The sequence below is a fragment of the Dromiciops gliroides genome, chromosome 3, assembly GCF_019393635.1.
Source record: "Dromiciops gliroides isolate mDroGli1 chromosome 3, mDroGli1.pri, whole genome shotgun sequence".
NCBI lineage: Eukaryota > Metazoa > Chordata > Mammalia > Microbiotheria > Microbiotheriidae > Dromiciops > Dromiciops gliroides.
Window position 1 is genome coordinate 617,580,576 of NC_057863.1, and position 60,948 is coordinate 617,641,523.

At 45.5% G+C, this 60,948-nt stretch overlaps 2 protein-coding genes across 2 annotated transcripts; both read right to left on the minus strand.

The window, feature by feature from the left end:
• Positions 1-6,202: 6,202 nt before the first annotated feature.
• LOC122749498 (40S ribosomal protein S3-like) lies at positions 6,203-6,993 on the minus strand. The gene is given in 2 exon segments (XM_043995901.1): positions 6,203-6,461; positions 6,463-6,993. Coding segments are annotated over 2 exon segments (705 nt in total). The 3' UTR covers positions 6,203-6,287.
• Positions 6,994-14,658: 7,665 nt separating this feature from the next.
• On the minus strand, positions 14,659-59,114 carry PADI3 (peptidyl arginine deiminase 3). Its single transcript, XM_043994928.1, has 16 exons — positions 58,995-59,114; positions 40,426-40,606; positions 39,396-39,468; positions 37,533-37,594; positions 37,075-37,192; positions 35,973-36,098; positions 33,999-34,177; positions 32,910-33,013; positions 32,670-32,781; positions 30,998-31,105; positions 30,124-30,275; positions 27,377-27,521; positions 26,431-26,537; positions 23,371-23,446; positions 20,808-20,933; positions 14,659-15,242 (listed from the first exon to the last, which is right to left on the minus strand). Exons 1-16 carry the CDS (start codon positions 59,084-59,086, stop codon positions 15,009-15,011), a joined length of 1,995 nt encoding a protein of 664 aa, XP_043850863.1. The 5' UTR covers positions 59,087-59,114; the 3' UTR covers positions 14,659-15,008.
• Positions 59,115-60,948: the final 1,834 nt, after the last annotated feature.

The following is a 60,948-nucleotide window of genomic DNA, read 5'->3' on the forward strand; positions in this document are numbered from 1 at the left end:
AAAAAGATTAAACTGTTTACAGTCATACATGAGAAAATAATATTTCCAACTCATAAGAACTTTTTCAGCAAGGAATACACAGAGGACACAGGTCTGAAATGAATATGAAGGGATGGTATTTGTAAAGCATTTATTTTTTGTATATCCTTGATCTTTGTGGAGCAAACAAGGTAGGTTGTCTGGTGTCTGGGGCCGGATTTGGACTCTGGGCCTCCTGGACCCAGGGCTCGTACTTTGTCCACTGTGCCATCTAGCTGACCCATGATGACATCTTTAAAAGAAGGGTGAGGGGTGGGAGGAATGGATTGGGGGAGGGAGGAGAGGAGAGGTAGAATGGGGAGAAGTAGTTCATAGGAAGGAACCAAGAAAAAATGCCTATGTTGGGGAGGAGAAGAGGGGGAGTGAGTGAACTTCACTATCATCAGAATTGGCTCAAAGAGGGAATAACATACATACTCAAGTGGATATAGTAATATATTTTTGCCCTGAGGAAAAGTAGGAGGAGAAGGAGATGGGGGGGGGGCGGTGGGGAGAAGAGGAGAAGAAGGGAAGGGAAGTTTGGGGGAGGGAGCTGTAAAAAGCAAAACAATTTAGAGGAAGGTGAAGATGTTCGGCATAACACCACATGTATGACATTTATTGAATTGCTTGATTTCATAGGGAGAGTTGAGGAGGGAGGGAGGAAGAAAAATTTAGAAAACAGAATTAGCTCAAAGGCCATAACCTCATCAGAGCAGGCTCACGGAGGGAATAGCACACACATCCAATAGGGAAGAGTAAACTATTTAACCCTTCAGGAAAGTAGGAAGGGAAGAAGATAAGAAGGAAAGGGTAAATGAAGGGAGGGTAGAGCAGGGGAGGGGGCAGTCAGTAGCAAAACACTTATGAGGAGGATTAGGGCAAAATAAGGTAGACAGTGGAATAAATATTATTGGAAGGGAATGGGAAAGAGGGAAATAGTTACATTGATTGACTACAATATCAAAATATATGGTACCTACTCTGTTGGGCTATTGTGAAGAAAATTCTCTGTCAAGTTCAAGGTACTGTATAGAAATTGTGATGAACAGGATGCTATCAGAAAAACCTGGAAAGACACACATGAACTGAAGCAGAGAGAAATGTACTATATACAAAATAACAGCATTCGTGTAAGATGATCTGCTGGGAAGCACGTGGTTATTTTCAGCTAGACAATGATCCAATATAACTCTGAAGAACCTAGGAAAATTGCAGTACATCTGCAGAGAAAGAACTGATGGTATCTGAAAAGACTGAAACACATTTTTTAAAAACAATTCCTTAATCTGAAGTTTTGTTTTTATCTGTTTCCACTCACAACCTAGATAAAGTAGAATTGTTTGCCATGATTGCTCATGTATAATTTATGTGGAATTGTTTGAGTTCTTGGGGTGGGTGGGAGGGGAGGGAGGAAGAGAAGTTGGAACACAAAGTTTTAAAAAAAAAATTGATGTCAAAATTTGCTTTTACATGTAATTGGGAAAATAAAAGTCTAAAATTTTTTTAAAAAATCAAATCCTACAAAGAATATGGAGAGTGACCCCAAAGTCTTAGGATTTAGGGTCACCCTGCATATATTTGAATATGCAATAAGGATTCACCATAGGGTCCTTTAAATCAAAGAGTACTTTTCTCATGAAAGGAATCAACCCTAATTTACTGGCAGAATAAAATTAAGGTTTAATACCTTTGGGGCAGCTAGGTGGCACAGTGGATAGAGCACCAGCCCTGGATTCAAGAGGACCTGAGTTCAAATCCAGCCTCAGACACTTAACACTTACTACCTATGTGACCCTGGGCAAGTCACTTAACCCCAATTGCCTCACCAAAAAAAAAAAAAAAAAGATTGAATACCTTTATGAAAGTGAGAATTTGGTAAGTAATTAAAAGTGCCTTGTGTTTATCAAAACTTCTATGTACAAGGACCAAAATGAAAGTCCCTGACCTCAAGAAACTTACATTCTACTAGGAAGATACAATAGAGGCAGAGATAATTAAATACAAAATACAGGCTCAGAAAATATAATTTATGGGGAAGAGAGGTGATGAGGGGGATTCTAGAAAGCCCTTGTGGAAAAGATGGCATCTTAGTTGAGCCCAGAAGAAGATAGAGATTCCAAAAGGCAGACGTGAAGGAGAGCATTCCAGTCCAGAGGGGAACCCTGTGCAAAGATATGGCAGATGGGGAATGACAAGTAGACCAGTTTGCATGAAATATAGAAAGCATGAAGGAGAGTAATGTGAAATACATCTGGAAAGGGAAATATCAATGATAATAGTAGTAGCCAATATTTACATAAAACTTTAAGCTTTGCGAGGCACTTTCCATAGATTGCTTTATTTGATCCTCACAATCTATTGTCCGAGTTATAGAGATCTTTGTTATTCTCATTTTACAGATGGGGAAACTGAGGCTTAAATCAGGTAAGTGACTGATATTTTTTTGAACCAAGTTCAGCACGTTCTCCTCTACACCATGCCATGACAAAGCAGCTTGGATTTTCTCTGAAAAGCAACAGGGAGGGGGCAGCTAGGTGGCACAGTGGATAGAGCACCCATCCTGGATTCAGGAGGACCTGAGGTCAAATCCAGCCTCAGACACTTGACACTTACTAGCTGTGTGACCCTGGCAAGTCACTTAACCTTCATTGTCCTGCCCCCCACCCCCCAAAAAAGAAAAGCAATAGGGAGCTAAGATAACTTCTTGATTAGTGAGGAAGCATAGTTAGATTTGTGCTATAGGAAGAATATTTTAGGAGCTCTATAAAAGACAAGGGCAGCTCATAGTGCATAGAATACTGGGCTTGGAATCAGGAAGACTCGTCTTCCTCAGTTAAAATCTGGCCTCAGACACTAACTAGCTGTGTGACCCTGGGCAAGTCACTTAACCCTATTTGTCTCAGTCTCCTCATCTGTAAAATGAGCTGAAGAAGGAAATGGCAAACCACTCTAGTATCTTTGTCAAGGAAAGCCCAAATGGGGTCATGAAGAGTGAAATATGGCTGAAAAATGACAGAACAAAATGAATACTGCATTGAAGAGAGGAGAGATGGGAAGTGCAGAGACTAATTAGGAGACTACTGCAATAACCCAAGCAAGAGGACCCAACCTAGAATTTGAGTGTGCTAAAGCCAGCTTGATTGACTCGAGAGCCAATTTTTTTTTTTTTTGTGGTGAGGCAATTGGGGTTAAGTGACTTGCCTAGGGTCACACAGCTAGTAAGTGTTAAGTGTCTGAGGCCGGATTTGAACTCAGGTCCTCCTGAATCCAAGGCCGGTGCTCTATCCACTGCCCCACTTAGCTGCCCCTGAGAGCCAATTGTTAATGAGAGCCTTTATACCTTGGAAATCAGCAAATGATACAAATCAGCAAATGCTACAAATGCTAAAAATGTTGATGGCCTTGAATTAAGAAAGAGATGGGAAAAATGTTAATAATGAAGATGTCATTTAAAAGTGTATTGTAGGGGCAGCTAGGTGGCGCAGTGGATGGAGCACCAGCCCTGGAGTCAGGAGTACCTGAGTTCAAATCCGGCCTCAGACACTTAACACTTACTAGCTGTGTGACCCTGGGCAAGTCACTTAACCCCAATTGCCTCACTAAAAAAATAAAAATAAATAAAAATAAAAAGTGTATTGTAGGGGCAGCTAGGTGGCACAGTGGATAAAGTACTGGCCCTGGATTCAGGAGGACCTAAGTTCAAATCCAGCCTCATACACTTGACACTAGCTGTGTGACCTTGGGCAAGTCACTTAACCCTCATTGCCCTGCAAATATATATATATATATATATATATATATATATATATACATTTTTTTTGGTAGAGAGCCAGTTGTTAAACCTTTACCAGCACACCCCAGTATAGACTGGCCCATGATCCAGTAATTAGAGTCCAAGGGTTGAATGCAAGAGCTATGGTAGAGGTTGAACAGAGAAGAGCATCAAAGGCTATCTGGTTTGACCCTTTTATTTTACATGTAATCCCTCCCTCTCCTCAAAGATGAAGATTGATTATTCAAAGGAGTTATACATAGATGAAGAAGCTAAGTCTTAGAGAGGTTAAAAGACTTGACCAACATCATTCAGGAAGTTTCTGAATCCAGTTCCTCAGATTCTATAGCCAGTGAGCTTTCCATTAGGCAACACTGTCTCAACGGGCAATGACAGCAGAGAACACACAAATAGCCAACAGGAAGTTGATACCCAGGATAAATAAAGCAATACCAGAAGCAACAGATATAATTGTAAACCACCACCAGGCTCCACAATCATGGGGAAAAAGCAAGAGATCATGGGAAAAGATCATGAGAAATAAGCAAGGTATTATAAAATTGTTGCCTACATTTTCTATGAGAGGAAAGAGAATGGAATCTGCAAACTATAGGCCAGTGATCTGGGCTTGGGTTCCAGCAAAATGTTAACAAGGACCATGAAAAGAATAGTTAATAACCATCTAGGAAAGAAAATCAAGATTCAGCATGGCTTTATCAGGAACAGGTCATGTGAGACTGAAGTTATTTTCTTTTTTACCAGGTGTTACTATACTGGTAGAACAGGGAATGTTGTAAACACAGTTTAATTAGATTAATAATAATAGCTAGCATTTATTTACATAGGGCTTTAAGATTTGCAAAGTATTCTTACATATGTTATCTCATTTGATTCCCTCAATAGCCTTGGGAGGTAAGTTATTATTATCCACATTGTATAGAGGAAGGTCGCTAGGTGGCATCATAGTGCATTGCAGGGCCAGGCCTGGAGTCAGGAAGATTCATCTTCCTTAGTTAAAATCTAGCCTCAGATACCTACTAGCTGTGTGACCCTGGGCAAGTCGCTTCACCCTTTTTGCCTCAGTTTCCTCATCTGTAAAATGAGCTGGGGAAGAAAATGGCAAACTGCTCCAGGATCTTTGTCAAGGAAATCCCAGATGGGATCATGAAGGGTCAGACATGGCCGAGAATGACTAAACAGCAACAACAGATGAAGAAACTGAGGCAGACAGACATTAAAAGACTTGCTCAAGGTCAGACAGCCTGAAAGTGTCTGAGCCAGGATTCAAACTCAGGACTTCCTGGCTCTACATTCAGCGCTCTATCCACTTTACCACTTATCTGCCCCAGAGTCTTTAGCAAAAGAGCATAATGGAGTATCTCATAGTGGGGTTATGAGAAAGATGGAGAGACATGGGCTAGACAATTGAAGACTTCTATGGATGAGATATTAGCTGAAATTGGACTCAAAGAATAATCATTGGCAGTTCAATGTCTACCTCAATGTCAACCTCTGGTTGAATGTGCCCAGATCCGGAGTCTGCTATTAGACCTCTTTACCCATAAGTCTGATAAAAGCATAGACCAGCTCGAATCTGCAGATGAAACAAAGTTAGCACCATAGTTTACACAATGGCTGAGGAAGCCAGGATCCAAAAAGATCTTGAAAGGATAGAAAATTGGGCCAAGTTAAATAAGTGGGAATTTAATAGAAATAGATTTAAAGTCTTACAGTTGTGTGTGTTTTTTTAAAATAGCTTCAAAAAGTACAAAAAGAGGAAGGCAAGATTAGGTAGCAGTTTGTCTGAAAAGATCTGGTTGAGGGGGGGATAATGAGAAGTGTGACAACCCATACTTAACATCCAGCGTTCCAAAAAAAATATGGTCAAAACACTTTTAAGTTTAATCTGAATTATATACATTTTTTCCATCATTTTCTTAAGTTTAGGCAATCAACAAAATGATAAACGAAGCCCTGGCTTGGAGAATTTGCCCCAAATCTAAGTGGGTGCAAGCTGGCTCCTCCACAGCTCTCAATGAGTCACCAGGGTCATATGGCAGCCATGAAATCTATTGACAACTTGGGCTGCATTAAGGGGGTTACAGCTTCCCAGAACGAGAAGGCAAGAGTTCCTTTGTTCCCTGCCCTGGTCAGATCACACCTGCAAGGTCGTGTTCACTTCTGGGCCACACAACTTAAGAAGGAAATTACTGTCAGACAGAATATTCAGGGGAGGGGTTGATAGAATGTCTCAAACCTATGCTAAAGGGGGATTGGTTGGAAGGATTAGGAATGTTTACCCTGCAGAAGAGAGGGATTACACTTGTCTTGTTTGATCCCTGATGACTGAACCAGGAGATATGGGTAGAAATGACAAAAAATTCCACTGAAGTGTATTGCTAGGGGCAATTTTTTTTGTTTGTTTTGAAAAAGATTTTATTAAAGATCTTTACAGAAGAGCTTTGGGCACACCATTCCAGATGTAAGAGTCCTGTTATGCAGTGGGCACTGGCTGGGGCATAGCAGGTTGCTCTGCCTTCCCACTCTTCTGCTCTGAGATGGGGGTGGTAGGAAGAATCTCATCCTTGGGCTCTACGATGCTCACATGGTCAGGCAGGAGCTTCTTGGGGCCAATCTTGCCACTTGGGTCCCAGGGCAACATGATTTTTGACTTTAATTCCCAATACACCTTGTCTGAGGAGGACGTTGACGGGGTCTCCACTGTGGATCATCAGACCGTCCACAAACTTCATAGAATTGGCCCTCTGGCCTCTGAGTTTACCAGACACCACCACTTCACATCCCTTTGCTCCACTCTCCATAATGAAGCGGAGGACACCATAGCAGGCTCTACGCACAGCAAGGCCTCCCAGGAGCTTGTAACGCAGGGACTCAGCCTGAGCAATGGCACAGAGACCTCTGGTGGCCACCTTCTCAGCATACAGCTCTACACTGCCTTCAGGGAAGCCAAACCTATTCTGCACTACAGCTGTCAGTTCAGGAATCCAACGACCCTTCTCCCCAAGGACATTCTGAGTCCTGGTAGCCAAGACGATGATTTCTGTCCTGGTTGGGGTAACTCGAACCTCCACCCCAGAACAGCCATCCTCAGCCAGCTCCCTGGTGAGAAACTCATTCAGTTCAGCTTTAAAGATGCCATCAGCAACAAACTTCCTCTTCTTGGAGATCTGTACCGCCATCTTGCACCGACAGGAAAAAAAGAGCTAGGGGAAATTTTATGACAACAAGAACTACCCAAAAGGGTTACAGGCTTCTCGGAGTAAGGGTGGGGTTTCCCTTTGAAGAAGGCTTTGAGCAAAGGATGACCCCTTGTGTTGGGGGGAAGTCGGTGGGTGATAGCTTTTTTGGGGGCGGGTTGGACAAGACGGACACGAAAATTTCTCTTCCCACACTGAAATTCTATGTGATTCTGTCACAAGACACAAGGGTAGAGATGCAAGTTAGTGTAAAGTTGAGGATGACTGTGAGGATACAAACCTGGGTGACTGGAAGGATTGAAAGCGTTCTCTTCTCTGCCTCCACACCCCCCCCCCCAAATAAGGAGAATAGGAGAAGGCATTGATTTAGGGGGAAATCTTTGTTTTGCACATATTGAGCTTGAGAGGTCTATGCAACATTCAAATAGAGATGTCCAATGGGCAGTTGGACATGCTACTCAGTCTAATCCTGAGAAATGAGGAAACTGAGGCCAAACTGTCCAGTTCCCTTATTTTACGGATAAGAAAACTGAGACCCAGAGATATAAAGTGATTTTCTCAAAGTAATACTAGGGTAGAGCCAGGATTTGAACCCAGGTTCTTCTAGTTCTAGCATTCTTCAATTTAGTGGGCATCTGCATGGAAATGGTCATTAAAATGATGGGAGCTGATAAGATTACCAAGGAAAAAGAGAGGGTTAAGGCAAGCTCTTGGGTAGACCAAGAAGGAACTTTCCAATAGGTAGGAGAACAAGGAAAGAGACGTGTCAGGAAAGCTGAAGGAGGAGAACATGTACCAGGTAGGGTAGAGGGTCAAAAGTGACAGAAAAGTCAAGAAATTGAGGCCTAAGAAAGAGATCACTGGCCACCTATTGAATAGTGGAGTCACAAGCCAGATGAAAGTTATTGTATTTTGTTTGGACTCATAGATTATCCGAGCTGGGAGGGCCCTTAGAACACAGAAGGTCAGAGTTGGGAGGGCCCTTAGAACACAGAAGGTCAGAGCTGGGAGGGCCCTTAGAACACAGAAGGTCAGAGCTGGGAGGGCCCTTAGAACACAGAATGTCAGAGCTGGGAGGGCCCTTAGAACACGGAAGGTCAGAGCTGGGAGGGCCCTTAAAACACGGAAGGTCAGAGCTGGGAGGGCCCTTAGAACACGGAAGGTCAGAGCTGGGAGGGCCCTTAGAACACGGAAGGTCAGAGCTGGGAGGGCCCTTAGAACACGGAAGGTCAGAGCTGGGAGGGCCCTTAGAACACAGAAGGTCAGAGCTGGGAGGGCCCTTAGAACACGGAAGGTCAGAGTTGGGAGGGCCCTTAGAACACGGAAGGTCAGAGCTGGGAGGGCCCTTAGAACACGGAAGGTCAGAGCTGGGAGGGCCCTTAGAACACAGAAGGTCAGAGCTGGGAGGGCCCTTAGAACACGGAAGGTCAGAGCTGGGAGGGCCCTTAGAACACAGGATGTCAGAGCTGGGAGGGCCCTTAGAACACAGAAGGTCAGAGCTGGGAGGGCCCTTAGAACACGGAAGGTCAGAGTTGGGAGGGCCCTTAGAACACGAAAGGTCAGAGCTGGGAGGGCCCTTAAAACACGGAAGGTCAGAGCTGGGAGGGCCCTTAGAACACAGAAGGTCAGAGCTGGGAGGGTCCTTAGAACACAGAAGGTCAGAGCTGGGAGGGCCCTTAGAATTTTGAACATAAAATACTGTAGATGAAAGGAACCTTAGTCCAACTATATTATGCTAATGAGAAAGCTGGGGGTCTGAGAGGCTACAACCCAATCTTTCCTTTTTCTTTTCTTTTCTTTCTTTCTTTCTTCCTTCCTTCCTTCCTTTCTTTCTTTCTTTGCAGGGCAATGAGGGTTAAATGACTTGCCCAGGGTCACACAGCTAGTAAGTGTCAAGTGCATGAGGTCAGATTTGAACTCAGGTCCTCCTGAATCCAGGGCCAGTGCTTTATCCACTGCACCACCTAGCTGCCCCCAACCCAATCTTTCAAGGCAAGGAAACTCTAACTTCATTTCAATAAATCAGGGCCAAAATGTCAGGGATCTGAGTTGGGCAGACAGACTTGAATTTCCTGACCACCTCCCTCTCTCCTGGTGAGCTCCCGCTCAGGATGAATCAAGCAGTAAATCATGCCAAATACAACAGGAGCTGCCCCAGGATCTCTCTTTATCCTGCTGATCATCCTCACAAACAGGGAAACAGGAAGGAATAAAAGAGAACCGTTGGAGCCACCCATGTTGACATTTAATGGGGCCTCTTGGTACGGGACATCGCACCTCACTTACCAAGATGTTATGCCTCTGACTCATGAACCCCTTCCCAGGCACCCTTTGGGTTTCAACTCCCTGGCAGCTAGATGCACTGGAGGTCACAGAATAATTAGGAGCAAGCAATGAAAAGGGAGAAAGCTCATGTTCACAGAAGCACAGAGGTCACTAGGGATGCGACTGGCTGACCCTCCACCCTGGCCAGACCCCTTCCAGGAGACTGTGCTCCATTCAGGGAGCCACCTTTTAATTTAAGACAATCAATAAGCTGGGAAGTACAGGAAGTTACTTCTGGTATGACAGATGGAGTGGCTCTTCTTAGGGTCAGCAAGACATGAGTTTGAATCCTGCCTGGGATACTTTCTAGGTGTGATCCTGGGCAAGTCCCTTGACCTCTCTCAGCCTCAGTATCTCCTACAGACAAGAAACCCTCAAGGACCTCATAGACCACTCTGGTTAACTTGTAGACTAGATTCCCCCCCACCTTTTTTTTTTTTGCTTAGAGCTCAGATATAGGGGGCTTCTGAGGTCCCCTCTAACTTGGAGATTCTATGAAAGGTGTAAGAGGTACAAACTAGGCCTGTGATTTATTTGCTATAGGGAACTCCAGGTATGGGAACTCCCTCTGCCAATGCAGGTCTGCATCTTTTCCACACCTTAGAGTCTTAGAAAGTTACCTAGAACACTCAGAAGGTAAAGTGATTGCTCTGGGTCACCATACAGCCAGCAGGTGTCAGAGGTGGTATTCCTGGCTCAGGTCAGCTCTCCATCCCCTACACCACCACTTTTTTTTTTACCACCACTTTTTATGAACCTGGAAACCAATATACAAACCCGAAGAGGCAGGTTTCCAAGACCTTTCTGGCCAGTCCTCCATTTGGGGGGATCTGGCCGGTAGCATATAGTATTTCCTCATAGCCTGAAGACCCCTAAGGTCTGCAAGATCTGCAGGAGATTTTTCTCTAGTCTGGGTTACCTCAGTGATGGTTGAGCAACTTGCTGGAAAAATCCTGAAGTTAATGATTTTAACCCCTATAAAATGAGTCAGTCTGGGTCTGGCAAGACACAGAGCTCCTTTCGTGAACAGAAGCAGCATCGTTTCCTTCTGGCTGGAGGAGATGGGGAGTCTCATCCTCATCCACAGGTCTGGCTAACTCAAGTGGAATAGACTCACTGGGAGGTCAAAGACTTGGCTTCCATTGCCAGTTCCCTTTGTAACACTCTGGGCCCCAGGCTCTTCATTTGTAAAAATGAAAGTATTGGTCTACGCAACTCCCAACATCCCATGTTACTCTGGTGACATTCTGGATGAGTTTGTGCTTTCAGGAAGGCACCCACCTTCCCCCCTCAAATATACTGCCCCAATTGCTAAGAGCAAAATTCTTCCATGAAAGACCCACTCTCTTGGGTACTGGGGATTTTTCAGTCTCCTAGACATAAGGCAGACTCCCCCCTAGGAAGGATAATATTATCCGTGTTGGATGAAACAAAGGGTGGTCCCCTTTTGCAAAGGATGTAGGTGGCAGAAGACTCCAGAAGTTGAGAGAGGAGCTGAGAGAAGAGGCAGGAAGGTATCAAAGACCAATTTCCGCTGCTTTGTAATTGAATGTCTGGGATTTGGCATAGTGAGGAAGACCCCGGAGCCTGGATATGATTCACAGTTCTGCCACAGGCTAGCTTTATGAACTGGGGAAAGCCACTCTGGGCCTTAGTTTCCCCATTTGTAAAATGAAGTTACTGGGCTAGATGTGATATGAGGCCTCTTCCAGCTCTAGCTTTTTGGATTGCAAGGCCTAGCCTCACCAGCCCTGATTGTTTCTTTTCTAAGGCCCCTCCCACTTCTAACAACCTCTTTTCTAAGCTCCCCCTCAACTCTAATGTTTTGTTTTCTGTGGTGTCTCCCTGCTCTGACGTTTTATGATCTAAAGTTCCTTCTGACTCTGACATTCCATGTTCTAGGGTCCCTCCCAGTTCTGACATTTTCTGTCGTAAGGCCACTTCTAGCTCTGACATTCTGTGTGCTAGGGTCCTCAGTCCTTACATCCTATGTTCTAAGTTCTCAGGTCCCTCCCATCTCTGACATTCTGTGTTCTAAGTTCCTTCCCAGTCCTGACATTCTGTGTTCTAGGTCCTTTCCAGTCCTGACATTCTGTGTTTCAAGGTCCTTCCCAGCCCTGACATTCTATGTTCTAAGGTCCTCAGTCCTTAAATCCTATGTCCTAAGTTCTAAGGTCCCTCCCATCTCTGACATTCTGTGTTCTAAGGTCCTTCCCATCCCTGACATTTTATGTCCTAAGGTCCTTCCCAGTACTGATAGTCTGTGTTCTAAGGTCCTCAGTCCTTATACTCTATGTTTTTTGCTGGCATTCTGTGATTTCTATGATGGCCATAAAGTGTTTTCATGTAATCACCAACCATTTGTTTTGTTTTGTTTTGTTTTGTGGGGCAATGAGGGTTAAGTGACTTGCCCAGGGTCACACAGCTAGTAAGTGTCAAGTGTCTGAGGCTGAATTTGAACTCAGGTCCTCCTGACTCCAGGGCTGGTACTTTACCACTGAGCCATCTAGCTGCCCCCCATCACCAACCATTTGTGAAGCACATATGTGGAATGAAAGTAACCTCCTCTGCCCTTCCAGCCTCATTCCAAGCTTGAAAGTGGGTGAGAAGATCAAGCACCGATTTTTTGTATTTTCTCTTGATTTATTGCTCAGTGTCAGCATCTAAGCCCAAACCACAGGTAACACACCCATGTGTGGAGAAGAGCCAAGCCATCCCTGGGGCTCCGCTGTCTGAGCTGGCACTCCCAGCCAGCAATCACTCCTCACGGCTCCAGCTCCAGACGCCATCTTTGTTTGGCTGCATTGTCCCCCAGAAGTTCCCCATCCTCTAGTACAAAAGTCTTAGAAACAAGACCTGCCCAAAAAATCACAGCAGGGCTCAGGTAGGATTCCCCAGTGCCCCATCCTAGACCCAACAGACTGTCTCCAGTCAGCTGGATGAGGCCACCAGCCTTTTCCCCTTTGGCATCATGACCCTGCTGTGTGGAAAGAGAATAGGACTTGTTATGGGGGAAGCAGAATTTGAATCCCAGCTGGGACCCTTACTAGCCTTGTGGCCTTGGACATATCATTTATCTTCTCTCTCTCTCTTTTTTTTTTTTTGTAGGGCAATGGGGGTTAAGTGACTTGCCCAGGGTCACACAGCTAGTAAGTGTCAAGTGTATGAGGCCAGATTTGAACTCGGGTCCTCCTGAATCCAGGGCTGGTGCTTTATCCACTGCGCCCCCTAGCTGCCCCCCATTTATCTTCTCTTGAGCCCAAGTTTCCTCATCTGGAAGAACAGGGAAACATTCCAATCTATACTCCACAGCACCACAGAAATGAGGTCTACCCTTTTGGGGTGGGGCAAGGGGATATGGTTTAGAGCTTTGATTCAGTGGTGTGGGGAACTCCCACAAGGAACACTCCACCCCCATCAATACAGATAGGCATCTTTTCTCTACCAGAATTTTTTTTTGGGGGGGGGCAGGGCAATGAGAGTTAAGTGAATTGCCCAGGGTCACACAGCTAGTAAGTGTCAAGTGTCTGAGGCCAGATTTGAACTAAGGTCCTCCTGAATCCAGGGCCGGTGCTTTATCCACTGTGCCACCTAGCCGACCCCTCTCTACCAGAGTCTTAAAGAGTTGCCTAGTATACTGAGAGATTAAGTGATTTGTTCATGGGCACACAGCTAATATGCCAGAAGGAGGATTTGAACCCAGGTCTTCCTGAGTCTGAGGCCATCTATCTATCTGTCTATCTATCTATCTATCAATCTATCTGTCCATCCATCCTTCCTTCCATCTTTCCTTCCTTCCTTCCTTTCTTCATCTATCCATCAATCCATTCATCTATCCATCCATCCATCATCTATCTACTTTATTAATATAGTAATATATTTATGATAACTATATTAATATATCATTATGATCATATATTATATTATCACACTAATAATTTAACAGCCATAAAACCAAATATTTGAAGGCCAAATATTTGAAGGATAGAAGAGGGGTGAGGCCTGTTCTCTTTGGCCTCAGGGGACTGAACTAGGATCAGTGGCAAATCAAAGATTCATATCAAGAGAATCTTCCTAACAGTTGGAGCTGCCCCAGAGTGGAATGGGGAGCCTGGGAAGGAGTGAGCTCCCTGTCACTGCGGGGGAGGGGGTCTTCATGGAAAAGCTGGATGACCACTTATTGGGCTCATCGCAGAGATGACGCTTGTTTGGGAATGACTGAAACTGCATGGCCTCCAAGGCCCCTTCCAATTGGGGGATTCTGTAACTTTTCTTGCCCTGGAATATGTCTCTGCCTCCAAGGCCCCTTTCTCTGATTGATCTGTTCCTCCTATTTTGATTTTACTTTTTTTTTTTTTTAAGTGAGGCAATTGAGGTTAAGTGACTTGCCCAGGGTCACACAGCTAGTAAGTGTTAAGTGTCTGAGGCCGGATTTGAACTCAGGTACTCCTGACTCCAGGGCTGGTACTCTATCCACTGTGCTACCTAGCTGCCCCCGATTTTACTTTTTAATTTTAATTTTGAGGAATTGCCTAGGCTAGCCATGTTCATGCCTTTATCCCCTCTGGTCTCTAAATGTCTTGCCTTCTCCAACCCTTCCCCCAGCTTTTCCCTTTCATATGTTGTCTTTGCTCATATCATGTAAACTCCTCAAAGGCAGATACTATCTTTTTTTCTTTTTTTTGCTTATATCTGTATCTCCCAGTACTTAGCACTAGACCAAGCACATAGTAAGCATTTACTAAATACTTGTTGATTTTTTGCCTATTCTCAACCTCACAGAATTCCTGGTATCTCTAAATTTCTAAGAGAGCTCAGGTTTTCAGACCAAGAGTCAAATTCCTGAATGCTGGATGATAAAGGGAATCTTATCTGTCTGTCAGAAACCTACCTTCATATTCACACTTCAAAATAAACCCAATTATTTAGCACCAACTATATACAAGACGTTGAACTCAGTAGAAGGGGAGAGATAGTGTGACGTAACCTGTGCCCTCTGAGAATTTAGAGCCTAGTAGAGAGTCTGGATTGGATTTTCTCAAAAGAAAAAAAACAATCTTGGTAGATGCCTCTCCTTTGAATACCTCCCATTCTAATTTGTAGGTCCTGCTCTGAAGACTGAACTGCTGGGTGATGTATTTATGGCTTACAACTTTCTTGATTAATAGTGATCTTGTTCTGCTGGGTTAGAAGTTACTGGACCAAACTAAACTTGGCTTGTGAGTTTTTCCTTTTGCCTGGTGGTATGAGTTTGGTGGGGATTTGCGTCCAACTGAAGGAAGGAGATGACATCACTATGATACGATTCTATAAGCTGGAATTTTTCTGAAGAAGAGTTTACAAGAGGAAGAAATGGTGAGTGAACAGTTTAAGGGACTCATTGTGAATCTCAAATTTGAGGAACATGGGAGGCAGCACAAGATGAAGTCATGTTGTTTCATGGGGAGGGAGAACCCGCTCTCTGAGCTTTTCAGCTGCCAGGTAGAGAAGCTAATGTAGGGGAGGGTCTATAGGGAAAGAGCTTGGTGTTCCCAGTGGGACTCAGTTTCAGTTTCTCTCAAAGTTTCCTAGGTAGGTTGGCTTTGTTCAGTTTCCATCATTCAGGTGAAGCCTCCATCTGTCCCATATTGAAGTTCCCAGGCAGAGGGGAAGATGGCGGGAGGATGCCTGGCTCAGGGGATCATGTTCCACCATTTGAAGGGGAAGGGCTTCCGGCGGACATTGGTGCCACAGTGCACCTCCCCATGCAGCATGTGGTAAGGGGTGAAGTCATCAATGAAGTTACACTCAAGGCCTAGTGGCTCCAGCAAGGATCGGACCTTCTCCTCCAGGCAGCAGCGCCCATTGATGATGGGCCCAAAGGGTTTAGGGATCCCCAGGTACTTCCCCAACACAAGCATGTTCACCTATGACCAGAGTAGAAAATCAAGGATTTTAGAAGGGTTGTCATAATACCCACATGGGCACTCATGGCTACACAGAACTTCTCATATCCCACCGGCAATCAAGACACTCCTCTACTCCAGAACCTTTAGTGACTCCTCATGGTTCAATGAATAAAGGATGAGCTTGTGATCCTGGCATTCAAGGCCCTTCACCATCTGCTTTCAAACTACCCATACAGCCTTATCTCATACACCTCATACATCTTATACAACTTGTATTCTATATTTTGGTCAAACTGATTCCAATTTCTTATCCTGTCCTCTCCCATCTTTGTACTTTTACTCATCCCATCACGACTCCCAATTCTTTTTTATTTTCTTTTTGGTGAGGCAATTGGGGTTAAGTGACTTGCCCAAGGTCACACAGCTAGTAAGTGTTGTGTCTAAGGCTGGATTTGAACTCAGGTCCTCCTGAATCTAGGGCCAGTGCTCTATCCACTGTGCCACCTAGCTGCCCTGACTCCCAATTCTTTTTTTTCCCTTTTTTCTTTTTTGTGGGGCAATGAGGGTTGTGACTTGCCCAAGGTCACACAGCTAGTAAATGTTAAGTGTCTGAGGCCAGATTTGAACTCTGGTCCTCCTGAATCCAGGGCCGGTGCTTTATCCACCTAGCTGCCCCGCCTCCCAATTCTTTTAAGTCTCCTTCCTCCCCTTATCTGTTTTGACTCTATTGAAGCTGCTCCTGTTCTTCCATCAACAGTTCCCTTGGCCTCACCTGATTAAAGTGACCTCTCATCCTCAGATTCCACCCAGCACTTGAATCTATTTAACCTATCCATTATTAGGGGGTTTTTTTTGGCAGGCCAATGAGGGTTAAGTGACTTGCCCAGGGTCACACAACTAGTGTCAAGTGTCTGAGGCTGGATTTGAACTCAGGTCCTCCTGAATCCAAGACCAGTGCTTTATCCACTGTGCCACCTAGCTTCCCCTAACCTATCCATTATTAAAGCCTGATTCTAGCAAGCCTCCTCTGATTCCTCCTCTCCCTCCTCTCCCCCCAGTCAGTAAAGATTTCATCCTCAGCCAGTGGAGGCCTTTGTCCTCGCCTCTCTAATCCACCAATCATGGAGTCTTCTCCCTAGCTTTCCTAGGAGCTGCCTCAGGTTTAGGATGAAGTCTAAGCTACAATTTTCAGCTTCCTCATCAATGCACAGATTTAGAAATAGAAGGGACTTGAGAGGCCAACTGGTCCAACTCCTTCATTTTACAGATGGGGAAACCAAGGCCCAGAGAGATTAAGAGACTTGTTCAAAGGACCATAGACCTAAACCTGGGAAGGTCCTCAGTTTAGACCAACACTCTCATTTTACAGCTGAAGAAACTGAGGCTGAGAAGGGGATCTGACTTGCCCGAGGTTATAGAGGTAGTACAAGGTAGAGTGGAGATTCTAATCCAGGCCCAGAACCTTGTTGCTTTCATACTGAAGACCATTCCTCTTCCTGTCTCTAACTCCCAGGGCCATAAAGAAGGGTGGGTCTTGGGGCAGCTAGGTGGCGCAGTGGATAGAGCCCCAGCCCTGGAGTCAGGAGGACCTGAGTTCAAATCTGGCCTCAGACCCTTGAAACTTACTAGCTGTGTGACCCTGGGCAAGTCACTTAACCCCAATTGCCTCACTAAAAAAAAAAAAAAAAGGTGGGTCTGCTCCTTCATCCCCGCTCCCACCTATAGGCTTCACCTCTATCACACCTCCTCCAAATGCCCTCTTTGCTCCTTCAGGGTCCAGGCTATTCACTTGTACCACTCTCTCCTCCATTTTTGTTGCTGATATCTACTCATGGAGGGGCAAAATGATGCATGGGAAAGACTACTGGATCAAAGGCCCTGGAATTGAATCTTATCTCTTCCACACTCTCTACTTGTGTGACCTTGGGCAAGTGACCCCATCATTCAGGGCCTCTGAAGGAACTGGGCTTTATGACCTCCAGTGTCCCTTCTATCGCTCATTCTATTCTTTCCAGGTCATTCCCTTAACTCTTTCCAATGAGTTCAGTGCCTGATTCACCATCATCCTCTACCATTCTACACATAGTAGGAGTTCAGTAAATGTTAGTCCTTCTGATTGTTGTATGGTACACAGTTATTGCATATATCCTGTATTTCCTCTATCCTCCGTTAGTCTGTAGCTGTTCATAGCTTTTAGTATGTTATGAATGTGAGCTTCTTGAGTGGATTGTCTTCTGCCTTTCTTTTATGCTCAGTGCCTGCCACGAAGCAGGTACTTAACGAATACTGACTAACTGACTCTATGAACCATGTCAGTATTCCTTTTGGTATCCCCATTGCACATAGTAGACATTTGTGTTAGGCATTGTTGTTGAAGTGAATACCTCCCTTCACAGAAGCTTGGCAGACAGCTCCCCTTAATCTAGTGTTATGCGCAATCTGTGATTGTGTAGGGTGGGAGCTGGAATGGGGAAAAGAAATGTGGGCTGGTAACTGTTTGGGATGTTTTGCACTTATTTACAAGTTTATCTTCAAAGTCAGCCAAGCTTTTGCATGAAGAAAGGAAAGGGAAATGATGTTGGGGATTTCAGAGCAAGACTGAAATGTGGAGGCAAGGGAGATTTAGCTGAAAAGAGGAAGGAAAGAACTACAGAAGTGGGGACAGGAGAGGAAGGAAGCCTGGGTCTTTCATGCCCAGGAAGCATAGTCTTGTATGTCAGGAGGCATGGCTCCTAGGCCTGCCTACCCCTGGGTCAGCGAGTGACCCACTTCAGTAATTTGCCCTCCCTTTGTCCTCTGTCCATTCCCCCCACCCCTTGAAGGGAGGCCTCCTGACCTTCTGGAAAGGAGACAGTGAAATATAGTGTTGGAATCGGCCAGCTGAGAAAGACCCCTGCCCACCCATTGTCGTCACCACCACCACCATCACCATCATCCTACCCCTCGCACTTCCCTCCTGAATCATCCCTTGCCTCCAGGACTAGAAACTTTACCCTAGAGAAATTAACCCTTTCAGTGCTGATGGTCCCCTCACCCCTCCATTGACTCCATCACCCACCATCTTTCCTCTCTCCACCTCCCCCCTCCCCCCTCTATTTCCAGTTCTGGAACCATAATCAAATCAACTCTATCATGAAATGGGTGTGTCAGTCTTTGTATCCTGGTAACTTTCTTTCTTTCTTTTTTTTTTTTTTTCCAATTTTCCCTTGTAACTTTCTTTTTTTTTTCTTTCTTTTTTTTTTTTAGTGAGGCAATTGGGGTTAAGTGACTTGCCAAGGTCACACAGCTAGTAAGTGTTAAATGTCTGAGGTCAGATTTGAACTCAGGTACTCCTGACTCCAGGGCCGGTGCTCTATCCACTGTGCCACCTAGCTGCCCCTCTCTCGTAACTTTCTAAACACAAATGCCTCTTCCTGACCCTTCCCCCCCATATATATCCATACACACATATATACATATATACAGATAGATAAATAGACAGACAGGTAGATAGTAGAGAAGGATGATAGATAGATAGACAATAGATAGATAGACAGATATACGATAGACAGACAGACATATAGACAGATAGATAGATGGATGATAAATAGATACATTGTTCCCCTCTATTAAAATAGATGCTTCTTGAGGCCAGGGACTGTCTTTGTTTATGTGTTAACATAACATTATTTCGCTATATGTGTAACCCCAGCTTCTACACAGTACCTGTCATACAGTAAGCAATTAATAAATGATTCATTCATCCGCTGACTTTCTAACTGGGTGACCTTGGGCCACAATCTCCCCGAGCTTCAGTTTCCTCATTTGTAAAATAGAGATACGCCTCCCAGTCAGTAAAGATTTCATCCTCAGCCAGTGGAGGCCTTTGTCCTCACCTCTCTAATCCACCAATCATGGAGTCTTCTCCCTAGCCTTCCTAGGAGCTGCCTCAGGTTTAGGATGAACCCTCAACTACAATTTTCAGCTTCTATGTAGGGCACACCTCACAGAGTAGAGGTGAGGCCCATGTCAGAGAACGAGCACAATGTACTTTGTAAATGTTAGAATGCTAGAGAAATGTCAGTTATTATTAGGAAAGGTCATTCAGGGTCAGGTTCTGGGCTGCTTTATAGACTGCCTGCCTGCTGGTAGACAAACTGTCCAAAAGATCAAGTTCTCTCGGTTTACAGAGCTTTTATTCTAGCCCTCAGGCCCCTGGGAGGGAGTTTGGTGCAGAAGAAATGTCCCTGGGTTGGGAGTCAGATGACCTAGGTTAGAATCCTGCCTCTGCCTCTTACTACCTGCATAACTTTGGCTGAGGTACTTCCCTTTCCTAGGTCTCAGTTTCTTTGTGGGTTTTTTTGTTGTTTGTTTGTTTTTAGTGAGGCGATTGGGGTTAAGTGACTTGCCCAGGGTCACGCAGCTAGTGAGTGTCAAGTGTCTGAGGCCGGATTTGAACTCAGGTCCTCCTGACTCCAGGGCCGGTGCTCTATCCACTGCGCCACCTAGCTGCCCAGGTCTCAGTTTCTTTATGACATGAGGGGGCTGGAGCAGATGGTCTCTGAGGGCCCTTCCAGGATTAAATCTGTGATCCTTTGCTTTAGGAGTCTTCTTTAGGTCCATTCTAGCCATGCATTATGACCATGTTGGGGTCCTTATTCCCTCTCCAAGAAAACATAGAAATGATCAGACCTCTTGCAAGCCACAGGAAACCCTTTGGAACATGAGAGAGAGCCCTATCCCGTCCAACAGGGACAACATTGGAACCAACTCCATCTAGTGGAAAGATTTAAGTTTGAACCTCAGCTTAGTCATTTATTAACTATGTCCTTGTGGGGTCTTTTTGTGGGGTTTTTTTTGTGTGTGTGTTTTTTTTTTTTTTTTGCGCGGCAATGGGGGTTAAGTGACTTGCCCAGGGTCACACAGCTAGTAAGTGTCAAGTGTCTGAGGCCGGATTTGAACTCAGGTACTCCTGAATCCAGGGCCAGCACTTTAACCGCTGTGCCCATCTAGCTGCCCCCAAATATTTCCTTGTGGACAAGCCATTTCACCGATCCATGCCTCAGTTTATACTTTATAATGCAGAGGCAGTGTGATTAAAAAGGGGTGGAGGGAAGAACACCAGTTTTGGAATCAGGAGACCTGAGTTTGAATCTTTGCTTCACACCTGTGTGAATTTGAGCAAGGTGCTTGATTCTTGAAACTGTAGAATGGGAATAATAAGACTTGAACTCCTTTCCCTTCCCTTGAACTCCCAGGCTGTCCTGAGGTTCAAAAGATATAAGAACAAGTGTTTTGTGAATTTGAAAGCACAACAGAAACATCGGATTTAGTCAGAGGCAAAAACTGAAATTAGGTCTCCCTGCCTTCCAAGTCAGCTCTCTTGGAGTTTCCCATCAATTCTAGCCCCTTCTTGGCTACTTGTCACATCTGTGTCAGGTAAATGTAAAACACCTTCCTCTCAATCAAACCGGGAGAATAAGTTCTGCCTTGCTCTCTCCCAGAACTGTTGTAAACCTTAAGAGGATATTATTTATAATGACAATATTAATCCCAGCGACACTGGAGACCACCACTAATCCTCCTGTTCCTCTTCCTCCTCACCAAGTCAGGGAAAAACGCCACCGCTTTCCTCCTCTCCGTTTTGAAGAGCTGAGGGATATCGATGATGTCTCGGTCCGTCAGGCCCAGCTCTCGCTTCAGGACCTCTCGGTTCCAGTCGATGCAGCTCTGGGAGGGACGAAGGTGAGCACCGAGGGGAAGACAAGGAGAGGCAAAGTTAGTGGAGAGAGAAGGACAACGATCAGCTCCAGGAGAGAACGAACAGACCCCTTGAGCAAGGAGCCTATGTATGATACTGATGTTTCACCTTCCACCATCCTACCAACTTCCCCTGGGAGCCAGAGGCTGGCATGTCAAGTAAGAACCAGCTCTTGGCAGGCACCCCCTTCCTTCTCTAGGACCTACATCACTCCATCCACAAGAATAGCATGAGTGGTGATTGTCCACATATAACCTATATCAGATTGCTTTCTGTCTTCAGGAGGGGGAGGGAAGGGAGGGAGGAAGAAAAAATTGGAACTCAAAATCTTATGAAAACAAATGTTGAAAACTATCTTTACATGTAACTGGAAAATAATAAAAATACTTTTATGATAAAAAAAAAAGAGGGGCAGCTAGGTGGCGCAATGGATAAAGCACCGACCCTGGATTCAAGAGGACCTGAGTTCAAATCCAGCCTCAGATACTTGACACTTATTAGCTGCATGACCCTGCGTAAGTCACTTAACCCTCATTGCCCTGCAAAAAACAAGCAAAAACCAACAAACCAAACCAAAACAACAACAACAACAAAAACCACCACCACCACCACAACAAAAAGGATAGCACGAGTGACTTTATCAAATGCTCAGCTAAAATCTAGGTAGACTCAATCTATGGTATTCCCCCTTCCAGTAACCCAGGACTTGGGCACATCTTTCCCAAATGTAAGGTTTCTCCTTTTAGAAATTAATGCCCTTGAAGGCTTAGACTGTTTCGATTTTGCATTTTGTCATTGTTGAGTTATTTTTCAGTCATGTCCAACTCTTTATGACCCCATTTGGGGTTTTCTTGGCAAAGATACTGGAGTGGTTTGTCATTTCCTTCTCCAGCCCATTTTACAGATGAAGAAACTGAGGCAAACAGGGTGAAATGACTTGCCCAAGGTCACACAGCTAGTAAGTATCTGAGAACAGATTTGAACTCAGGAAGATGAATCTTCCTGACTCCAGGGCCTGGTGCTCTATCTATCCACTGTGCCACCTAGCTACCCAGCTATTATGCTTGGGGCACAATAAGCATTTAATAAATGTTCTTTCATTCATACAAATGCATTCTCTTTTGTTCTCTCATTCATCTGACATATCCTTTTTTGTGTGTGTGATGAAGCCAAGATGGTCCTTCCTGATCATTGCTTCCTTTTCTAGACTTTCACCAACCATCTCTTTAATGAACTACCCTATATTTTCCCATGAATCAATATCAAGCTCACTGGCCTATACTTTACAGACATCAATCTCTTCTCTTCTATGAAAATGGGGATGCTGACCTTCCTGCATCCTGCTTTACCTCCCCCATTCTCTGCAACCTTTTAAGGATCAATGTCTCAGAAATCACATCTTCCAGTTCTTTCCTTATCTCTTTGGATGTAATTAGCAACTGTGCTGGTGTTTGCGACCAGGTCTCTGGATCATTGTCAGACCATAGATTTAGAGGTAGAGGGCACCTTAGAGATCAGTTAGTCGGGGCAGCTAGGTGGCGCAGTGGATAGAGCACTGGCCCTGGAGTCAGGAGGACCTGAGTTCAAATCCCCCCTCAGACACTTAACACACACTTACTAGCTGTGTGACCCTGGGCAAGTCACTTAATCCCAATTGCCTCACCAAAAAAAAAAAAAAAAAGAGAGAGAGAAAGAGAGAGAGAGAGAGAGAGAGAGAGATCAGTTAGTCCAACCCCGTTCTCCCCTCCCCTCCCAATTTTACAAGTGAAGAGTTGAGGGGCAGACAATTAAAGGCCAAGATCACAAAGACGATTTGAATCCAGACCCTCTGCTCCAAATCAAGGATTCTTTCCATGATACTTAGTATCTCTCTCTCTCTCTCTCTCTCTCTCTCTCTCTCTCTCTCTCTCTCTCAACACCATTTTGATAGTCTAATCTATTAGTAGATAAGAGCTTCATATATTCTCCTCAGGTAATGTATCTATATTAATCAAAGCCTTTTGGAGACCCCTGGTCAAAGGAGTAACTTTGATAGTGGGAGCTACCGGACCGGTGGGCCGCTCAGTGCCCCATCTCTGCCTCAGCCTAGGGCCACACGTGCCCATCCCTGGACAAGTCTTCTGCAGCCAAAAAGGAAAGATAGCCCCAGTAACTAGCCTCTTAGACTGGGCCTTGTAACTGTTTTGACTCAGAGACGTTCCCAAGCTACAGGAGTGACTAAGGAGCCAGGATCAGCAAGGGAGTCTGGGTGTGACTGGACCACAGGAGGGCGGCTTCCTTCTGGGTATAGTGAGATCCTCTAGCTACTTTTCCCCCTACGATTCCTTCTGACCCTCTTTTATAAAGGAGACTTGAGGGAGTTTTCCTATTGGGTGTTTCCAACTTTCCCTATCCCCTTTCCAGTACCTGGACGAACTTGTTGTAACTGATAAGGTTTTCATTGGAGAGGATCTGATTGATGGACATGGTCTTCACCCGCTCACTTCCTGTAGAGGAAAGAGGGAAGAGGAGAGGAGAGGAGCCAAATAGAGACAGAGATAGAGAGAGAGACAGAGACAGAGAGGAAAAGAAATGGGGAGGGAATGACAAATATCAAGGGGAAAAGATGTGGATATTGAGAAAGAGAGAGGAGGGAGAGGGGTAGAGAAACAAGGAAGGAGAAAGATGGAGAGAAAGAGAGAGAGAGAAAGGTAGAGAAATAGAGACAGCAATGGAGAGGAGAGATGGGTAGATGGAGAGAGCCACAGAGAAACAGACATAAGGAAAGAAAGAGAAAGACAGAGGGGAAGCAGTAGGAAAAAGACAGATAAGAGGGGAGAAAGAGAGGAAAGAGAGAGAGAAAGGGAAGAAAAAGAGAGAAGAAATAGAGATGGAGAAAAAGGAGAGAGAGATAGGGAGGGAAGGAGAGAGAGTAGAGAGAAGGTGGCGGAAAGAGAGAGAAAGAATGAAGAAAGGGAAAGAGACAAAGGAGGAGACAAAGACAGAGAGGAGAGAAATGAAACAGAAATGTGGGTGGAGGGAGAGAGACAGAAGGAGAAAAATCAAGTTAGAAATTACTGTCAGCAATTAAAAAAAATTACTCCCTTAAAATCCCATTGCTTTGAGGGCTTTAGGTCAGAAGGCAGGATTCAAGTTCTCAGACACTGAGTCAGTATTTTTTTGCAGGTTGAGTGGGCACCTTCTTACTTAGCAAAGCAGTTTTGCAAGTATGTGTGTGGCTGCAATTCTGCATGGTGACCTGTCTCTCTGACATTTTACAACTTCCCAGTGGTATCACTGCCTTTGAATTATGGGAAGCTTGAAATGAATTCCTGGAAGGGAGGTCAGGCCCTCCAGGAGAGGAGAAAGGGAGGCCCAGGGCAGGGCTGAGAGGGACCAAGAGTAGAACAACACAGCTTAAGTTTCTCTCCCTAATATGGTAGAATCACCAGATTTCAGGGTCGGAAAGGACAACAGGGCCGCCATCTCTGGACAGGAATCCTCTTTACAGCATACCTGTCTGGTGTTCATACAGCAGAGCAGACCGAGTGAGTCAGGAAGGCTGGGAGCTGAGCCGTCCTCCTGGCTCTCCTGGGGTCTCACCGTTTCAAAGGCAGGCTACAAACCCTGGCCTCTCCTAACTGCATGTCCAACCCCTTTCCCACTGTGTCACACCATTCTCACTGATTCCAGAGACAACTTGGCTTAATGTGGTTTGAGGTCCTATGATTAGATCAGATCATTCCAGAGATAACCAGGTATGTGCCCAGGGGCCCTGGGTGGGGAAGTTTCGGTGGCTCGAGCCCTTGGCAGGCTGCCCAGTGGCCTGCAATCTTGAGGTTTTGCTGGTCTGCTTTGGGGAGGGTGCCTTCCCCAGGAAGTGGTCCTTACCACCATCTCAGCCTCCTCTTTAGACCTCTTGTGCTGTAGAACCACCCACCCAATCTATTATATCCCCTATATACCTCCCCATTAACATGCCCTCTCCCCCACTGAAATGTAAGCCTCATGAGGGTAGGCTCTTTTTTTGTTGTTTGCCTTTCCTCAGATCCCTAGTACTTAGCACATGATCAGTATTTAATAAATGTTTGTTGAGTGACTCAATGACTGTGAATCTCCCTCATTTGACATTGGATATCTACTACCCAGAATGCTGAGTTATTTTTTCATGGGCAGATAGCACATGCCAGCTAGACTGAGGCACTTGGGGAGGGGAATGATAAAGAGACCCCCAGAGCTGTAGCCTAAAGATTTGGGTTCAGGCTTCAGCCTGGTCACAATGGGGACTCTGTGCAGGAGAGAGAGAGAGACCACTGGCTTTGGAGTCAAAAAGACCAAGATCGTGAGCCTACCTCTCATCCTGCTTGTGTGACTGTGGACAAGTCACCTTCTCTGGGCCTATTTCCTCACCTGAAAAGTGATGGGAGTGTACTTAAATGATCTCTAAATCCCATGATCCCTTGTTAGCTGTGAGGCTTGGACAAGTCACCTCACCTTTCTGAGCCTCAGTTTCCCCATCTGTAAAATGAGAATATTGGAGCCTCAGGTTTTTTTTTAATCTGTAAAACGAAAATAATAATATTGGAGCCTCAGTTTTCCTATCCATAAAATGGGAATAATAATATTGGAGCCTCGATTTCCCCATTTATAAAATGATAATAATAATATTGGAACCTCAGTTTCTCCCTCTGTAAAAGGAAGATGAGTCACAGGGCTCTTGTGAGGAGAGTCTTATATAAACAGCCAAGTGCCTAGAAATGGGAGCTGTTATTCTTATTAGCATTCCTTAAAACATAATCACTCACATTTTCTATGGTATTTTGTGATGCATTTAAGATTTTGAAAACTTTTTTCCTCATCCTGTGACTTAGAGAGGTAACATTTGCTAACCAAGGTCACACAGCTAATGGGTGCTCTCAGGACTGGGGAGCTAGAAAGAAGTTTAGAGAACATCTGAATCCAGCCCTGTCATTTTGCTGGTGAGGAAACAATGCCCGGAGAGATTCGTAAAAGTGATGTGCCCAGGGTCGCCCAGCTAAGTGTCAGAGGCAGGTCTTTTGGCTGCTAGGACAATGTGTCCTCTCTCAACTAGAGATGCTGCTTTGAAGTTAGGGACTGCGTCTTCTTCTCCGTCCCCTCTGCAATGCCTTGTGACTTGCTCATCAGTGACTTCTGTCTAGCCTCAGGAGCCAGGAGTAGGAGGCAGGAAATCTCAATGAGGAGAAACTTCCCAATAATTAGAGCTAGCCCCAAGTGAAAGAGGCTGCCTCTCTGGAGGTCCACAAAGGAGGCCAGGTGACCAGTCTAGTCCCTCCCCGGGAAGAGATATGGAACGCACAAGGGCCTCTGAGGTCCCTCGCCAGATCTCTGAGCTTCTGTGATTCAGCCCTGGGGGAAGCCGGGGGGGCTGAGGACAACATAAGGGAAGGGGACGTGCCCATCAGGAGCTTAGCATCAGGGATGAATAAAAGCATTGCAGGGAAGAACTCACCAATGAGGCCTTCAAAGAGGAGGGCCCTCCCATGGCCCCACTTCTGTTTCTCCTGGAAAAGTTTGAAACAGGCTCCGGGGCTGGCCAGGAGCAGGCGGAAACCCTGTAGGGAGAAAGACAGATTGGCCCTTGACACAGCCCACGTATGTAGGATGGAGATTCTGACCCTGCCCTGCAGGGCAGCACACAAAGGGTCCGGGGCGTCCACGTCCAGACCTCCTGCTAACTTCAGGGTGGCCACAGGGCCAGGCAGGACGGCTCGGGGATTTGACGACCTGATCACATAGAGGGATGGATGCTAGCAGAGGTAAGTCCCTGACACCAAGGAGTTACATGTCTTTACCCTGTATAGGATCACATATTTAGAACTAGGGTCCAAGTCCCTGGCAGCCAGTCTAGGTAGCTCCAATCACCCAATAGAATGTAAGCTCTTTGAGGGTAAGGGAATTTTTTTTGTCCTTCTCTCCTCAGCGCCTAGCACAGGGATTGACATAGAGCAGATACTTAAGAAGTGACGGCTGAATTCTAGATAATCCAATCCCATTTTTACAGATGAGGAAGTTGAGACCTAGAAAAGCCAAGTGACTCTACCTACAAATATACATTTGGTAAATAGCAGAGCCAATTTTAAGGATCCAGTATTAGAGAACTGGGTGGGACCTTACAAGCCCTTTATGGATGAGCAAACTGGAGCCCAGGGAGGGGAGGGGCTTTACTCGAAATCACACAGCTCAGAAATAGCAAAGTCATGTCCTCTGACCCCCAAATTCACCCCCAATTCCAGTGTGCCATGGTTCCTCTTGAAGACTGTTCATGTATATATAAATCAATGATGATCATAAAACCACCCTTTAGAAAGCTGTGGAAAGGTCTCAGAAGAGATGAAACTGCACCGCTAGACCCACCAGGGCTCATGAAAGATGTCTCTTGGGGGTCCCTTACCTTGTCGTCTGGGGCAGGGACAAAGCTTATGAACTCATCCACGTGACCCACGGCCAGCCAGTCCACAAAGAGTTCTACGGGAGGCTGAACTTTCTGGGCATAGAGGAAATCCCGGACCACCTGTGTGACCCTCCTTCCACTGGATCTGGAGTGAAAAGGGTGGACAAAAATGTCACTCGGAAGTGACCCAAATAACTGCCCCAGATATCAAAGACTAAGCACCACTTCTCTCTCTCTCTCTCTCTTTTTTTTTTTTTGGGTGGGGCAATGAGGGTTATGTGACTTGCCCAAGGTCACATAGCTAGTAAGTGTCATATGTGTCTGAGGTCAGATTTGAACTCAGGTACTCCTAAATCCAGGGCCAGTGCTTTATCCACTGCGCCACCTAGCTGCCCCACTACTTCTCAATAGATAAATGGTCAAAGGCATGTACAGTTTTCAGAAGAAATGTGTATGATCAATGACCATATGAAAAAATAATGAGAAAAAATGCAGATGAAAACCACTCTGAAGTTTCACCTCACATACACCAAACTGGTAAAGATGATGAAAGATGGAAACTGCTGATGTTGGAGAGACTACAGGAAGATAGGTACACAGATCAACATCATTGGGAAAGTCATGAATGAGCATAGCCATTCTTGAAAACAATTTAGAGGAAGATCACCAAACTATTCACAGCCCTTGACTCAGTAATTCCACTACTGAGAATATACACCAAGTAGCTCTGTGACTAAAAAAATGATCCATGCACCAAATCCACCCTAAGTATTTACTCTGACAAGATGGGTGACTCAGGAGGGATCACTGTAGATCAACTGGCCCCTGGGCAGGGACCAGAGTCAATTTCATTTAGTGACTTTAATTAGGTTTAATTCTAGGTCATTAATTCAAAGCTCCCAGGACCCATGATTTCATCAGGGTGGGATTTCATCAGCCCTCCACTTGTGATAGAGATGATCTCCAAGAGTTATTCTAGCCACAACCAACACATCCCTCTTCTCCCTGCCTATCCCTGGCCACCTCCCATCAGCTAAACCACACTGGTGCTCAGGGTCTCAGCCCTTGGCAAAGGAAGGTCCTCAGACAACATACGCACCACCTGGAAACCTTTCTAGCTTGGTAAAATTTGCTAATATTTGCATTCCAATGGCACAGTTCTTGAGCTGTGATGAGATATTGGAAGAGAACAGACTTTTGTGGGAGTCCAGACAGGTTGTTACTTGTATTTAATAGATCAACAATCTCATAGAGCTCCAAAGGAACTCGGGAGGTAGATGAGAGTCAAGCAGGCCTGAATTTGGGCCCCTCACCCTCCATTGGTCCCATCTAGGCACTCAGGTCCAGCCCAGTGCCATGATACAAAGTGGTGGAGCCAAGATTTGCATCTGTTGGTTAACCACGATGAACTAGACCCATTCAGTTCAATGAATACTTATTATTACCCAAACAGGCTGGATCTCAGTATGAGATGAGAGGAAGATGGACTGGACCTCGATTTCACTGAGACAGAAAACTCCTCCATCAGTTAATAGCCTTTGAGAGCTTCCTGGGAGGAATCGAGGGAGTGACTGGCCCAGGGTCACAAAGCCCATATAGATACACCAGAGCTTAGCCTCGAACCCATCCAGGATGCAGGGCTGCCTCTCAGAGAGCTCTAGCTGGACTAATTGTGCCTCTGCATCTTGGCTGGGGAGATGTTTGCTCTCCCTTCATGGTTCTGCACCAAGGCTGGTTGGGTGGTCCCCACATCAACCAAGGATAAGAATCACAGTAATAAGTGCATTCCTGCACTTGGACAGTTCACAGTTTACAGCATGGTTCAGGGCAACAGGGGCTGGATTATATCAGGAGGGCATGGGTTCAAATCCTTCCTTTGACACTCACTGGCTGTGTGACCACAGGCAAGTCCATTCAACTCTCTGGGCCTCAGTTTCCTTTTCTGTAAGATGAGGATAATAACAGCACCTACCTCCCATGGTGATCAGGAAGCTCAGATGAGATAGATGATGGATGCAAATTGCTTTGCAAACCTTTAGGCACTAAATAATTATGAGTTACTATTATTCTTTTCAAATTGATTTCATGTACACTTGCTAGGTTGATCCTCTGAACAACCCGATAGGTTGGCATAACAAGACCAGGTGCCTCTTCTCCCATTTAGCAGAAGAGGTGCAAAGACTTAACCAAGGTCCCACAGCTAGAAAACAGTAAGGTCAGCATTTGGATAAAGTCCTTTGGGAACTAGTCTGTGTTAACAGCTCTTACTCATCCTTGGAAAGATGCTATAAGAGAGCAGGGATTATGTCTTTCCTAAACTCCATAACTCCCCCAGCCACTTGCACAGGATTCCACATTAGGCATTCAATAAATGAGTATAAGATTAAATCAATGCATTCTGGGTACACAGCTGGCCAGCATTTTCCCTCCCATTGGGGACAGCTGGGTGGCACAGTGGATAGAACTCTGAGCTTGGAGTCTGGAAGTCCTGAGTTCAAATTCAGCCTCAGAAGCCTAACTACTAGCTAACTATAAAAACCTGGTCAATTCTGCCTGCCTCAGTTTCCTCAAATGTAAAATGGAGATAATAATAGCTCCTACCTCACAGGGTTATTGGGAGAATCAAGTGAGATAATCTTTGTAAATCCCTTAGCATAGTGCTTGGCTCACAGTGAGAGCTATCTAAATGCTTGCTCCCTCCTCCGATCTCTATGCCAGGATGCCCAATCCCTCTCTTTCCCTCTCACCCAGGCAAGTTGCCCCCAATCAGGATTCTTCCCAAGGGGTACTCCTTCCCATTGGCCACCACGGGAGGGCTGACTTCCAAGTTCCCAAAGGAGTCTAGGCCACTGACAGACTTGTCCTGTGGTTCCCTGGTCACATAGCCAAAGTCTGGGCCCTGGGCAGAAGGGGAGAGGGCAGAGTTAGTGAAGAACTCAGGTCGCAGCTATGGCTGTCAACAGACACCCATTTCCCAGCATGCTTGTGAAGTCCCAGAGCCTCTCTTGGCTCTCTCTGGCTCATAGGAGGTCCTTGAAGGCACGGGAGACATTGTACCCACTCTGCAGATGGGGAAACTGAGGCCAAAAGAAGAAACATGATTTATTCACAGGGGCACAAGCCAGGAAGAAAGGAAAAGTTGGACTTCCTGACCCCTTCTCCTCTTCTCACAACTCTTTGGGACATTTAGACAGGCCCCAGTTTTCATATCTGTTTAATTAGGGACTCTGGCTAGATAATTTCTAAGTGCTCTTTTATGTTCTCAGAGCCCCTTCTCTAACATTCTGTGTTCTGAGGGTTCTCCAGCTCTGACGTTCTGTATTCTAAAGTCCCTCTTAGCTCTGACCTTCTATGTTCTTCGATCCCTCCCAGCTGTGACATTCTGTGTTTTAAGGCCCTTCCCAGCTGTGACATTCTGTGTTCTAAGATCCTTCTCAGCTCTGACATTCTGTGTTCTAAGGGCCCTCCCAGTTCTGACATTCTTTGTTCTAAGGGCCCTCTCAATTCTAACATTCTGGGTTCTCAGGGCCCTCCCAGCTCTGACATTCTGTGTTCTAAGGGCCCCCAAGCTAAGTCTTAGTTAGGAATAATAAACATGAAGATTGGGAAGGTGCTACCCACCAGGATCCTTTTATAGGGAAAGTCCTGAAGTTCTCCATTTCGTGGGGAGTCAAAGACCACAGGGAAAGTCTTGTGTGGAGCTTGGATATATCCCAATTCCATCTCATCCTGTGAAGAAACAGATTATTGCTGTTCAGTTGTTTTTCAGTCATGTCTGACTCTCCATTGACCCCACTGGGGGTTTTCTTGGCAGAGATACTGGAGCGATTTGTCATTTCCTTCTCCAGATCATTTTACAGATGAAGAAACTGAGGCAAACAGGGTGAAGTGACTTGCCCACGGTCACACAGCTAGTGTCTGAGGCAGGATTTGAACTCAGGAAGGTGAGTCTTCCTGATTCCAAACCCAGTGCTCTATCTACTGTGTCATCTGAAGAAACAGGTACTTAAATTATTATCATTATGACTTTCTGGATCTTTGGTTATTCCCTCACACTTGCAGACCCCTCCAGGGTTTCCTAATTGGTTTGAAGCTCCCCTTTCTATTATTTACAGAGTAATTTTCTCCCATCAATTCTGTGAAGGAGGCAGAGCAGATATCATTACTTCCATTTTACAGGTGGGATAACTGAGGCTCCAAGAAGCAAATGACTTGCCAGAAAAGGGTTTCAAGAACATTTGGTCTAACCCCTCATTTTTCAGAGGGGAGGAAAGTGATTGGTGTCAGTTATAAAATTTCTTTTTAATTTTTTTTTTTTTTTGCGGTGCAGTGGGGGTTAAGTGACTTGCCCAGGGTCACACAGCCAGTAAGTGTCAAGTGTCTGAGGCCAGATTTGAACTCAGGTACTCCTGAATCCAGGGCCGGTGCTTTACCCACTGCACCACCTAGATGCCCCCTTCAGTTAACAACCACTTTTGAAACACACACTGTGGGCAGGAAACTAGGTTGTGGAACTACATTTTGATCGGGCAAAATGGGTGTCTCCATGGTTCTCACAGTCTGCTAACATCTGCAGGCAGCAGGATTGGCTGGGTAGGCTAAGACCTCCTCTTTCAGCGATTTGCAATCTAGTCCCAAAAGGTGAAAATCACCCAGTGGAGCTGAGATTACAAATCCAATGAGCACCAAACTTGGGGGATTCCAAGGCAATGGGCCATGCAGCAGATAGAAGCCTGGACATAGCATCCACAGGACCTGGGTTCAAATCTCACCTCTGGCACATACTAGCTATGTTAACACGGATAAGTCATTTAAGCTCTCTGAGGCTCAGTTTCCTCCTCTGTAAAATGAAGATTGATAATATTTACCTCATGGGAATAGAATGAAAATGAAATGTGCTCTAGGAACCCTAAAGCATCACATAAGTGTGAGCTAGGAATATCATTAGGTCTTTATCCCCAGATTTGCCAAGAACATCTACTAGGAGGTCTTGGGGCCTGAAACTGGGGGGACCTGAGGGACCCTCCCTCCTATTCTCTAGAAGCCCCCACTTCAGAAGGACCTCCCTCCCTTTCTCAAGGATGATGGAGGTGACTTATAAAGATCTTAGGATGCCCCACCCGCATCCTCAGGTGATCTCTGTCTCTGCCTCTTGCTCTCTCCCTGTCTCTGCCTCTCTCTGTCTGTCTCTGTGTGTCTTTCTCCCCTTACTCCCTCCTCTCACTATCCTTCTCTATCTTTATGCCCCACAAACTCATTACGTTTCCTCTTGGTAACGGAGACCCCTCCTCACCTGTATCCAGCGGTCATTGCGGTTCTCAGCCTGGGGACAGATGGTCAGCTTGCAACCCGCTTTCCTTGCCAATTGTGCAACTGCTTCCACAAAGTGGGTGTTATTCCTTACCCTGTGGGCAGGTCAGAAGGTCAGGTGTCTCAAGTCATGCCCAGGGGACTGAGAGAGAGACAACAGGAGTCCCCCAAATGGCAAGAGAGAACTATGTCCCCCATCTCCATCTCCTGACATCAGACTCACTTGCACACATACACCTCCACGGGTGGCAAGGTACTTGGGGTCATGATCCAGGGGGCCACACGGAATACCACGGTGTCTGTGAAGATCGGGGACTCCGGAAAATCCTATGGGGAAGGATCAGAGAAGCCACATTAGTCAATCATCCTTCAAGAGAAGTGCTTGATAAACCCTGGGGGAATTCTGAGCTAGATCCTGGTCATCAAGGTGTTGGGGGAACTATGGATTTCCAGGGCCCGGTATTCTCTGAACTGAGCTCACTGACCGGAAGAAAGAAGTCATCACTGTCTAGCCTTTGGTGTACTCTGTGTCTGAGAACTCGGGCAGCTTATAGCATAGTCCATAGCATGAGACTTTTCCCAGGGATACACACTCACACACTACAAGGAAACCTAAACACTGAGAAAATTCCCCAGATAAACTCCTTAGAGGTGTACTTCTTTGCCATTAAAAGATCTCACTTAGCTCTCTTCTCTCACTAAATACACATTCCAACCATCCTATTATAATGGGCAGTGTAGGTTGGGGGTCCCAGCTTGAGCCTAGAGGTTCAGGCTCTCTCTCTCTTTTAATAAGGTGACCACAGGCAACCTCAGAGTGTCAAAGAAGTTGGTTCCCTCCCTGGGATTATTGACATCAACTACCATCAAAATGTCCCACACATAGATTGCTGGGATAGGGAGGTAGCCAGATGAAGGTTGAGTCTGGAAAGACTGAGACTTAGTGTAGGGCTCAGGATCGGCAAGGGAGATGAGGGCAGATAAGATTGACACCTGTATAATTCTGAGAGGCATAGACAAGATGTACATAAATGATCCTGTGACTGGACTCTGGACACTGAAACCAGCATCCCTCGAGAATACCTGACCTGACCAATACTTGGAGCATCAATGGGAGAGGCTCTACTGGTCAGGATATCAGAGACCCAAATTCCTAGGGCTAGGCGCCATCTCTGAAGAGATGGCCCAGCTCTACTGGCTCATTTCCACGCCCATGTTATATCCAATGGCCTTGGGAGCACGACCCTTTTCCTTCTTTACCCATGATGCCCAACATCAATGCCCAGTGCTGTGTGTCCCCCACCCCACATACCTGATTGGAGTCATCCAACAAGGTGATATGGAAGGTGATAAGGCCAGAGAAGCCGGCATCAGGGAAGGAAAGTCCTTCAACATAGAACCGTTCTTCATCCCCATTGAAGCGAGGAACCACATAGGACACCTTGTTTGGCCCTAGAACATATCTGTAGGCTTCACATGAGTCCTCAGGACCTGGAGGGGTGGATGGGACATAGGGGGTGAAAGGGAGGAGGAAGTTATCCATCTCTTACAGAGCTAGAGACAGGCGGAAGTCCTTCTCCTAGAAGGCAGAAGGGGCTTCTTGCCATCCTCTGACCCCTAGTACTCTTCCCTAAGGATGGGAACTGCAAAAAATATGAGCTGGTACCATCCAGAGAGGCAGCGACAGGCTAGACTTGACCTAGACCTCATCATTTCTTGCTTCCCCATTGGTACTTGCTGTGTGTGCCAAGAAGTAGAACAAGCCTGAGCCCAAACCAACACAGGCGACTGAGACCCTAGAAACCCCCTCATTGGCACCACCATCCTTCCAGGCCCCCAGGTTCATAACCCCAGAGCTGTCCTCTCCACTCTTCATCCACCATATCCAGCATGGCTCCCTCATGGATTTAGCGCAAGAAGGGTCTTCTAAGGCTGTCTGCCTCCCAACCTCTTCATTTTACAGATGAAGGAATGGAAGCCCGGAGTGTTGAAGTGGCTTGGCCAGGCTCACGCAGATGCTGAGCATCAAGCCCTGTGACTACAGTGCCAAAGCCCTTATGACCCCATCACGCCATTGTCCTTACCGTCCTCCACCGCCCAGCCCGGAGGACTTCTCTTCTATAAAGCCCTCCTTGACACCCCCAGTTTGCTAATGCTCTCTCCCTTCTCTGTGAACATGCTGTAGCCCCTCGATAGAATGTAAGCGTCTTTGTTTTGTTTTGTTTTTTGTTGGTTTTTTTTTTAGTGAGGCAATTGGGGTTAAGTGACTTGCCCAGGGTCACACAGCTAGTAAGTGTGTGTTAAGTGTCTGAGGTCGGATTTGAACTCAGGTGCTCCTGACTCCAGGGCCAGTGCTCTATCCACTGCGCCACCTAGCCACCCCTGAATGTAAGCTTCTTGAGGGCAGGAATTATCGAACCACAGATTTAGGTCTGGAATCCCTTTATTTTTTTTTTTTATTTTTTTTTTTAGTGAGGCAATTGGGGTTAAGTGACTTGCCCAGGGTCACACAGCTAGTACGTGTTAAGTGTCTGAGGCTGGATTTGAACTCAGGTACTCCTGACTCCAGAGCCAGTGCTCTATCCACTGCACCACCTAGCTGCCCCCCCTTTATTTCACATATGAGGAAACCAAGATCCAGGAAGCTGAAGTCATTTGGCTAAGGTCACCCAAGTAGTAACGGACAGAGGTAAAATTTGAACCTGCATCCTCTCATTCCAAATACATTGCCCTGTACTCTATCATGATGCCTCTCTTGGCTTTGTCTAGAGAAAATCTCTGACCCACACAAAGATGTTTAGCCTGGTGAGGCCTCGGGGGAAAGAGAGACTTAACCCCTGTCCTTAAGTACCAAAGTCCTGTCATGTGGAAGAAAGATGCACTTTGTCCTGCCTGAAGCAATGGGTGGGGGTTGCAGAGAGACAGTTTTTGGCTCGATATTAAGAAAAACAGTGATGGCTGTCTGAAATCTGAATGGGCTGCCTTTGGAGAAAGTGAGTCCCCGTTGCTGGGGGTCTTCCAGCAGAGGCTGGATGACCATTTTCAGGGATGCTGCAGAAGAGATTGTTGCTCGGGTCTAGCTTGGAGTAGGCGACTTCTGAGGACCTTTCACTGCTAAGATTCAGGAGCACCCTTCCCCACCAGCTATTCCTTTGCTTACAAGGACATTGGAGGAGACAGTGTGCATGTTTCCATGCATCCCATCCCCACCATAGGAAGCACTGTTCAGTGGGCATCTCTCTTGGTGATGGTGGCCCTGCTGGAAGCAGTGAGGGGACTGACTCACCACAGGCATGGAAGACTCGAGCCCTCTCTGCATCAGCACTGGAGACGTGGAGAACTAGCTTGTGGTCATCAAAGAGGGCGGTAGGGCCCTGGGTCTTCAGGATCATGAGTGACATGTCCCCCAGGTCTGAGGATCCAGAGGCAAATGGTGGCTCAGGCCCACACACACTCCTACCAGCCCAGCTGCCGCATTCTAATGGCCTCCCTCCACCCTCATCTCCAAGACTTGTTCCACCTCCTCCCTTGGGTCTTGGACCACAAGCAACAGTAACTGTGTGCAGGATAGAGCCTAGAGCTGGGAATTCAGATGCCTAGGTGCAAGTCTTAGCTCTGACAACAATTCTTTGTGTGACCTCAAATCAACCATGTCATCTCTCTAGGTCTCAATTTCCTTATCCAAAAAAAAGAAGGAATTAGGCTACAAGAATTCTGAGGCTTCTTCCAGTTATAAAACTAAGGTCTTATGATCCTAAGTCACTGGATTATAGGACTCAAAACTAGAGGGACCTCAGAAGTTCTCTAATCTAATTTGACAAATGAGAAAACTGAGGCCTGGAGAAACTAAGTTATTGACTCAAAGTCGATAGGCGAGTTAATAGCAGAGCCAGGACTAGAATCCAGATCTCTAGTTTGACTAAACTGGTAGGATGTGATCTAATACTGGCCCATGAATACATGAAATTGGTGGTCACCTACATGCTGCAAATGATGCCCCAAGACATTGGGGAATTTCTTCTCTTATAGAATCAGACCTCAGGCTAAGGGATGATAGCAATAGGTAAAATGTAACATTATGGCCTGAGGAGCCACATCAAGAGCCCTCCCTGCACCCAGGGCCAAGGTCAGCCCACCCCGCTGGCTCCCAGCTAATCTTTCATGTCTTCTTTTTTTTTTTTTTTGGGTTTTTGGTTTTGGGTTTTTGGGTTTTTTTGTGAGGCAATTGGGGTTAAGTGACTTGCCCAGGGTCACACAGCTAGTAAGTGTTAAATGTCTGAGACCGGACTTGAACTCAGGTCCTCCTGAATCCAGGGCCAGTGCTCTATCCACTGCACCACCTAGCTGCCCCTCTTTCATGTCTTCTGGCCAGGAATCGTTGGTTGTACCTTCAAGGCAGCACACACATTTGTCACAGTTATCTCTGTCACCACAGGTGAGGTCATCCCGGTCACAGTTCACCAAGAGCACTGCTCCATGTCCAGCAGGTCCCCATACCCATTGCCTCTGACAATAATAAAGTATAGTTCATCAATGGGGTGAGCCCCTCACTCTCCAAACCCTATGCCCTCTCTCCTGGGAATACAACAACGCCTTCCTCCAAGATTTCACACACACACACACACACCCCTTCCAATTCACTCCCCAAAAGCCACTATTATTGCGTCACTCTTCTGCTCAAGAACCATTCATGGCTCCCCAGAATTTATGGGATCAAATCTAGACCTCTTCATCTGGCATTCAAGGCCCTTTGCACTTTGTCCACACCAAATCTAGCTTCAATTTCCATTCTGACCAGGCCCTTTGCACCATCTGCCATGGCTGTGCCTGAGAAGTGACTAAGTACCTTGTCCACGTAGTTCCTCTCTACTTTGCCATCACAATTCATGTCGGTGTCCAGAGAGATGTCTGCACCATTGCAAAAAAAAGAGGGGTGAGTCAGGACAGGGCTCCAAAGCACTCCGGGCCTGCCCCAGGCTGGTCATCGGCCCCCAGGAGCAGGCCATAGGTGGCAGGTGCCCACGGAGACTGCTTCTTAGTGGATTGATTTTTCTAAGAGGGTCAAAGCTAGAAGCGACCTCAGAGATCATGTAGTTCCATGCTCTCATTTGACAGATAAGGGAAACTGAGTCCCAAGGAAGCCATGACTTTCCTAGGATCACACAGAGCTGGCATTCAAAGCCAGGACCCAAGGCTCCAAAGCCAAAGCTCTTTCCACTGTCCCCTGCAACCCCTCTCAATGCTTTCCTGGAAAAAAAAAACTCTGGCTGTACATAAGCTCACACTGGGGAAGGGAACTTGCTCAGAATTTTATAGCTAAGTAAGCATTAGAGCCCAGGATTCAGACCCAGTTCTCTTGGGTGCAAGTGTAAGCCTTCTTTCCACCATCCCATACTCAATTATTTTTCAATGGATAAATGAATGAATGAGTGAATGAATGAATGAATAAATGAATGAGCCACCTAGAAAATTAATTTTGTTGTTCAGTCATATCCAACTCTTTGTGACCCCATTTAAGGGTTTTCTTGGCAAAGATACTGGAGTGGTTTGCCATTTCCTTGTCCAGCTCATATTACATGTGGGGAAACTGAGGCAAACAAGGTGCTGTGACTTGGCCAGGGTCACATAGCTAGTAAGTGATTAAGGCCAAATTTGAACTTATGAACAAGTCTTCCTGACTCCGGGCCAGGCACTCTATATGCTATGGTGCACCCTAGCTCTGCCCTATGGGTCTAGTAGGTTGGACTGGCTTTTTTTGTGTGTGTGAGGCAATTGGGGTTAAGTGACTTGCCCAGGGTCACACAGCTAGTAAGTGTGGACTGGCTTTTTGACAATAATTTACATGCCCATAGACTTTTTTTGTTTGTTTGTTTGTTTTTTTTAGTGAGGCAATTGGGGCTAAGTGACTTGCCCAGGGTCACACAGCTAGTAAGTGTGAAGTGTCTGAGACCGGATTTGAACTCAGGTACTCCTGACTCCAGGGCCGCTGCTCTATCCACTGCGTCATCTAGCTGCCCCCATAGACTTTTACAGCTTACAAAAAACTGAATTAAGCAGAGTCATTTCTTTTTAGACCAGATCTGTGATTTCTTTGGCAGAGGGAACTCCCAGTGAGAAATTTCCTCCCTCAATGCACCAATACAACACTGTGGCATCCCGGAGAGCTACCACCATCACTGAGATGTTAAGGGATTTGCTCACACAGCCAGTATGTGTCAGAAGCAGGTCTTAAACCCAGGCACTCCTGACTTTGAGGCCAGCTGTCTGCTCACTACATGTTACTGACTCCCTAAATTTCCCATTTTACAGATGAGAAAACAGGACCTCAGACAGCTGAGTAGATCTGCTCATGATCAGGTATCCAGGAAAGAATGGGAGGTGAGATTCAAACCCAGATCTCCTAGGTCTTCATCCAGTACTCTTTTGACTCTAGTGGACATTGGAAAGGACCCTTCTGGCTAGGCATCATGATACTTGGATCTTTGCCAGGAAGACATGGCCAAGAGGATGGGCAGGCATGGATGGACTACGATCGATTGGCCTCACTGCAAGGCCCCATGTCTGCAGTTGTGTCTATTGAGGGGCTGAAATATGGCTGTTAAGGGTTAGACCCAGTTGGGGTTTTTAGGACAATGCACTGAGGCTGCCCCATTTCTGTCCACTCTGAGGAGCTGGCCAGGACCATCATCGTCACCCCCTCATCACTTACCTACACAGGTGAGGTAGAGGACAGCATAGGCCAGGGCAAGGGGCTCATCCCTGGAGTGGTAGGAGATCTGAACCTGTGGAAAGAGATGGTCCCTGAGCCATGGCCACCAGCTGCAGCCACTGACCACCCTGGGAGCCAGCAGCCGAGGGAGGTAGCCTTTGTTCTAGTAGGGCCAAATCCAAGGGCAGGATGGGGTTGTGTTCAGGCCTCACAAAATAGACACCACAACAGTTATCAAAAAAAGAGGAATGATTCAGCGCTGGGATTCAGAGGTGAGAGGGGAAGGACAATGGGAGGCCCAAAGACCCAGGTCTAGAGCTTAGATGCCTAGAGCACTCAACCAGGATTCTCTCCTTTGAGCTACAAAACCCGATTGTGTGCCTAGCACTGTGCTAAGTGGTGTTGGGCTTTGGGTAAGAGGAGGTTAAAAGTGGTAGGGCCAGGGCAGCTAGGTGGCGCAGTGGATAGAGCACCGGCCCTGGAGTCAGGAGTACCTGAGTTCAAATCCGGCCTCAGACACTTAACACTTGCTAGCTGTGTGACCTTGGGCAAGTCACTTAACCCCAATTGCCTCACTAAAAAAAAAAAAAGTGGTAGGGCCTTGCATGGCCCTAGGGAGAGAAACCTAAGGTATGATGCTAAGATCATAGAATATGACAGGTTAGAGTGGTCAGAGAGCATAGAATGTCAGAAATGAGAAGGACATTGGAATTAATCGATTTTGCCCACCTTCATTTTGTTTTTTGCAGGGCAATTGGGGTTAAGTGACTTGCCCAGGGTCATACAGCTAGTAAGTGTTAAGTGTCTGAGGCAGAATTTGAACTCAGGTCCTCCTGAATCCAGAGCCGGTGCTCTATACACTGCGCCACCTAGCTGCCCTTGGCCCACCTTCATTTTACAAACGAACAAAGGAAACAAGCCCAAAGAGAGGAAGTATCTCATTGAAAGCTACTCAGTGATTGAGTTGGGGGATCCCAGCCACTCAAGCATTTCCGCTGAATCTCACCTTTGGTGTAAAGGACCCACTTACGTGACTATCATTCAGGTCATTGCTTGGCGAGTTCATGACGACGATGATCTCAAGCCCCGTGTTGAAGTGCCACCTCCTGGTGTTGGCCCGTTCCCTCGAAGCCTCCCTGTTTGGGGAGATGTAGATGTCCACACCTGGCGTGCCATAGACTTCAAAGGTCTCTGTGCCCTCTGGTACAGACCTGAAAGGGATAGGGGATGATGGGAGATTCTGGAGAGGTGGCAAAGGTCTTAGAGAGTAGCCAATCCAAGCTGCACCTGAACAGCTTTGATCAATTGACCCACAAGCATTTATTAAGTGCCTAGTACATGCAAGGCATCATAACCAGTTGCTGGGGATACAAACAAGAATGAAACAAATCCTGCCCTCAGGTTGCTTACAGTCTAGCCAAGGGAAGACAACAAGTATAAATAGAAGGAGGTATAGACAAAAGAGAGGGTAATTTAGGGGAGACTAGCACTAGTAGCTAAGAGGAGAGGGTCCAGAAAAGCTTCATAAAGACTACGGACCATCCCTAACAAGCAGTCATCCATCTTCCACTTGAACAAGAAGCCTGGTAAGAACTTGCCTAGTCCATTTTGGAGCAGCTCGCATTATTTGGACATTTTCCCTGTAACTTCGATTTACTGCTTCTTGTTTTCTCTCTGGGGCCAAGCAAGACAAGTTCAATCTCATTTCTATGCAATGGCCCTTCAACTACCTGAAGACTACTATGGGATCACAGAGCTGGAAAGAGACCTCAGAGCCCATGTGATGGATAATTTCTAGTAGCTGAGGAAACACATTCTGAGCTATGTGATTTATTAGTAAAACAGGCATAATAAATGGGTCAGTGGACTCCCCAATCAGTCCAAAGACCCTGGCTACAGAGTGAGACAGAGTTTTATGTATTAAAAACAATAAATCAGATAAGAGCAATTAGTTAAAAGAAAACAGCAAACAGAATACAGACCAAGACACACAATTAATCTGATTTCTAATTGGAAGAAAGCTTAGAGGCTTTCTAAATTGGAATGGGGGAAGAGTGAGTTTCGGTCAAGGTGGGATGGGGCAAGTAGGTTTCAAGGTATTTTGCCAGAATTGAGAGATGCTGATTAATTGCATCCACCTGCATTTGTGAGGCAATAGATGGCTTATACCATCCAGTTTCCCGTGGATGATCTACAGAAAAACAAGAAGATAAGGAATAATACATGTGGCAGCACAAGATAAATCGTGTTCATTAGCTAAAATCTGAATGGTTCTCTCAGTTCCCACATCAAACCAACTCTATTTTGTTTTTTTGTTTTGGGTTTTTTTGCGGGGCAACGGGGGTTAAGTGACTTGCCCAGGGTCACACAGCTAGTAAGAGTCAAGTGTCTGAGGCTGGATTTGAACTCAGGTACTCCTGAATCCAGGGCCAGTGCTTTATCTACTGCACCACCTAGCTGCCCCCACCAACTCTATTTTGTAACTGACTTTCACTCTATCTCATCACCTATCTAGTCCAACCTCATCTTACAGATGAAATCATCGAGGCCAAGGATGGTTTCATGACTTGCCCAAGGTCATATAAAGAGTAAGTGTTAACACCGGCCCTGGATTCAGGAGGACCTGAGTTCAAATCTGACCTCAGACACTTGACTCTTACTAGCTGTGTGACCCTGGGCAAGTCACTTAACCCTCATTGCCTCACACAAAAAAAAGAGTAAGTGTAAGGGGAGGGATTTGAACCCAGGTCTTCTCAGCTGGCACTCTCTCTGCTGTGTACCCCATTGATAACTTTGTCTTCAAGGCATTGATCTCTAATGGAATGAGCAGTAGTCTGGGAGTCAGGAGACTTGAATTCTCTTCAAACTAACTTGGTGACCCAAGCCAATCACTTCCCTTTTCTGAGATTCAGTTTCCTCATCAATAAAATGGGGATAAGGATACTTTATATGACTGTGCTAACCTCTCAACACTGCGGAATATAAAGTATTTTGTTTCTTTTTAATTTTTTCCTTATTATGGATGTAAAAAATATCAACATACAACATCCAAAAAGAAAGAGCAGAAAAAGATGGTTTTATAGGAAACTGTGAGCTTAATATACACGTGTTAAATTTAATATGATAATGCCAACACATTTCCCTGCTTGTCCATGTCCTCTTTTAATCTTCTTTTAGGGTCATCAGATCCATGGAGGGCCACTAGGTGGTGCCAGAGTACCTTGAGTCAGGAAGATGAGTCTTCCTGAGTTCAAATCCAGCCTCAGACTAGCTATGTGACCCTGGATAAGTCACTTAACCCTGTTTGCCCCAGTTCCCTCATCTGTAAAATGAACTAGGGAAGGGAATGGTGAACCACTCCAGTATCTTTGCCAAGAAAACTCTAAATGGGGTCACAAAGAGTCAGACATGACTAAAACAACTGAATAACAACAAAGTACAAGGAAGTTGTTATTGTTACTATTGTTATTCATTATTATCATCATCATTATCATTAACCAGCTTGGTCTTCTCTTCTTCAGGACAAGCATCTCCAGTTTCTCTATTTCCAGTCCCCTCCCCAGACTAGTTGCCTTCCTCTTAATTTTTCAGTTTGTCGATGGTCCTTCCTAAAATGTGGTACCCAAGACTGAACTGAATGATACAAGGTGTCCCAGAAGTCTTACTGATATTGACATTTTAAAATGTACTGAGGGTTTGTTTTTTGTTGTTGGTTTTGTTTTTTTTTTAGGACACCCGGTATTCCTGATGTCGTTTGAGTAGGAGTAGCAGAATTGAGGAATTGGAAGGAATCTGCACAGCCAGCTAATTCAACCCATACACTGCTCTAAAGTCACCCTATCGCATACCTGGCAAAGCAGTGGTCCAGCTGGTGCTAGACTCCCCTTGTGGTGGCCAGCCTGCCTCTATGCACACAGCTCAAGATTCCATTAACTTCTCTGACTTCCATGTCCCACTGTTGACTCATTTTAAGAATGAAGTCCACGGAAACCTCCAGATCATTTTTTAAAAAATTTTTACTTCTTCCTTCCTTCCTTCCTTCCTTCCTTCCTTCCTTCCTTCCTTCCTTCCTTCCTTCCTTCCTTCCTTCCTTCCTTCCTTCCTTCCTTCCTTCCTTCCTTCCTTCCTTCCTTCCTTCCTTCCTTCCTTCCTTCCTCCCTCCCTCCCTCCCTCCCTCTCTCTCTCTCTCTCTCTCTCTCTCTCTTTCTTTCTTTCTTTCTTTCTTTCTTTCTTTCTTTCTTTCTTTCTTTCTTTCTTCCTTCCTTCCTTCCTTCCTTCCTTCATCTATCTATCTATCTATCTATCTATCTATCTATCTATCTATCTATCTATCTATCTATCTATCTATCTTTGCGGAGCAATGAGGGTTAAGTGACTTGCCCAGGGTCACACAGCTAGTAAGTGTTAAGTGTCTGAGGCTGGATTTGAATTCAGGTCCTCCTGAATCCAGGACCCGTGCTCTATCCACTGCACCACCTAGCTGCCCCGCTCCAGATCTTTTAAAAATGGACTCAGATCCAGACCTCTCCCATTCTGTGAACAGCCCTTGGGTGCTTAGCTGTTGATTAGTTGGCCAAGTTTACTGGGGGCTAAGGGGTAGGAGAGACAATAGGCCAAGGGTGTCATGGTGAGGTATGGGCAACATTATAGAAGAAACCCTTAAGTCCTTAAGGCTGTTCTCAGATCCTGCCCAGCATGGAGCTCCCAGCCCCAGAAAGTCTTCCTCCTCCTACATCCTGCCATAGCAAAGAGAATCCTTGCTTTTCATCCTAAGACTTAGTCTTAGCTAGCAAGGACTCTCTCAATTCTGAATAACCCATACTTCTATGTTGGCGTCTTCCTGCTCTCTCCTATCTCAGTAAGTAGAAGTATAGTGTTTGCAAAATTAACAAATTTGCCTATTATGTGTAGGCACCACTCACAAAACCAGTCTGACCTTGAACTTATAATGAGTTTGACAAAGTGGCAACTCTTATGTGGGGGCAGATTGGGCAGATCTGAGTCTTCTGACTCACTCGTGGTAATGCCAGTTTAAAAGTTTAGTGTGTCTGATTCCTTGGAGCAAAGAATGCTTGGTGTGGGCCAAAAAGATTGGAAGGCCAAAGGATTTCATGTTCTGTTGGGTCCCTTCAAGCCTTATACTTTTAGAAATTTTTGGAGACAGGCGGTGTGGCAGCTAAGTGGTGCAGGGGATAGACTGCCCGGACCTGGAGTCAGGAAGATCTGCGTTCATATCTGACCTTAGACACTCATTAGCTGTGTGACGCTGCACAAGTCACTTAACCCTGTTTGCCTCAGTTTCTTCATCTGTAAAATGAGCTGGAGAAGGAAATGGCAAACTATCCCAGTATCTTTGCCAAGAAAACACCAAATGGGGTCATGAAGAGTTAGACACAACTGAAATGACTGAATAACGACAAAATTATTATAGTTGCTATTATTATTATTAATCATTATGAGGCTGCTAACAGTGTCCATAATTGAAAAAAAAAGGTTAAGAACCCTCAAGAAATATATCATGCTGCCTTTTCCCTGCTGTCCCAGTTCTCCCTACCTGCATCATCCAACCCTCTCCCTTCTGCCATGGGACATTCCCATCCCTCATGGATCAGTTAAATGGGGACTATAGTGGATTTGAGGAGCTATACTGAAATGGTAGGAAAGGAAATGGGAGCATGGTCAAACTTCATCCCAATCCCCAACCTAATCTCTCCCTCTCTTTTCAATTCAACCAACATTAATTAAGCACCTATGATGATAAAGAACTTTACTTGTTGCATATAACTGTTTATGCACATGCTCATATACACATTACATGTATATATGCACATATGCATATATACTCTGACCTATACATACATACTTTACATATATATATGGGTTATATATGTGTGTCACTTATTATGAATAACAAATAAAATGAACTAGAAATCTTAACTCAAGGAAATTTGGCCTCATATGTGTCATTGAAACTTAGCTGGATAAGAGTGGGAATTTTATTCTGGAAGCATAGACCTTGTTCAAAAGAAACACTGCATGTGGAGGGGGGTAGTGTACCATATGAAGAAAATATATTCATATGATGAAATAGGGGACCCAGAGGAAAGAGCCTGATGGAAAATATCCAAATAAAGGTCACTGGAGACAAAAACAGAAGCAGTCTTGTCGTCTAAGTAAACTATAGTCCACCTGGACAGAAAGATGAAATAGATGAAGAGTTTGGGAATTAGATTGCAAGTCTGGCATAGAGACAGGTATGGTATAACAAGGACAGGAAACTTCAAATATCTAGATACCTACTGGGGTTTACCCTCTGCCCAAAGCAGAAGAGGTAATAATTTCTTGACCTGTCTTAATGATAACTCGGGCCTTCAAAAGGTGGAGGAGCTAACAAGGGGGAGCTCTATTCTGAATTTGATTCTTATTGATAGAAACTGGTTGCCAGAGAAGAAATGATAGGAATCTTGGAGAAGTGACCACATCATTTTCGAGTATGTGATAGGGAAAGAAAGAGATGGAAGCTAGGAATTGTCTAGTGTGCATCTTAGATTTGGTAAAACAGATTCCAAAGAGTTTAGAGGAAATATAAGAACTTGTGAACTAAAATTCTACAGAGGAAGCATCCCAGAAGGAATGGGAAGCTCTCAATAAGAAAACTATGGAGACAAGAAGAGAAACAATTTTGATGGGAAGGAAAAAGGAAAGTTGTCTAAAGAGACCAAAGTGGATGCATAGGGAACCCAACACCCAACTGAGAAGAGATCACTTACACCTGGAAGCTGAGCTTTGAAGGATACAATTATCATTTATGCAAGGATACAATATCATTTATGCAAATGGTGCCCAGATCTATATAGAGAGCTGTAGTTTCTCTTTCCTCCTCCACCTTGAATCACCAACTAATTGTCTAGAGATCTTTCTAACAGGATGCCCTGTAGTCATCCCAAACTCAAGTCGTCCAGAACAGAACTCATATTTTTACTCCCAAACCCACTCTTCCAAACTTCCCTCTAACTTTCCTATTGGTGTCAAGAGCAACAGCATCCTCTCAGTCACCCAATTTTGTACCCTTGGTATCTTCTTTGTCTCCCTCACCACACATATCCAATCATTTCTTAAATCCTGTCATTTCCATCTTTTCAATATCTCCCACATATGTCTTCTTATCTCCTCCCATATAGCAACCACCTGAGTTCAGGTCTCATTTCAATATCTTCCTATTTGGTCTTCCTTCTTCAAATCTCTTCTTACTCCAGTCCATACCCTACGCAGTCAATAAAGTGACTCTCCTAAAGTACAGCTCTAACCCCATCACTCTGCAACTCAAAAACATCTGAGGCTCCCTAGTACCTCTAGGATAAAAGTGAAACTCTTCTGTTGTTGTTCATCCTTCATTCTCAAAGAGGACCAATGTCCTTCAGGAGAGTGAATTGGGCTTAAGTGAGGCAGGGCTGTGCAAAGTCATCAGCCTCACCTTCTCCTCCAGAGTCATAGGAGTGCAGTGGCAAGACAAAAGTCAGGACCACTGGCAAAAGGAAAAAATTGGAAACTCCTCCATTTGACATTTAAATGCCCATAAGCATCCTCTGCTTTAAGCAAATTTTGATCCAACCATTCCACAGGCTTTAATATGTCTCATAGAGAGAAGGAAATGTACATAGGCTCATGAGACCACAGATCTAGAGTCAAAAGGAATCTCAAAGGTTACTGAATGCAACTCCCTCATTTTACAGATGAGGAAACTGGGGCCTCTGGAAGGTGAAGGGAGAAGATGAAATGATTCTTTGGGTTGTATGCTAGGGATTCCCCGGCAAATCCAGAGCAGCTGAGCAAGGATGCCAGAGTACTTAAAAGAATCCATTGGTAGTAAAGGGTCTGGCTTATTTGGAGGAATATAACAATGGCTCCCTTTTCTACAATGCTGTAAGTTTACAAACACCCCGGAACAACTCTTTTCAGCTAGACAGCTAATCAATGGTCATTCATTAAGCGCCCGCTCTGTATCAGGCACTATGCTAAGCTCAGGGAACACAAAGAGAGGCTCTCAGGGAGTTCCCAGTATGATAAGGGAGGCAACGTGCAAACAGCTACATATAAACAAGCTATAAACAGGATAAATGTATTTTACCAAGAAGGAAACTGAGTCTCTGTGAAGCATATAGAGAGCAGTGGATAGAACACTGGGTTTGGAGCCAGAAATGCCTGAATTCAGATCCTCCCTCAGACACTTACTAGCTGTGTGACCATGGACAAGTCACTTGATTTATCTCAGCCTCAGTTTCTTTATCTGTAAAATGTGGGGTTTGGATTTGTTGGCCTCTAAACTCCCTTTTCTAGCTTTAAGTGAAATGTCATAGCTGGAACTCAAACCCATATTTCCTGACTCAGTTGAGAAAATGTGCTGAGGGTGAGTGTGGGTTAGAAGCCAGTTGAGTCAGAAGAGCGGAGTAAAAGCAGCACCCATAAGGGTTGAACCCTGAGCCTCCTCTTCCTATGTGTTTGTCTTCACTGGGGATATGGTTTGTCAGTCAGTTGAATAGTATTTATTAAGCTCCTGTTGTATGTCAGGCACTGTACTGAGCACAGGAACAGCAAATGGGAGCCAGCTGCTCAGAGAGCTCATGGTATGCACAAGAGAAGTGAGGGAAGATGCCATGATTCTGGCTTAACGGTGCCCATTTTACTTGTTCCTGATGCCTTATATCTGAAAAAGAGGACAACAGGATCTTGACCCCTTAATTCCCCAGGATGATTCATGGGAATCCCAAAGCAACTTGTAAAAAAAAAAAAAAAGAAGAGATTATCAGTCAGGATCCCTATAATTTGAAGGTCAGACAATAACAGCCCTGCGTGGAGTTCCCATACTCCTGATGGGTATACCTACAGGGGTGTGAGGAGGGGAGGAGGTCGGTTCTCCTCTCTAGACTATAATTTCCAGGATGGATAGGTGCCCTTTGACCCCCTGCCCTCAGGTATCCAGGCAACTTCACCAGTCCTTCTGTGAGACCCTCAGAGAAATGAAGAGAGACAAGACCTATCAAAGAACTTCAGGGCTGGAAGGAACCTCAGAGGTCTTTAGTCCAGCCCCTACTTGAACAGGGATTTTCTGCACAACCTACCCAACAAGTAGCCATCCAACCTCTGCTTACACTCATGGCCCCCTCCCCCCACTCTCACCCATGGATTCTGATCCAGTGACATTGGCCTCTGGGCACTTCCTCCTATGCCCCCTATGCCTGAAACTCTCCTTTCTCCTCTCTGCCTCCTAGCTTCTCAGGTCTCACCTTCTCTGAGAAGCCTTTTCCTAATCCCTCTCCCTTCTAGTTCCTCTCATTTGCCAGTTCTCTCTCTCTCTCTCTCTCTCTCTCTCTCTCTCTCTCTCTCTCTCTCTCTCTCTCTCTCTCTCTCTCTGTCTCTCTCTGTCTCTCTCACTCTCTCTCGGTCTCTGTCTCTCTCTGTTTCTCTGTCTCTCTGTCTCTGTCTCTGTCTCTGTCTCTGTCTGGTGGGGTGATGAGGGTTAAGTGACTTGCCCAGGGTCACACAGCTAGTAAGTGTCAAGTGTCTGAGGCCGGATTTGGACTCAGGTCCTCCTGAATCCAAGGCTGGTTCTCTATCCACCGCACCACCTAGCTGCCTCTGCTGATTCTCTCCAGTGTTATCTTCTGTGTATCTTGCTTGTATCTGGCTATATTTGCTTGTTATCTTCCCCCATCAGACTGTGAGCCCCTTGAGAGCAGGGACTGGCACAGACCTTTCTTTGTATCCTGGCACATGGCAAGTGCCATTGGAGAGCCCTAATGGTTAGGAAATCTTGGCTGAAAACAAGCCTAAAACTACCCCCTGTGCAACCTTCCTTCCCCTCCCCCCTGCTCCCAGTTCTGCCCTTAGGGCCAAACAGAATCTTCCTGTTAACCCAGCTACCTGGGACATCATGTACCATCTTGCATTATAGTTATTTGTATAGCTCATGGCTCCCTCATAATCATAACTCCCATTTCTATAGAACATCAAGGTTCACAGACTGCATCCCTTACCTGTGTGACGGAGGGAAGGTACATATTATCAGCCCCTTTATACAAATGAAAAAAACTGAGGCTCAGAGAGGTGAGCAGAGCTTTCCCAAGACCACGCAACCATTAAGTGTCAAATTGGGGATCCATAGCATCCTTTTTTTTTCTTTTTCTTTTTTTTTTTTTTAGTGAGGCAATTGGGGTTAAGTGACTTGGCCAGGGTCACACAGCTAGTAAGTGTTTAAGTGTCTGAGGCCGGATTTGAACCCAGGTACTCCTGACTCCAGGGCTGGTGCTCTATCCACTGCACCACCTAGCTCCCTCCCCCCCCCCCCACCCCATAGCATCCTAAAGGTAGAGCTGGAAGGGACTTTAGAGGCCAGCCGGTGGAAACTCTTGCATTTTACAGGTGAGGCAACCAAGGCTCAGAGAGGTTAAGAGATTTGCCCAGGGGCACACAGCCTTTTAGTTTCTTTCTTTCTTTCTTAGCCTTTTAGTTTCTGAGTCAGAATTTAATCTCAAGTCTTCCTGGGTCCAAATCCAAATCCAGATGTTCTTCCCACTACATCATTAACAGAGTTTTTCTCTCTGTGTGTCTTTCTGTCTCTGTCCATCCATCCATCTGTCTCTGTCTCTCCTACCCCTTTTCTCTCTTTGTCCCTTCCCCCTCTGTTTTCCCTCCTCCTTCTCCTTCTCCTTCTTCTCCTTCTCCTTCTCCTTCTTCTCCTTCTCCTTCTCCTTCTCCTTCTCCTTCTCCTTCTCCTTCTCCTTCTCCTTCTCCTTCTCCTTCTCCTTCTCCTTCTCCTTCTCCTTCTCCTTCTCCTTCTCTCTTTCTCTCTCTCTCTCTCTGCCTCTGTCTATCTATGCAAACTTTTTGATCGGGGTTCATGATTTCACCAGTGCAAGGGAAACTCTTATCATGGAAACTTCCTCCACCTGCAGATACACACATACCCCACCTCCCTTCCTCTTCCCCCTCAGATTTCTACCTTTTACCCTTGCTCAGTAACCTAACTAAATTAATGGTACTCTATTTGGAAAGGGAGTGACAATTTCCTGCCCTCTGGCTCCTTTCACAGACCCTGTGACTACCTGGACCAAAAGCTCCCCTCCCTGGCCGCTCAGTGATCTCCAATAGTGTGGTATCCCTTCCAGTAGAGTGGAAGCTGCCACTGTATCACTTCAGTATTTGTGTCCCCAGTACTTTAGCAGTGCCTGGTGCATAATAAACACTTAATAAAGCCTTGTTGAATTGAATTGAATCAAATTAGAGCACTGCCTGGGGCACTTACAACTTAACCGATTTTAGACTCCCGTATTCATAATTCTGAGGCAGCTGGGTGGTGCAGTGGCTAGAGCAATGGGCCCAGAATCAGGAAGATCTGAGTTTAAACCTGGCCTCAGACACCTACCAGCTGTAGAACCCTGGCAAATCATTCACTTCTGTCTGTTTCAGTTTCTTCAACCATAAAATGAGAATAATAATAATAGTACCTACAGACATTTAATGGCAGTGTGACCCTGGGTAAGTCACTTAACTATGCTTCAGTTTCCTCATCATTATTATTATGATAGCTATTTTCATGCATCTTATGACTTGGACTTCACCTAGGGACTCAGAATTTCAACTCTAGCCCCCATCTGGTCCATGGTATAGGAATGATAACAACAATAACAACAATAATTCACATCAGGGTCACATGGCCTTTAAGTCTGGGAGTCAGAGTTCAAATTCAAGTGTTCCTGGCCCCTGGTTAGGGGACCTGGGTTTCAGCCCCAGCACTTGCTTATCCTGTGACCTTGGCCAAGTCTGCCCTGTCCCTTCCCTAAGCCTCAGTTTCCTTCTCTGTAAAATGGAGCTAATAATCTCTACCCTGTTTTCCTCACAAGGTTACTGTGGGGACTAAGTGAGAAGATTTATGTGAAAGCTTCTTAGAAGCTATAAAAAAAGCTACATAAAAATCAAGGGGGTGTTATTATTAATTAGCTCTATGGGAGATCAAAGGCAGGAGAGAGCAGTGAGGTGACCTCTGGAGAAAGCACCAGGCTTGTCCTGATTGGTCCCAGAGGACAGAACTAGCAGGAAGGGGGCAGGGTGGGGGGGGAGGGGTGATGCAAAGGCAGATTTAGTCTCAATGTCAGAAATAGCTTCCTCCCAATAAGAGGTGTCTGAAGTAGAAAGGTCTGCCTCTGGAGATAGTGAGTTTCCTATCACTGGAGGTAGTCAAGCCAAGGACAGATGACCACTTATCAGAAAGATGTTCTAAAGGGGATTCTCCATCAACTTCAGTTTCCCCATATGCAAAATTAGGATAATAATAGCACCTACCTCACAGGACTGCTGAGAGGATCAAAGAAGATAATATCTGTGTAATGCTCTTATAAAAGTGAGCTATTACTGCCTTCTGCTGAGCTTTTCTCTGTCTTCCCTCCCCCTCTGCAAACATTAAAATTGGGTTTTACTTGTGCCAGCCTACACTTCCTTAGACCTAGTCCAGTCTAGGATGGAGAGACTTCACTTAGGTGTTCAGAATTTCATCTCACGCCCCCACCAGGTCTCTGGTATAGAAATAACAATAAAAAAAAAGATGAACATGAAACAATTCCTGCCCTCAAGAAGCTTACATTCTTTTAAAGGAGACAACACATGCACATAAAAGTAAATATGAGGTATATACAAAGAAAATTCAAAATCATTCTAAGAGGGAGAGAAAGCCCTAATAACTGGGCGGGGGGGAAGTGGGAGAAGCAGGCAAGGACTCACAAAGGAGTGACATCTGAGATGCTTTGAAGAAAACTATGGATTCTTTAAGATCATGGCAAGGGGAGAACCTGTCTAGTTCTGCAGGACCTGCTGCTAGAGTTCTGCTGGCTCGCATCACCCCAGCACCCCAAAATATCCACATATCTAAATAATAATAATAATAATTATTATTATTAATGAGAATAATAAGAAACAACTCATTTTTCTATAGTTCTTTAGGTTTGCAAAGTGCGGGGGGGGGGAAAGCATTTATTAAGTACCTACTATCACATTTGATAAAGAATATCTCTCCACAATAACCCACTAAGGCAAACAGTGAATGTGTAGTTATTATGCCCATTTTAGAGAGGAAGAAACAGACTCACAGAGGACATGACTTGCCCCAATTTACATTTGCCAGTAAGTGACCAAGCTGGGATTGAGCTCCTGCCTCCAAGTCCAGGGTTCCTTCCAGTACACCCCACTGCCCAGAAACACCGATGGGGACCCCATGGGATGATAGATAAGAAGCTGGATTTAGAATCCAAAGACCTCAGTTTGATTCCAGGTACTGCTATCCTATTGGCTGTGTGAGTTGGTTAAATCACTCCCCCTTTCTACACCTGAGTTTCCTCATCTGTGGGAGGTGGAACAGTACAGTAGAAAAGACACCGAGTCTAGAGTCAGAAGACCCGGGTTCAAATGCCCCTTCCACCATTTAATACCTGTGTGACCTTGAACAAGTCACCTGTGTGACTTTAAAATGAGGGTTGGACTAGATGGCCTTTAAGGTCCATCTCAGGTCTAGAGCTATGGTCACATGACCTAAGGTCAAATTCTGGATCCACCACCAACTAGGTGGCTCAGTGGATAGAGCGCTAGGCCAGGAGTCAGGAAGACCTGAGTTCGAATCTGACCTCAGACATTTTACTCAGTGTATGACCTTGGGCAAGTGACCACCTCTGTCTGCCTCAGTTTCCTCAACTGTAAAGTGTGTATGGGGGAAATAATAGCACCCACTTCCCAGGGTTGCTGTGAGAACAAAAATGAGATAATATTTATAAAGTGCTTAGCGCAGTGCCTGGCACATAGTAGGCACTTAATAATTGTTTTCTTTCCTTCCTTCCTATATTATACTGGGCAAGGCTCTTTACCAATCGGGGCCTCAGCTCTTCATCTGTAAAATGAAGAAGGTGGTATGGGTTCGATGACCTCCCAGGTCAACTTTTAGCTGTACATCTGGGATCCTAAGATGTCAAAATGTCCTTTCAACTGGAAATCCCATGACTAGTTATGAGCTGGGTGATCTCAGATGAGATCATTGAGTCCAACCCCCTCATTTTACAGACCAAGGAGAAGCCCTGGTTTCTCAACCTGGAGGATATGGATGGCTAAGACATTAGTGGCTTCGAATGGCAGATCCAGTGGTCTTACCCCCTTCCTCCATGCCTTTCCCATTCTAGGCTGGTGCCCAAAACTACATTCTTCAGGAAGCCTTCACCGACCACTCCCAGCCAACAATGATTTTGCTGAACTCTCTGAATGTCCTAAACAGCTGTACCACACATTCTAACCCTTCATTGTTCTCTGATCTCCTACAGGTCAGCCTGGTCTCCTCAGCCAGACTGTCAAGAAGAATGAGAAGAACATGTGTATATGCCATGGAAAGACAGAGGTTCGGGTCCCATCTCTATCACTTACTATATGTATGACCTTGAGTTAACCTCAATGGGCCTCAGTTTCCTCCTCTGAAAAAATAAGGCAGTTAAACCAGATGAGTTCTAAGACCCTTCTAGTTCTAAGTCCTGTAGCTACATGATTTAATAGCTAAGTAACCCCAGGCATGTCATGTCACCTCTCTGAGACTAACTCCTCATCTTTAAGAGGGGGATAATAATACTTTCTTTTTAAAAAACAAGACGCCTTGAGATCCCATGGAATCATCCCACTCCAAATGATCATGTTCTGCGTGCCCTCTGCAAAGCCCTCCTTAGGCATGAGAAATCAGGAGTCAGTCAAACAGGTGCTTTCATGTTAGGAACCAGCCAGACTGGGTCACATCTTAGGTCTCCATTTTTTTTAGCATACTCTGATCTTTCTTTAACTCAGCTGTTCTCAAAATAATTTTTATAATAATACTAAGACGTTTTCATTTCTAATACTGTAAATGGCAATAGATAGAACCCACGTAAACAAAAGGTTTTTTAAGGTCTTCAATATTTATTTCATTCAATTGGGGTTAAATGACTTGCCCCAGGTCACATCGTTAAGTGTCAAGTGTCTGAGGCCAGAGTTGAAGTCTTCAATAATTTTTAAGGGGGCAAATTTTTGGTCCTAAGGCCAAAACACTGGAGAACCACTGCTCTAAGCAGTTCGAGGATTGTTGTAAGGAGAGAGTTTTGCATACTTGAAAGTACCACAGTAGAAAGTGATCTGGGCCTGGAGCCAGGAAGATCTGAGTTCAAATACTGCCTCAGGCTAGCTGTGTGACCCTAGGTGAGACACTTAATCCCTCTCAGTCTCACTTTCCTCATCCGTTGAAAGGGGAGATTAATAGTATCTAGCTCCCAGGGTTGTTGTGAGGATCAAATGAGATGAAATATGTAAAGCATTTAGGAAACCTCAGAGCACTGTGTAAATGCTATTATTATCTTCTTTGCTGTTATTATTGTTCATCCCCTTTATCCCTCAGAGTACAGTGCAAGGCTGGGCACACAGTGGCTCAGTAAGGATAGATTTGATGGAATTTCAGGATAGTTCCCTGAGTGTACCCTTATGTCTATTGGCAACACTGCTCTTCCAGTTTCAGTGTCCCACACCCTTATTCCCATTCCCTTCAGTCCATTGGATTCAGAGTTGGAAGCAATCTGAGAGAGCTCATCCAGGCCAAGCTCTTTGTGACTGTTCTTTGGGTCCAGTCTTTCAAATAGTGCCCAAACCCCTTAATACATACCTATCTTCATATTTTACATAAAAACAGTATGAGATTCTATCATATGCTTTACTGAAAGATAGACTAAATATATCTATAGCATCTCCCTGATCTAATCCTGTCAAAAAAGTAAGTGAGATTAGGTAGGCATTTCTTCTTGATGATACCATACTGGTCTTTTGGGATCATAGATTCCTTTTCTAAATGTCCATCAGCCTTCCCTTTAATAATGTTTTCCAAAATGTCAGGGATCAACATCAAACTCACTAACTAACAGTTTACAGGTTCCATTCTTTTCCCTTTTTTGAAAATTTGTTCTGGTATCTAGTGGGCAAGAAGCTAGGTGATGAAGTGGATAGAGCAATGGGCTTGGAATCAGGAAGACTTATAAGTTCAAATCCAACCTCAGACATTTAATAGCTGTATGACCTTGGGCAAATCATTTAACCCTGTTTGCCTCAGTTCATCATCTGCAAAATGGACTGGAGAAGGAAATGGCAAACCACTGCAGTATCTTTACCAAGAAAGCCCAAAATGGGACCATGAAGAGTTGGACACAACTGAAATGGCCCAACAACAACCTAGAGTACAGCTAGGTGGCACAGTGGAGAGAGTGCTGGGCCCAGAGTCAGGAAGACCTGAGTTCAAATCTGGCCCCAGACACCTGCTATCTGTGTGACCCTGGGCAAGTCACTTAACTTGTGTTTGCCTCAATTTCTTCATCTGTAAAATGAAGATAATAATAGCACCAACCTTGCAGGTTTGTTTTGAGGATTAAATGATATAATAATTGTAAAGTGCTTAGCATAATAACTGGCACATAGTAAGCATTACACAAATATTACTATTATTTCTTCTTCTTCTTCTTCTTCTTCTTCTTCTTCTTCTTCTTCTTCTTCTTCTTCTTCTTCTTCTTCTTCTTCTTCTTCTTCTTCTTCTTCTTTACCTAATTCTTCATGCCATGGACTGGGATCTGCTCTCAAGGTAATTCTTCCCCTCCACCAAGCAAAGTCTTCCCTTCTCTGAAGTCCAAGGAATTTCTGAAGGATGGTAGTGGTTTTATAGGGCTCATTATAAAAACCATTTGGTCCAGCCATCTCAGTTTACAGAGGAGGAAACTGAGGCAGAGTGTTGCCCAAAGTTCTCTAACTGCCAATACTGTCCTCTCCTTACAACGCCAGGGTAGATCCTGCCCCAGATGATTTCCCCAGAAAAGCGTGGGGTGGGGTGGGAACCAGATGTCCACTCCCATGTCAATAGCTTGGTGAAATAGAAAGAGAATCCAGAAGACATGGAATTTAATCCTGGATCTGCCACTTTAGAATGACAGAATTTGCAATGAGAAAGTGACACAAGTGGCCATTGAGTCTCTAACTCACACGTGAAAGGCAAACCCATGAGAACATACTCAACAAACAGCACATATTATGAGCATGACCTTGGGCAAGTCCCTTCTCCTCCCTCTGCCTCAGTTTCCACTTCTGCAAAATGAGGAGGTTGGCATTGGATGAGTTCTTTGATTTTATCCCTGCTCCCTTGAAGAGATTCCTTGCATTTCAGGAAAGGAGGGGCAATCCTTGCTTAAGGATGCCCCCATGACCCATCCCCAGACTATCCCCTTCTCAGACACAGTGAATGAAAAGGAGGCAGCTGGGCCAGGTGAGTGAGGAACCTCTGTGCACAGCCCGAGGGCGGGCAGTGGCGCCTGACTGGAAGTCTTCCACCCCCAATGGTTTCTCCCACCCTGATTGGCTGCCTCTGATGAACTTTGCCAGCTACTTCTCCCCAACACCCCATCTCCTGGCAGAAGCTAGTGAAGGCTATTTCCCCTGTTCTCTACTGTAGATCCCACAGCAGGAAGAGGCTGTTATTTCAAGACGCAGCTTTCTGAGGACATGGCCGGGATGATCCCCAGCCCTTCCCCAAAGCTGGTTCCTCACACTCTCTCTACTCAACTCTCCACCAACATAGCCCTGTAGCCAGTCTCCCACCCTTCTCTCCAGCTGCATCTGATGCTACCCCAGAAGTTTCAGTGGAGGAACGTAGTGTTCGTGGTGTATTGGAAGGAGCATTGGACTTTAACTGGGCTTGAGTCCTGGCCCAGCCATATACCAGTTTAGCAACCTTGAGCAAGTCACTTCTCTGAACCTCAGTCTCTTCATCTAGAAAATAACTCTAATAACAGCGCATGTTTATATAACATTTCTTTTTTAGTGAGGCAATTGGGGTTAAATGACTTGCCCAGGGTCACACAGCTAGTAAGTTTTAAGTGACTGAGGCTGGATTTGAACTCAGGTACTCCTGACTCCAGGGCCAGTGCTCTATCCACTGCGCCACCTAGCTGCCCCTAGATAGAATTTTAAGTTTAGCAAAGTGTGTTATATTATCTCCTTTGATCCTCCCTATGTAAAGTAGGAGTTATTAGCCCCATTTTGCAGATGAGAAACTGAAGGTCAGAGAGGTTTGCCCAGAGTCCCAGAGGTAATAAGTGCCTGAGGAGGGATTAAGGTAAACTAGATGATCTCCCAGGTCCTTCCTTCAAACCCATGGGATTTAAGGTGCACTGAATGTCTTTGAGCCAGTTGCTTTTCTTCTCTGAAACTCAGGTTCCTCATCTATAAAATGGGCACAAAAATATTTACAAATATAGATGGAGCATCCTCTCCATTCATTTTCCAAGAGCCAGATCAGACACTCCCATAAGCAGAAGATGTGGGAGGCACCTTCCACAGGGGTGGATGGGATGCCCTTCTCTCAAGAACCCAAAGAAGCCAAGTCGGGGAAAGGCTGCACCGGAGCAAATATCCACAATCATCCCATCCCAGGGGATGGAGGCCCCTGAACAATTGTGATCAAATCCATGATCTGATCTGTTAGTATGGAGAAAGTTCACAAAGCTCCCACATTGGATTTAGGATCCCCACAAGCTCCAATCCCAGCAGGTTCCAAACTTGGACCCCATACACCAGAACCAAACCTTGCCAATCTCTGGGGCTTTCAGACTCCAGGTTTGATCTTGCCTCTGCCTTTGTTCCAGGCTGTAGCTCACAAGGACCAAGCTTTCGCAAAGGTTTGTGGGGGTGGTGTTTGTTTCATTTTGGTTTTTAAGAAAATTGATTATATTTCAAGTGGGAAGACTCCAAGGCTGGAAGTAAAAGACTTCACCTCCCATATAGTTAAGAGCCACATGACCTTGGACAAATCACCTCCACTGTCTTAGCTTTAGCTGCTCAATTGTTCAAAGACGGGGCTGAGACTGGTGGTGCCTAAGGCTCTTTCTCCTTTGGTCTTCTGTGTTCGAAGGCCCCAGCCAACTTTTTTTTTTTTTTAATGAGGCAGTTGGGGTTAAGTGACTTGCCCAGGGTCACACAGCTAGCAAGTGTTAAGTGTCTGAGGCCGGATTTGAACTCAGGTACTCCTGACTCCTAGGCCGGTGCTCTATCCACTGCGCAACCTAGCTGCCCCAACCCCAGCCAATTTTAACAGGCTCTATTCTACCACTCTCCCAGCTCCGACATTCTCAAAGATCCCTTCCGGTTCTGACTTTCTAGGGTCTAAGGTCCCTTCATGCTCTGATAATTCTCTTTTCCTCTGATGTTGGAGCCAGTCAGAGCTTCCCCAGGCTTGCTGGAGATGATCCCGTGGTTTGGCCAGCATCTCTACACCACAGCTCACATAAGAACGGCTAAACCAAGAATGAATTCCTCTCATCACAAAATGCCAACCACCACAGAGAAATGACTGATGAATCCTGCCCCTCTTTCATTTCAGCATTCCCTCCCCTCTCCCCAGGAGCAGGGCGGGTGGGGGGCACCTGGGGTGAGAGCTCCCCAGGAAGGCTGCAGACCAGCTTTCAAGAAAAAAGCCCACATCCCTCCCCCAGCCACCCACTGCCACCAATCTGGACCTCTTACCCATAAATATCCACCAGGGTTTCCACTCCTGCTACACACACCGCACTGGTGGGGTGTTCAAGGGACACCCGGACCATCCTCTGGAGGGACATGATGAATCCCCACCAGGCTCTGGCCAGCGTCCCCACTGCCCCAAAGGCCGATCATGATTCCATTTAAAGGGCCAGAAACCCTCCTCTTCATTTTCAAAGATAGCAGTTCATTGGTCTGAGTCTTATTCCTCCCAGGAACCTAGGCACAGAATTGGCTGTAGGGTGCCTCTCATTTACATATGAACCAGTTGCCCTCTGCAACCTAATTATGCCCCTAAGGGGAGTGAGCAGGTACCCGCCCAGAGATGCCTACGGTTGGGGCTTCTTGACCGTGGTAGCTGGTGGTGAACTTTCTGTTCCTGGCTGGGGTGGGGGGAAGTAGGGTGGGGTGCAGAAAGTCAGGAGCCCACTGGACCAGCAGAACTGGGGGCACTGGAATGCTGCTGACTCTGTCTTTGAACCAGATGCTTCTGGAGGGCATTTTCCTAAGCAGGCAAGATATTCATAAATCACAAAGTCTAGGAGTCAGAAGGGACCTCATAAAGTCCACCTAGTCCAACCGGCCCCTGAACAAGAATCTTGCCTCCAACACATTGGCTGGCGGTCACCCAGCCTTTGCTCTCAGACTCCCAGCTCTCTCCCCAAGCATCCCATTCCACTTTGGGACACTGCTGAGCCTTAGGAAATATTCCTCATTCATTAAGCCTAAATCTGCCTCCTTGGCCCTCTGGGGCCAAACAAAACAGAGCTCACTGGTCTTCTGCGTGACAGCCCTCCATATATCCAGACAGCTATCGTGTACCTCCAACTACTAGCGTCCTCCCTTCCTAAACTGCCTTTTATCTATTTGGCATTTACAGCTAGGTCCCAATGTGTGTGAATAACGAATCCTGTATTCTATATATACCTATCTGTGTGCATGTCATCTTCCTGGAGGGAATGGGAGAGGGCAGAGATTATTTGGGGGTTTTGTCCTTGTATCCCCCAATACCTAACAAAGTGCTCAGCACATAGTAGGTGCTTAATAAAATCTTTGCGATTGAGTGAGTCTCCCTAAGTATTCTCTTCTCCAGGCTAAGTATCTCAAGTTCCTTCAACTGATGCTCCCTAGTCCCCTCCCCACCCTGGCCACCCTTCTTTGAATGTGTTCCATTAATCAATATCCTTCTTCAAATATGGTAGCCTAGAACAGAGTACAGTAGGACTGCACTTTTCCCTCATTCTGTACCCTGTGCCGATCAGATGTAGCCAGAGCTTAGTTTCCATGAGCTTAGTTTCCATGTCACACTGTTATATTTTTGAAGTCTGCTCACACCCTGGCATAATCCAAGTCTTATCTAGTCACACATTCCCATCCCACACTTTGTGCTTGTGCAGTTGACTTCTTGGACCCAAATGTATGACTTTACATCTATCCCAGTAAAATTTCATCTTTTTGTTAGTAGTGCACATTAGCATCTTCTTGATTGATTGCTAGAGTGGTTGAGCTGGAAGGGAACCTTAAAATAAAGAATATTGATATACAATGGGGGAACCTTATAATAAAAATGCCAGAGCTTAAAGGGACTTTAGAGACATTTGGCCCAATCCTCTACTTTTACAGATGAAAAAATTGAGGGCCAGGAAAGGGTAGGGACTTGCCCAAGATCTCACAGTAAGTTAGTAGCATAGCTATGATTAAAACCCAAGTCTCTTGACTCCTGGTCCCACCATTTTCCCACTCCCACACCAGGTTGATATTTATACAAGGACTTTTACCTGGCCAGTTTAAACTCTATCAGGTTTTTTAACTGCAAAATGGATTTCTAAGAATGGTTGCCCCAGCCCCAGGGGCAGAAGTAATTGGCAAATAGTTCTACTTTACTAGAAAAGCTACTGACTCTGGGCACAGGTTTGGAGAATGCACCATCTGCAAGGCACCT

Bases quoted from the DNA above. Each gene is read 5' to 3' on its own strand.
- PADI3 (XM_043994928.1), bottom strand. From the start codon at position 59,086: ATGTCCCTCCAGAGGATGGTCCGGGTGTCCCTTGAACACCCCACCAGT. The intron at 32,782-32,909 runs GTGAGTCTGATG...ACCTGCCCACAG, and splicing joins GTGGAGGTGTATGTGTGCAA to GGTAAGGAATAACACCCACT. The intron at 20,934-23,370 runs GTACTGGAAAGG...CGTCCCTCCCAG, and splicing joins GTTACAACAAGTTCGTCCAG to AGCTGCATCGACTGGAACCG.